General features: G+C 40.9%; 1 protein-coding gene and 1 pseudogene across 9 annotated transcripts; both read left to right on the forward strand.

The window, feature by feature from the left end:
• Nucleotides 1-19,828: 19,828 nt before the first annotated feature.
• On the forward strand, nucleotides 19,829-35,625 carry LOC147462761 (protein TRAUCO-like). Of its 9 annotated transcripts, XM_086485410.1 has the most exons (6): nucleotides 19,829-21,050; nucleotides 30,051-30,089; nucleotides 30,202-30,221; nucleotides 30,352-30,361; nucleotides 32,227-32,375; nucleotides 35,314-35,625. In XM_086485410.1, exons 1-6 carry the CDS (start codon nucleotides 19,952-19,954, stop codon nucleotides 35,347-35,349), a joined length of 1,353 nt encoding a protein of 450 aa, XP_086341536.1. In that variant the 5' UTR covers nucleotides 19,829-19,951; the 3' UTR covers nucleotides 35,350-35,625. The 9 variants fall into 9 exon arrangements, 3 of the variants coding, with proteins under 3 accessions (XP_086341536.1, XP_086341528.1, XP_086341497.1); XR_015184620.1 differs by lacking the exon at nucleotides 35,314-35,625 and having other exon boundaries at nucleotides 19,831-21,050; nucleotides 30,051-30,116; nucleotides 30,202-30,361; nucleotides 32,227-32,471; XR_015184612.1 differs by having other exon boundaries at nucleotides 19,833-21,050; nucleotides 30,051-30,361; nucleotides 35,314-35,603.
• Nucleotides 35,626-53,617: 17,992 nt separating this feature from the next.
• Nucleotides 53,618-56,991, forward strand: LOC147462762 (uncharacterized; annotated as a pseudogene).
• Nucleotides 56,992-72,089: the final 15,098 nt, after the last annotated feature.

The following is a 72,089-nucleotide window of genomic DNA, read 5'->3' on the forward strand; positions in this document are numbered from 1 at the left end:
GCATTGGGAATTATCATAACTTCTTTGCATTTCATAGATGAATGTAAGCATGCACATGAAACCTGGCATGTCCTTGAAAGTAATTTTGGAGCTAGGGCCAAGAGAAGCAAAGTTAGTCTCAAAAGACAGCTTTACAAAGTGACTATGATTGAAGGGGAGGATATTGCTAGCCTAGTGAACAGACTTAAGAGCATTGTCACACAACTCACTTACATCCAAGTTGAAGTACCAGAAGATGACAAAGTGGCCATACTTTTAAGTGCACTTCCACCTTCTTATGACCACTTAGTCACAATTCTTGAAGAAAAAGAACCAGCACCACCATTCCAAGATGTCATCAACTCAGTCCAAGCAGAAGAAAGAAATCAAAGAGGTTCACTTACCCCATTAGGAGGAGTTTTCATCGCAACATCTTAAAGGGGAAGATATTCGCCATCAACATCGACAAACGGACGAAAGTGTTATGAATGTGGAAGGATGGGACACGTAGTGAAAGATTGCTACACAAACAAACCTTGCAACAAATGTGGTAGGAAGGGACACCCTCCTTCTCGGTGCTACTCAAGTGGAGGTAGTAGCAGTGGAGAAAGAAGCAACAGTAGAAGCAACGAAGGCAAGAGACCTGACAGAGGATCAGCTCACATAGTAGAAGACAAAAAGGACAAAGACGAAGGCAGTGTTTGGGAAGACCCATTTTGAAGATGCAGACTCTCTACTTGTAGGGGAGGACTTTTTCCTATGTGGATACCAGCTTATCATCCTGTGTGAACATCACCATCCTTTGTGGATCTTTCTTGAGTGGATTTTACCATCCTGTGTGGATAACACCATCCTTTGTGGACTTTATTTTCTTGTGTGGATATCACCATCCTGTGTGGATTTTGTTAGCCACTGTGGATCATGCATCTTCAGTATCATGTCTTAGTCCAAACCTCAAGGGGAGGATTGTAAAGTGTGAGCTTTGTCCTAAGGTAGGAGTCAAGGAGAGTGGATTTATCCCACATACTGTGGAGCAAGGCTGTAGAGCTACTTAAAGCTCATCTCTTGAATCAATAAACAACTTCATTTTGCACTACATGCTTGTCTATGGTGAGCTTGTGCTAAGCTAAGTCAATACTCAAGATTGTGTTTATGAGTCCAAGCTAATCCTATCTTGGAACCTAATTCACTCGAGTGATAACCTTGCTTACACACACTCACACACTTGCACCATGTTTCTCTTTCATCCACCATAGCTAGCACGATCCAATTCCTAACAGTACCCTGGTAGAAGATTCAGTCCTACATGCTACAATTGTGGAGAGCTTGGACATATTAGGACTTATTGCGATCGACCACCTAGGATGGGAGGTGATATGTACCCTCTTCCCCAGATTTTACCGAATAGGGCCAATGACTTTGCTTTGGACATAAGAGGGGATCAAGGTGCTCATGAAGTTCATAAAGAAACCCAAGCTCCAAATGGTGATGGCCATGTGGGAATCATTCCTGTAGAGGACAATGAGGCTGATATGATGCCATTGGGAAAAAGAGAAAGAACACAAAATGGTGTTGGCCCCAGAAAGAAGAAAGGGAAGGAGAAAGAAGCTGAAGATGCAACGATAAAGAGAAAAAGGAGACCTCGCAGGAAATTTTAAGTAGCATATTTGCCATTGGGTGAAGGCCAAACAGCTTATAGCTTGAAGGAAGACCTGATTGGGAGGAAAGTGAATTGTACCTTTGGACAATTGATGAATATGGTACCCAAACTGTAGAGGTAGTGGAAGTCGTTAGTGAATCCGATTGAGAAAGATCCAAAGCGTGGACATGTGAGAGTGTTGGCTTTGGAAGAGTTACCTGACATATGTCTTGATGTAGACGCTGAGGCGGTCCGGGGCGGGCAACAAGAGAGGCGACCTCTAAAAACCCCTCAAGGCTCCCGTGCTGCTCAATTGGGGCTGGGGCAACCACAAGCACAACACAACAACAAACCCACAGCCAAACCCAAACAAGATAGGGGCACCACCTAGTTATGGTATGCGAACTAGGACGCAAGAGAGATTTTGGCACAACCAAGAAGATGCACCACACAACACACACAAGCAACCTCACACTAAGACACACATGAAATGGACCAGAGAGAGCTAGAGCAAAGGGAAGAGAGAGAGGAAAGGATCTTGCGTAATACCTTATTTGTGACTTACACATGGAGATGGTTCGTTATGATGCTATCGTAGAACTTGTACAAAAATCACTCAATGCTTAGTGATTGCTAATCATTGCCAAAACACACACACACTGTCTTAGGGTGTGGGAGACCTCTCACCACAATACCCTCTTACAATGGACACAAAATTGGCAATGAAAAACACACTAAAACACTTTCTAAAATCAAGATCAACCGATAAAACTCAAAATACACAAGTCACCTTGAATTCACCAAACCGTATTGCACAAATGGAAGGACGAAGATTTAAACGTCGAATCACGCCTTTGATGCACCAAACCTCAATTTATTGATGATGAAGGAGCATGTACAATAGTGGTTTTGAGATTTGTGGAACTCACGCTCTCTCACTTGCAATGTGTAGCTTGAAGGCTTCTCTCACACCAAGAGTGAAGCTCATAAGTGGTTGCTACACCTAAGTCTCTCCTCACGCATAGAGTGTTGGGGTGCTATGTGAGATGTTGGAGGTTGTTTTACAAGAAGGAGACGGGCCTATTTATAGGTTGGAGACCCCTCATTAAGATTATTGGAAATCCTAATTTACAAGCTAACAAATCAGGATTATGATTTTTTTGAATATCAAAACATTGCGGGCCTTCTTTGTCTGCTTGAGTCATGGGTGTGGGCTCAAAAGAGAGCATTATTGATGGTAGATAAGGTGAAAGTAAGTTTTAAGGAAGGGAGAGAGAGAGAGAGAGAGAGAGAGAGAGAGAGAGAGAGAGAGAGTTACTATACATGTCTTGAGGTGAGGTGTCTTTTATGGTTAGGTCAATGCTATTTTGTGTTAGTATGTTAGTCGTTAGTAATCACTAGAAAGTTAATGTTACATTTACAATGGGTAGAGTGAGTTGATTTGATGAAAGAAGAGGGGTGAATTAAAAGAGAATCATTGAGATGGTGAAGCTTTGAAGAAGCTTGAACTCACCCTTGTGTAGATTGTGGAAAAAATGACCGCTGGTCTTCTTCTTCTTCTTCGCTTCTTTACGCCGCCGCCACGGTTGACCACCACGATGAAAAGAGGATTTGTTGATGAAAAATCCTCAATTTGCAGAAGTTATCATGGTTAAGATGCTGAATTTTAGATATTTTAGGAGAGGTAAATGAAATTGTAACATAGAAGCAATAGAGAGAGACATGGAGAGGGTGTATGTATGTAGAGGTTCATAAAAGAACTATAGGGATGAGAGAGAAGGGTAATGGTGAAGAGGGTGGGAGAAGCCATGGAAATTGCAGGTTTGAGTGAGGGAAGGAGAGGGAGGGATGTGTAAGAGTGAGTAGGTGTGTGGAAGGGTGAGAGAAGACTAAGGGCTACTTGTGAGAAAAGTGGGCAGATTGGGGTCCACTCAAAAAATCATAGCTCACCGCTGGTAGCTCCAAAAATCATGAAAAAATTTGAGGTGATTATTCAGAGTGTGGGCTACATTTTCTCTTTTGACCACCGCTCCAAATTCGGAGTGGAGATAGGTACCAAAATTCTCACCAAAAAGCCTGTTTTTTATGCCTGCAAAAGTCTTTTAGTGGCCCCCTCCTTTGTTGAATTTGTACAATGCATCCAAGAGTGAGCCCCTCCTTTGTCATATTATAATACAAAGCATTCAAGTCACCCTTGACCCATGCATGGAGGAGGATTATTGGTGAAATAAGAAATATATACATGGTGGGACTAGTGTATGGACTATTCATGGACTTTAGCTCAATGAGCACATGGTGTTAGAATAATGAGTAAAAATAATAATAAAAATATGGAGGAGTTATGGATATGGAAAGATATTGGAATCATATGATATGGTCCCTCCTTGAATTATTTTGGGTGAAAGAGGAAAAGGTATGCAAGTAAATAATATAATAAACGTAACTAATGAGTAGAAATCAATTTTTTGTTTTCACGAGGGTGAGGGTGAAAATGTGGGAGTGATTTGTATAAAGGAAAAAAATGAGGTTAGAATATGTACATATTGGCAAAAAATATACTTATGGTGTAAGAGGATGAAAGAAGGTGTACATAGGTTTAATAAAACACACACCTAAGTAGAAATATTTAAATAAAATACCAAAATAATTATAAAAAATCCCTATATTTAGGCCATATATACAATGAAATATTTACACACAAAGAGGCCATAATATACTTTTATTTTTTATTTTTATTTTTTATTTTTTTTGGCTCACCTAGCCCAGTGACTAGCTAGCTGAGGGTTTTTAAGAAGATATGGGAAAAGCCCCCTAACTCACACACGCCTATGTACAGTGAAATGGTAGGGATAGCCATAGCGTTTGGGTGAATTTGGTAGGGTGGAGTAATCTAGTATGGCAATTATGGAGAGCCGAAAAACGGCTATCAACGCCTAGCACAAAGGTGTGGGCATGGGAGAAACCTACATTGATGGAGGTGCCCAGGTATGCATCATTACACAATCATGTGTTGAGAAGTTGGGTTTAATTACCAGTGGAAGCTCTGGATTTAGGATTCGACTAGCTAACCATGCCAAAGTAAAGTGTTTGGGAGTGATCAAAAGTTTGGAGTTTGACATCTTTAATGTGAAAGTTTTGGTGAACTTTCATGTTATGCCGGTAGGGTTGGGAGCTTTTCCTCTCATTTTGAGACGACCTTGGTTGAGAGCCATTGGTGCTGTACAGGATTGGGGCAAGGGCACAATCTCTATGTATGGCAAGGAAGGTGAGAAGAGGGTGTTTGACATGACCACCCAACAACCTTTGGCATTAGAGGATGTGAGTGAAAATGATAAATTTGAAATTACAAGTGAAGAAAGTTTTGAGGATTCAGATAGCAGTTTTGCTTCTAGCTCTAGTGATGAAGATGAAGTGTCATTCCTACTGTTGGATGGGGAAAAGGAAGAAATTGGTGATGTGTTGCAGGTGTTAGAAGATATAAATGCTTCCAGCCATTTAGAACAACTTGAGGAGTTAATGCAAACTAAACAAGAACGAGTAGTGAAGAGAGAACTGATTCAAAACATGCTAAGTATTGATCTGACAAAAGAAGAGAGGAAGGAGTACTTAACAATGTTGGACAGGTTTCCAAACCTTTTCATCACCTCGTATCAAGAGATCAGGGGCTTTGTTGGGAATCCAGTGAAGATTGAGTTAATTGAAGGGGCAAGGCCGGTCAGACATAAGTTAAGAAGGATGGTGGTTAAGGAGCAAATGAATGCTTTGAAAGAGGAGATAGATAAATTTTTGGATGCAGGGTTCATTGTTCCAGTTGATAATGCGGAGTGTGTGAGCCCTGTAGAGTGGTCACTCTAAAGAAAGATGGGTGTTGGAGAGTCTGTATTGACTACAAGCCATTGAATGCAGTGACCAAGAAAGATCCTTACCCTTTGCCCTTTATTGATCAGCTTTTGGATGTTGTGGCTGGCTTTGAGAGATACAATGTTTGTGATGCGTATTCACGGTATTTCCAGCTTATCCTTGCTACTGAAGATTGAAAGAAGACTACGTTCATCACTCCTTTGGGCTGTTTTTTCTTTTGTTGTCTTCCTTTTGGGTTAACAAATGGGCGTTGAGCCTTTGAAAGAAAAGTGGATTGGGTCCTTATCCCATTTCTTGGGAAGTTTTTCAAAGGGTTCATAGATGATTTCATGTATACATATCACAGAAGGAGCATGTTCAGAAGCTTGAAATAACTTTTGCAAGATATGATGAATGCGGGGGTCAGTTAAAACCTAAGAAGTGTCATTTAGCACAGCCAATAGTGAAGCTTCTTGGGCATGTGATCTTAGAAAATGGAATTGAGGCAGACCCCGAGGAAGTGGAAGCCCTGTTGCTGTTGTCATCCCCAAAAGATACAAGACAATTGGCCACTTTCATTCAGAAGGTTAAATACCTGTCTCGATTCATACCTTTGGCACCACAGCTATTGTATCCATTGCAGCAAGTGGTTAAGAATGATCCATTAGAGAGGACACATGATTGTGAAGATGTCTTTGAAAGAGTCAAAGAAGTGTTGAGTATTATGCAAGCCCCGGATTGGCAAAAGGACTTTTATGTCAATCCATCAATGGGAGATGATGCAATTGGAGCCATGTTATTGCAAAGAGGGAAGAAGTCATAGTATATGAAGCCTATTTACTATACCAGCAGATTGAAGACCCCTCATGAAAGAGATTACGCTGAGGTTGAGTTGGTGATGATAAGTATGGTATATGCTTGCAGAAGATTCAAGCATTATTTACTACAAAGGCCATTTACTTTCCTTACCAACTATACTTTGCTTCCACATTTGTTTAATAACTCTAATATATCAAAGACAGTGATGCGATGGGTTATTGAGCTACAAGAATTTCAGTTTGCTTTCCTGGTAGAAGAGAGTACTCGGACTACTTTGGCTGATCTACTTACTTACAAAGAAACTCATGTCTTGGTTAAGGAAGAAGTGATACAAAGGAAGAGGATGGAGACTCCTTCTATTTTTTATGCTTCATTACTATTATTTGATGGCTCTTATCGGAAAAACCATGATGTTGCATCGAGGGGGATTGTTATTTATGATGCTCAAAGAAATCTTATGAGGAAACAAGGATTGAAACTTGATGCTAGGAGTAATAATGAAGCAAAGTACATGGCACTTGAGTGTGGATTAAACATCTGTTTACAATTGAGAATTAAACGCTTACAGATTAAGGATGATGCCTTGTTAGTTGTGAAATAGGTGTTGGGATTATGGAAAAACAAGGACCCTAGACTGAAAAGTTTGTGTTTCAAGGTCAAACAATTGCTTAAGAGGTTTGAAGCATGGAGTTTGCAACACATTGATAGGTCTCAAAATGAGGAGGCTCATGAAGCTGCTCAAGAAGTGATTGCTTGTGTGTTAGTATTGAAAGCTGATGCTCCTTTGTATTGTGGAAGGGAAGTGCTGTCAAAAGAAGTGGATTTTCTATTGATTGGTGATTTGCCTATGGATTTACCATCATCAAAGAAGTATGCTTTTATGAGAAAGGCCAGGAAGTACAAGATGCTTAATGATGTACTTTATATGAAGGGGAGTGATTTATTGTTGCGTTGTGTACCCTGGAAAGATGAGATTGATAAAATTTTGGAGGAAAATCATGAAGGGATTTGTGAAGACCATTTTGCCATGAAGATTATGTTGCATAAAATCTTACAAGAAGGCTATGTTTGGCCAAGTATTCAACGAGATGTGAATCACTGGTGTAGATCCTGTCTATCTTGTCAAAGAATGGGGAAGAGAGTCTTGAAACCTGAGTTGATGAAAACAATTTTGGCGCTTGATGTGTTTGAAAAATGGGGCCTTGATGCTGTTGGGCCATTACCCATGACTAGCAAGAGAAATGCTTATATCTTGACGGCTGTGGATTATCTATCACGTTGGGCACAAGCCAAAGCTGTTAAGCAAATTACTAGTAAGGAAATGGGAAATTTTTTTAATGAGCATATATGCTGCAAGTTTGGTGTCCCATTGGAGCTATTATCTGATAGAGGACCATGATTTAGAGGTGAAATATTTGATTTTCTATGCAAGAAACTCAATATAGAGCACATGTACAGCACTCCTTATTATCCTCAGTGCAATGGTCTCAATGAGAGATTCAATGGGGAGTTGATCAAAATTCTCACAAAAATGACACAAAATCATAGTAAAACTTGGGATGTTGAGTTACCTCGTGCTTTGTGGGCATATAGGACTGCTGTGAAGACAAGTACAGGTTTTTCCCCATATCACTTGGTTTATGGTAAGGAGGCTGTGTTGCCTATTGAAGTTGAGATTCCCGCACTTAAGCTTTTGTCATTTGAGCATGAAGAGATGGATGTTTGGCAGAAGAGGTTCTTGAGTCTACAATGCTTGCAATTGGACATAACCTTAGCTTTGGATTACTATGAGGAGGTATGTAAGAAGGCTCAAATGAAGGCTGATGAATGCATGAAGAACAAAGGAATTGTGATCTTGTTTTGGGTTACAATAGTAAGCTGGACAATACTTTTCAAAAGAAGTTTCAGATTAAATGGGAAGGTCCTTTTGCTGTTGTGAACAAGTTTGATAATGGGACTTATCGTTGGCTGATTTAAATGGAGTGAAGCACAAATATCAAGTCAATGGTTACAGATTGAAGAAGTATTTGGCACGTTTGATGACAATAGTTACTGATGACATGCTATCAATGGAAGAGAAGAATGGAGAAATTTCTACGAATGTGTGTGAGGTTTCAGGGGATGAGCTACATTAGTTGTTCACCCTAGAGACCTCTGCTTGTCATGAATGATCTAGCAGGCAAGGGGGGGTTGGCAAGTTATGTCAAGTATTTTTTGGATGGGCATAAAGCCAATAAGTGATGCTAAATAGCTTGCCGACCAGCCCCAAGTATATATGTGTACATAATGCTTTCAGTCTTGAAAGTGCCCTTGTAAAAATTCATGTCCAAAGGCTTGGTTCTGCTAAGTTGATTGCTGGAGTTTTGGGTTGGTTGAGCTTTCAAAAGATGGTTTTTAATGAGCATTTTTTCTCATGCTTGATAGCTTGTGAATTGGACTCATACATCATGAGTTACATGCACTCGAAGTGGGCGGTCCCCTACTTAGAAAGTGGTTACGGATGCATGTGAGAAAATGCAAGTGGTCCGACTTGATGAATTTAATTAGAAATGATGTAGTCAATTTTTTTGGGAGATAGCCAAAGTAATGAGCTCCGAGCCGTGCTTTACGGCGTCACATTTAGTGGTTCGAGTCACCCGCTATGCTTCCGTCAAGGTTGCTAGGTGTAGGGAGCAAAACAGAAAATTTATGTGCATGTGTGGGGAGTTGGGAGGATGGTGCCATGTGGCAATGGAATAGTCCCACATGGGGTGGGGCGAGTGCAAAATGGAGGGTATAAGAGGTGGAGTGGGTACTCTATTGTGTTGAATCGAATGGGAGACTCTCCTTGGCTATGTAGGCTCGTGGACACTTGGGGGAGAGGGGGCGCTTGTTTTGGGTTCCCACTGCTTAGCCAGGTGCCTGGAAAACTTTTTGGGCCCCTTGGACAACCCATTTTGCCCATCTCCCAAGTCAAAAGGCACCGACATAGAGCCCCCTTTCCCAAAAAAAGCAAAAAATGAACCAATTAAAAGGGGAAATGAGAGAGAAAGATGTCGGCTAAGATAAGGAAAAAAACTCCACTTCAAAAAAGGGAAAAGTTCCCCCATTATTGTAGGTACATTTTCATGCACACCCCTTTTTCTTACAGAGACTTGTTTTTTTGGAGTTTTTGAGAGACACCCCATCTTCGAAAGCTTGTAACTCTCTCATTCGTTGTCGGAATCAAGCATATGGTTACTCTACGGTCTACGCAACACAAGCTTCATCTTTATGGTCTTGGTTTTCAAAAAATTTAATCATGGTTTGGGTTAGAGTTGTTTCTCACTCGTCTTTACAGGTGTTCGACTTAGGTGTTTTCTGCGGCTTTGCGGTGTTTCTTTCCAATGGTGTGGTGCGTGCAAGGCTATAGAGGCAATCATTTTCCTTGTCATTTGCACTCCACAATGTCTATAAAAAAGATAATCTCAAAACTGGTTAGATCCGAGCTCAGAGCACATATCTAAGAATAGAGCCCCCCTTGAGTGCGAGCGCATGCATGTGTGGGTCTTTGTCACGCCTGCCAGCTCTGTCACCTTCCTCAAATTAACCATGCATCAACTTTACCCTCTAAAAATTAGCCTTTTAAATTAAAGAACCTTAAGCATGACCTCCTTACTTCTCTCTCTCTTCCGACAAGTGATTGGCTAAAGATGGATTATGTCAAGATCTAGATTCTAGAGGATCCTTAATAGTCTTTGGCCAAGGGTTGTGGCACAATGCTTAGGGAGAAAGTGCATCCCCAATCACCAAGGACTAATTAAGAATCATCTATTATCTAAATGCTAATGCAAAAAGAGATTCAATCAATTAAGTGGTCAAGGAGGAGAACCAAGTATTCTGGCTTAGAGTTGATGATTATTCCTAATGGCTCTAAGCGGGTCTAGAAATGAGACTAGCCCTAGTGGCTTTGATACCAACTATTAGGATTAAACTAGGTTGTATTAGGGTTAGACACATTCATGATTAATCATAATAGATGCAATAACACTAATACACTTGAGAAGAGCTTGAGTGCAAAGGCAACTTTAATGAACTCAACTCATAGAAGTGCATACAAGCTAGCTCTTATATAGAGCTTGGGAGAGAGAGCCTAAGTGATATCATCTATGATTTAGACAGTGCATTATTTGCACATGCTTCTTGTCATCATCATAGGCATGCTTCTTATCATGCTCCTAGATACACATGGCTCATATTGTGCTCATGAATGAGGGTTTAGGGGAACTACCCATTGCTAGGGTTACTCCTTACAAGCACCTATAAAACTAGGGAGGAGTTGGCTAGGAGAAGTGTTAGTCAACACCCTCAAAGGCTTGTGGCCTTTTAGATATGGCCAAGGAAGCTCTAGATTGCTTCCAATGAATGGAATGGGAAGGCATCTCATTAAATGCAATTGATTTTGTTAGTGTAATCCATGCATTTAGTCACTTAGATCTAGTGGATGAAGACGAATGTAATTGTTTTTATTGGATACAAAAGAAGGGCTTCTATTGAGACTCGATTATCTAGACTTGCACTTTGAAGGTAGGTACGAGTTTGACATGGACAAGATTCTTGCCAAGGATTTTGTCTCTTGAATTGCATTGATTCTTAGATACGCCACACGAGGGCAAGGCTAAAAAGCTATAAAAAGGGTAGGAGTGTCATGTACTCCTAAAATCACACATTATTGACAAGAATCTTGTCAATAATGTGATCTCTTGGAACGCACTAATTGTGGGATATGCCCACTAAGGGCATGACCAAAAAGGTGCAAGCTAGTTTTGGATGGCATGAAGCACACACCTATGTTTGCACTTTGAAGGTGTGTGGCATCATGCAGGATATTGACATGGGGAAACAAATGCTAGAAAGCAATAGGATACACCATGATAGAAATCTTGAAGATAAAAAGTAATAGGATACACGATCATAAAAATCTTGAAGGTGTTTCTAGTTGGCGTGAAGCACAATCAACTATGCTTGCATTTTGAAGGTGTCTGGCCTTATGTATGATGTTGACATTGAGAGTTGTTGAAAAAAAGCACCATGCTGACATATGTACCAAGGCAATATGATGCATGTTAATAAAAAAACTATTTTCAGCTGACGTGAAGCACTATCATCCATACTTGGATTTTGAAGACATGTAACATTAAGACATTGAAAACAAGCATGTTTAACATCTATACTAAGGCATTTGGATACATGATGATACTTTGGATAGATGTATCTCAACTATGGTACACATTTGTGGACCACATCTTTTGACAAAAGCCTTTCCATCTTGAAACCACATAGAATAATACAAGATGTTGGGATGGGAAAATATGAAGAGATTGTTAGTAAGAGTACGACATCATACTTGGAAATGGTACGTAGGTCTAGTGTATTATTAAAATCACAACAAGTTCTTGACAAACTTCTTGTACATGCCCCCCCCAACAAGCGCACAACAAGGAAGTTCCAAGGTACTTTTTTGAGGGTATTTTCATCAGATGCTAAGCAAGGGCTTCTCTCTGGATGTGTCACCTATGCTTACATTTTGAAGGTAAGTGTCATTATGCAAGATGACATGTCCAATCAAAATCACCATGAGATTGTTATTGAGAGATCTTGAAAAAAGGCATCACGTTGGCCATGATTTGATTGACATGTATGCCGAGATCAGTCTCATGGAACTCATTGATGGAAGGAAGTCCCAATGAGAGTCAGGCCAACAAGCTCGTGAATGAATGCAAAGTGATGGTTTCTTTGCAAATGTATTATCTTGGAATGCACTTATAAGACACTTTAGCTGACAACATTGCATTGGCCATGACAAAGTGGCAAATGAATGCTAGAATACAAGTGTACAAAGAAGTCTTTGAATTGTTTACTCGGGACTGATAACGGAGTCAAATGAACATGGTGGACATTTTATGCTATCGTGGTAATGGCCTTTTCTCAAATTTTATAGAAATGTGGAGAGGACTATGCAACCTCTCCCATTCAAGGAAATTTACATGTGATTTCCTTAAAAACATATAATTAAATCAACACATCATACTTTCTCTTACTTTTGTTTTTGACATACACATATTGAGTTTGAAAGCACACTTGTGATGTACCAGAAACATTCAAATGGAAAAAGCAAGCGAACATGCTTTATTGAAGAGTAAGCAAAATCTCTCTCTCTCTCTCTCTCTCTCTCTCTCACACACACACACACACACACACACAACAACAACAACTATAGTTTTTTGTCCCTCTTTCCACCTTCCCCTCCCCCATGTAATAAATACGTTAGGTATAATTATAATACTCAATGTAGAAAATTATCAACTTTTTAGGTTTGCAATTCAACCACAAGAAGGTAGCAAGTTCTTTGACAAATGAAAATAGCATGGTAGATCAAATGAGAACAAGTTAAAGAAGCCAAAGACAAACTTGATGAAAGTTTTTTGTTGAATCTTTTTCCAAAATAACAAGGTGTAAAAGTCACAATATTTTGGTTTTTCTTTTCTCAACATAAAAGGCAAGAATGTTACAATGGTCTACTTAAGAAGATGAGGAAAATATCTCTCTTTGTAGAAATAGGAAAACAAATGTCAACCAACTCTCACGTGGCCTATGTGCACTAAGAGGATGCTTACTTAATGCCCCTCTTACATGTAACTAGAAGTAAGAAGTTTACCAGTATAAAGAATGGGGATTGAAACATGCCACTTTCCACCCAATTGTGCCCTATATAGGCCCCTTGTCTTGCTAATAATAGAGACCCCCCTGTACCGCATGTCCATCTTGGCCCTTGGCCTGCCCAGTCTTACCCTAAGTTTGGCATTACTCCCCTCTTGGAGAAGCATTTTCATCCTCAAAATCAAAAGTGGTTGTATCTTCATAAGAACACTAGCGTTTTTCACATTGGCATTCTTTATGGATCCAACTGTTCGTTTAAATGGAACACCGTTTAATAGGAGGTTCATTGAAACCAAGAATAACATCTTGATTTTCCACATTGTTGTCCTTTTGCAACCGCTTTGTGTAACCATCCCATATCTAACATAGCGTATAGACTCTATTTAGAACTCACTTGAGTATACTAAATAAGTTATCACAATGAGGAGGTGTCGCAAATAATACCTCTTCTCACTTTCCATGAAAGTAACATCCTGAAGTAACTACAAAGCTTAAGTCCTTGACTTGTTATCTTATTGCATCAATAAACAACTCCACCGTAACTAGTGTTCAAGGTTGAAAACTTGACTCAAGCATGAAGAGACTAAACCTAGTTGCAAACATGCTTAACCTTATGGTAAACAAAATCCAACCAGAGCGATACGTGATTTCTAATTGGAGTGCTTGGTGCTAATGCATGCACTTTGCATATCCTTTAGCACAAGATTAAACTTGTAATCTGCCTATCCTAGTTGGATTAATGACAATATTGAGGTGTGTTTCCCCATTGTTTAGAGATAATCTTCCATAATGACAGGTAAACAAGGATCACAATGCCGTACAACATGGTTGAGGAATAAAAAATGTTATAAATAACCATCTTGGTTGACTTGAAAGATCCACAAGCACCCAAACCGAGCCATGAACTCTATTGGTGATTGTTATATCTATGTCATGAATACGCATGCCGCTCCAGATCAACCGTTGCTAAACACTAGGACCCATAACACCTAGTGTGCATGCATTTAGCAAAAACAAATCCAAACCTTCATATTTATGATTATACTTGCCAATACTTATGGCAAAAATGATGCTCATAGCTCACATGAGAGAGGAGTGTAAATAATAATGAAAAGAAACTAAATACTGTCTACTACAATCATTTGCAAGCCTTGTTGAAACGTTTGAACCATGATAGAATGTGAAACATAAGTCACTTCTAGGTACAAACAATGAAACATTTTCATTAACAACACATAGCCTTGCTATATGAATAAAAAACAATCCGTTAATGTTGTTTGGCAACATTTGTAACATTAACAAGTTGTTCTAAGTATCCGACAATTTCTGGCCACTAAAATTGTTCTGATACAGTGTGCTGAAAATGGTCTAGCAAATGGATTTGACCAGCATCTAGGGACTTTGTCATAACACATAATTGAAATAGCACGCACCAGTGTCAGTCCAAGAGATTCATATTCTCCACATGTGGAATATGTCTCAAATAAAGATGTCCAAAAAAAGAACATTCTTCAAGTACGAGATGTACTTGTGTGTGGAGGTAACTATAAACACTCAGCGACATGAGTAAGAGGGACTCTCATATACTTTTCTCCACACTAGCTAAACCAAACTCCTTGAGTTTCTAGACCATGTTATCCCATGTGACAACATGTGCGAAAGAAAGCCTTACATATAGGTGCATAACTACATAATGCAAAAATGTGTTTGGGACATTGTGGCAAAAAATATTTGCTCTTACATGACCTTGTCATGTCTCTGAAGAGAAAAATGGATGAAAGCATTCAAGCTTATTCATCGGACTTACAAAAAATCAATTAAATCACATTCAAAAAGGGTAAAACCAAATCATATGCATACCTGGAGGTTGAACACAATGCTCACTTACCCGTAGTCACGTGCACTTTGTAAACCTGAAAGATACAACTGGAAAGATGTATTACCGTAAAACCAGCCTTAAAGAGGCAATATATTGGTGACCTGCTGAACACTAAACAAAAGATTATGGAAAAAAACATTAGAAATTGGAAACCCTGGGTGCTGCCTTTGCAATCCAAACCCCTTTGTTAGCTTCCGCAACGTCAAACAGCTTGGTTAGAGTTTGCATGAAAACTGCTCAGCCTAGCAACCAACAATGACGTACACAGTCTACCATGGTCAAAAGTGTTTGTAATCAGTTGACAAAGTTGAATTTGTCCACTACCCCTTGGTAGGTTGTGGACTTCTTTCCTTGAAAGTACAACTGTGTTGAGCTCAAATCATGACTCTTAACACCTATGGAGTGATTGTGTATTAGCTGGATTATAACCCTAAAAATACCACCCCTAGAGACATAATCAATGCTACAAGTAAGCAACAAATCTTCTGCAATTGGAATCTTATTCACAACTAAGTCATGAGAGAATCTTCTTATTCCATGAACAGAGGAGAAAGATAGGAAATCCCCCAAAGAAAATAGTCATACTAGATTTTCTTAGGTGTCTACACAAGAGATTACCTGCATGGAGGCTCTCTTAATCTATGTTAGAAAATAGGACGTATCTAAGTAGATAATAGAGTAGCTTACCTAATGGAGAGACATATTTTGAGAGAGAGAGAGAGAGAGAGAGAGAGAGAGAGAGAGAGCACATGATATACGTGGTTTACTCAATGTGGGCTACGTCCACGGGAAAGCAGCCATTGAATGGATTTATTCCTTCAAACTAGAAGTAGATTACCAAGTGATTATACTCTTAATGGAACTCCCACCTTGATTCACTCTCACCACTTCACACACACCTTGTTTCATCAACTTCACAAAGCATTTTGTGTGTAGAAAAGGCCTCCTTTTATAGGCCAAAAGGGCTACCCTCTCTCATGAGAGGCAGCCGTGTGTAGCCGCCCTTGTGTAGACAAATCCGAGTTGAATTCTCCCATGTGCCCATGTGTGGCTGTCCTTGAGAAGTTAACTCTTCCTAGAAATTGACCACCGGCCATTGGTTACCGGTAACCGGCCAACCGATCGGCAATTTTTTGACCATTTTTCGGCCACCGTTCGACCATAATATATTGACAAAAAGGAATATTTCGGTGATGAATTTTTGGTTTTTCGACGAGTGATTTTTACTATGCATGATGGCTTCTCCTTATAACGGGGACCTTACAAATGTGCATTTTTTAGACTAAATGTTACAAGGGGTGAATCAAGCTCCATACTTAACAATCTATTCATGTCGTGCCATGAATCAGTTGCTTGATAGCTAGGCCATGCCTACTCGCTACCCATAAAAACCTTCATTGGTTGCACCTTGTATATAGAGCCAATGATGTAAAGTGCTCATCGTTGTATACATATATAACGATCGAAAGCCCATCTACAGCTTCAATTCTTCTTGGACAGAGTAGCTAATGTTATTGAGGAAGCATATACAATGATGGAGTGGACGTATGACCATCTTATTTGCATGCCATATAAATAAGATGTATGCATGCCATGCATACATATCAAAACATAGAATAATAAGCCCTTTGCTCCAATGACAGTCTCAATCGTGTGAGCCACTACTATACGTGCTTTGCATGATTACATTGGGTACATCGTTGCAAAAACTGTGAGCTTATATCCACTTAGTGCCAAATATGTGTGGCATGATCCTTGATCTAAATTCAATTGTTAGTACCTTGTCACATAAGAGAAGCCTTTCTTCGCATGAAGTCTGGCAAAGCACTTTGCGTTGCACAGAAGAGAAATATTTTGCAAATGAAAGGTTACATTACAAAAAAAACAAGCATAACTTGAAATTTAGTAGCCTTGTCACCCCTCTAAAACTGTCACGGGAACCGAATAATAGAGATAGACAGCAAAACAGAGGCAGAAATCTTTGTATTGATAGTGTTTGATACAACAGAGGAGCAAAATATATGGGCGCACTCCGTTGTACGGAGCTCGAACCTCCCAACCACCCCCGAGCTTCAATTCGCTTGCATGCAGCGTCTCACTCGCACTCGCACTCGCACTCGCAGAAGAGAAATCGGTGAATGATCCCCAAACGCACCACCTGTCGTGCTTTTATCTTTCTTTTCCCCGAAAAGCCTGCACGATTTTCGTGCCAAGTATACCTGCGAGAATAATATAAGAACGTGATCGCTAAGCGATCCGTAAAGGTTAGATTTCTATCATGACACTTTGCACAGATCCTGTTTCACACATTGATTTCTGCATCGTCTACAAAATAGCCAAAAGAACATACTCGTGCAACCAATTCAACATGATAATCAAAGTAAAAAAACATAATTATATACCTTCATAATCTCAATTGCCATACTCTACCATGAAGAAACAATCCACTTCTTGGTTGATAGCAGGGAGAACTGTATGATGTTGTATGTCTGTCTGTCCCTGTGTACACTACACTGCTGCTGCCTTCTGTTTGTTTTTATCATAACGTTTACAAACAAACTCAGAACAGAGCAATCCAGGTACTCAAAACGACGGGAATAGGTTTGGTCTACAAGGCAACGCGGACAGAATTGCAAAAAACGTCTCTGTTTGGCTAAAAACGCAACTTTTAGGTCGCGACTCATAAAAGCTCTATTTTTGGATCTCCACTACTTTTTCAACTTATTTTAAGCCTACCCATGCAGTTTAAGCTAAAACACATAAATATAAAACATTGATATTAATAAAAATCTCAATTTTACTGTTCATAGACAGATTATCTGTTATTCATTAATCTTTATCAAATACGTCTTTAGTGTATTATTTAAAAAAAAAGAATATATGTTCTCTCTTAATATCTCAAACGCATTCATATAAGCTCTATTTAATAGACTATTCAACAATCTTTCAAATCGTGCTAAACGAAAGATATGCCCTGCTACATTCTTTTCGACTTTAAGAACTTCAAAGATTAGTCCTATTACAAAAACGAGTGGTCATCGCTTGAATCTGGCTCGTAGCCATGTATTGTGGTATCAGATGTACCCTACATGCCATTGTGGCTTGGGTCATACTGACCTCCAAGAGAAAATCAGGTAGACATGGTGCCAAGTTTCCCAAAGTCTATATGCTAATAGCATATTCCAAACTTTGAAAATTGTTGAGTGCTCATAGCTAACAAGTGCTCTTGGTGACACACATATGTCAAAGAAAAAAAGAGTCGACCATGTCGAGTTTTTGTAAAGAAAATCAGCCTTGTCAAAGCGTACATCTTATTGAGAATCCTTAGAATGCCCAATCTTGAAATAGATAGCACATGAAGCTTAGCTATCAAATTTCATCTTATTGCCAATCTCTACTCGACCGATGCAATGTTTGCTCGTCAAGCTGGCATTGTAGAAAATCTTGCAAATGTGAATAGGTTCAAAATTGAAATTAAAGATAACATACTTGCCAATTTCTGTAATCACTTTCCTTGGCATCGGAAGTCGGAACATCTGGTGGCATGATTGTGCTTTCAATGTACTTCACGCACCTATTTGCCTGCACACTGGCAAGCTAAGATGGCTTTGAAGTGATTATGCATCCGATGCATATACATAGGGAGCCATGATCCTGAAAGCCGTGCACAATTCATGGAGCCTTGCTCGGTGTATGGTATGACATTTTCATATTAAACAGAGTTAAAAGAAAATTAATCTTGGTAATTCTCGACCTTGTCTAATAGGATATCGCATTGGAAGCATAAAAATATCGACAATAAGGGTAAAAACAAAGCGTACCCGCGTAAGAATGCTTGCATATGCTCATTGTCAAGTACCTTTGATAGATCATGCTTGCCGACAATGGGCGGATCCCATCTTTGTCTGACTGCATCAATGGTAGAAAATTTACCTAGGAGCCATGCCCTAGCAAACATGTTTGACAACTTTTTGAAATTGTAATTGATGGACGGCCTTGCCAAATACCTTTGTCTTACAAGTCACAGGCCTTGCTTGTACTTGCTTGATCGTGGCCTTTGACCCTGGTTTTGCTCTTTGCTGACAATGTTTTTAATCGTAAATTTGTTGTTTACAATAACTTTCACAAGTTGTGGCTGTAACATGATGGCGTAAATTGCACAAGTACGTAAAAACTTGCATGGAAAAACTAATAGAAAAAGGGTGTTTTATACTCATGAAAAATTCACAAATAAGTGATTTTTAAAATATCTCAATATACAATGAGATGATGGGAAAAAACTCGAGGGCGGGGGGGCAAATCTGCATATCTATTGCCATCCATTAGCGTTTTTGGTAGGCAGCAGGTCAGCGTTATTGGCATGAGTAGTGGGTAGCATCCAGGCAATTTCATATCATAGTTGGATAGAGGCAGTAGGCTTTCGCGTTTTCTCTTCATGATATCTTGGTGCATACGATCTCAAGTAGAGGCATACCATTTTTTTTGATGGTGCATGCCTATGAGAGGAGAGATATTCAGCCCGCTAGAGGGCAACCATATATGTTTGGCATTGAGGCACACAGATCCCTCTCTCCACATCTAGATTGGTGTTAGGAGAGGAGCATCTTAGGGTTGGATGCCTTTGTTGAGGTCGAGTCATTGGACTCGTGTGTAGGAGCAGCTGACAATAGCAATTGCAGTTGTGTGTACCTTGGCTCTATCCATTAAGGCATGTGAGTTCTATGTCAGACCACCCTTAGTCACTTTGTATGAGGAGTTTGTTATCAGCATGGAGAGCCTTTACCAGATCGGTCTCCCTCTCTCTCTCTCTCTCTCTCTCTCTCTTCCTTTCTTCGATGTCCCGTCTCTTTCTACTATTTGTGATCTCTCTTCTCCACAATTGCCTTGTTCACGTATGTGGCATTGGAGGACCGAGGTGTTCTCTAGTGTCATGAGGTGTCCACCAGGCCAATTCTTGTCTTCATTGTATCTTGAGCTGCCTACTCTTTCTCTCTCTCTCTACTTTTGTATGGCAAGAGCAAGTCGGCTCTTCCCAACGCACAGATAGTTGATTGTGTGGCTAGCTACGTATAAACCTATCTGAAACGCGAAATTCTCTGCAGGCACGGAGCAATAGGATGAAAGAAACATCACCCTCGCAAAGAGTTACTGCGAATGAGGATCTTACTGCTTACGCATCTCTGTGCAGCTCCTTAGGCGCAGAAGATGACCGCGAAGGTGCCGATGAAGGTGAAATCTATGGTTGCGAAGGGGAAGCTTGGAGTGTCCAAACAAGAGATAGACACGATTTTCTTGAAGTCACACCCTCCTTTGATGCACCTGCACCTGCACCTGCCCTTGCGTTACCTGCAGATGGGCATCCAGAGGAATCTGATGTAAACGAATCCTCCCCTTGCGAAAGGTTACATCTTGCAAACGAACTTGATGAGGCATCCCCTGCAATAGATGCAAAATCACCTGAGGCATTCAATGAAGACGAAGGTCCATCTACTGTTCTCTTGGATGTGGTTGGTGAAACTGACAAGAAGAGAAGGCTATGCTCTATACCCAGCAATGGACACGGCCAGGTGGTCACTGTGGTCAAGAAAGCTAGGAAGAGGCCTGTGAATGTGTGGGCAAAGACATCTTCACGAAAAGGAGTGAAAAAAAACACCAAAAATGGTCCTCACTCCAATTCAAAGAGTGCCACGCTTGAAAACTCTTCCAAGGAAGACTTTGTCTGTATCACCTTAGCAACTAAGCATCAGGTAAAGATTGAGGATGGACCGAGCTTGCCTGTGGTTCTTTCAGAGCTTCAAAAGGCAGAAAAGATTGTGTTGAGTGATGACAAACTAAGCGCAAGAAACGTAAAGGGGTACAGGATGGTGCGTGCCACTCGTGGTGTTGTCGAGGGAGCATGGTATTTTGAAGTACTTGTGGAAAATCTGGGACCGTCAGGACACACAAGGTTAGGATGGTCGACTCAAAAAGGTGAAATTCAAGCGCCCGTAGGATTTGATAACTATAGTTACGCTTATAGAGATGTAGATGGAAGCAAGGTTCACATGGCAGTTCGAGAACCCTATGGTCAGCCTTATAGGCAAGGTGATGTTATTGGCTTTTACATCAACTTACCGAACGGTGCAGAGCTTGCTCCAAAGCCGCCAACCATTGTTTCTCATAGAGGACAACCGTACATCTTGGAAGAAAAGGAAGATCCTCTAGAAGTCCTACCAGGTACATTGCTAAACGATGTGACTATCTCATTGTATCCTTCTCTTTGTCGGTTTATAATTGAAGGTAAATCTCCAAGAAGGTTTGGATGGTGTATGGTCACAAAAGGTATGAAATGGGAAAAGGATGCAGGGAGAGAGAGAGAGAGAGAGAGAGAGAGAGAGAGAGAGAGAGAGAGAGAGAGAGAGAGAGGGGGGGGGGGGGGGGGGGGGGGGGGGACCATATGATCATCCTTTGGAGGCCAAACTTGGACTAAGGGACAAATCAGATACATTCCACTTCGGACATCGTGCCAAATAGGCACATGAAACAAGAAAGAAAGCTAAAATCTGAACAGCTCGTATGACTCATAAGAGCTGAATTTTACAATGAAGATGACCATGGTGTGTGGTGTGTAGTGTAGTCAAAAGGATGTGTTGTCATCTCTCTGGCTGGTCGTGGCGGAGTTGCTAGTGTCTAGTACCTTCAATATTTCCCAATGGCTGAAAATAGGGAGCGAGGGCTGTTTTGTTGCTGTCCCTGGCCTATGAGATATTTTTCTCATTTTTGACCTGTTTGCACCATTGTCTTGTCCACCCTGTATTGCTAGTGGTGTCATATAGTTTGCCTCTTGGCGGCTCTAGGTCTAGGGTGCTTTTCTGAGATACCGTGTGTCAATGGTTTCTCTCTACGGGTCCCATGTCTATGTTTTCCAGTTTTAGTCCCTATTTTGTTGGGTTGTGGGGCTTTTGGGGAGATTAGGCAATTTGGTTTGCCAACCCCATGGGAACAAGCTCCTCCCATGTCAATTTACCATTCATATCATAAACCGATCTCCAACCTCTTCGATTCACGGCAAGACTTCATTCGAAGTTGATTTTGCTAAGAAGCCTGACGTCTTCCCATTTTCGGATATTTGGGAGTGATGCTTATGCTCGTGTATAGTAGGAGTAGAAGGGGAAGTTTTGTGAGTGCACGTGAGAGAGGAGAGAGAGAGATAGGAGACCACAAACACAAGATACGGTGAACAGGGGGAGATCAGCCCCGCATGACTACCATGAGTTGAAGACCCAATACACAATAACTAGATGATGGAAGTGAGTACCCCCCTAGCCCCATAAATAGGTGCCTAAGGGGAGGTAGGGCTACATGCATGCCCTAGACCTGTGAAGCAGTAGTGGTGTAAGTCTAACACCCCCTCTCAGCACCTGATGCTGAACAAAACGCATGAAGCCGAAGATGTGAGGTAAATGTTGAAGATGTCTACTGCGATGTCCAATGAAGGATAGTCCATGAGTGTAGCAGTAGTTTGGGGTGTCACGACCGCCGAGAGATGTCCATGGTAAAGTGCCGTCACAAACAGTGTAGCAAACTGTTGTACTCCGCTAATGCAGTGTACACCTTTGGGGAGCCTTTAACAACTTAAGAATTATGTACACCTTTGGGTACATGGATAACACACGAAGATACAGACCTATGCCAGGGTTGGTCATCTACCAATCGATTTTTTTTTCTGTTGAACTGAATGAGATGAACCAACTTCCTTTTCAGGAACTAGACGGGAGTTTGTTATACTCTCTTGAGCGCCTTTTTGCGCGCAAGGATATTCTGACACGAGAATCTCTATTTGAGATGTGTTCGTTAGAAGACATTTGAGTTTCTCTATGGAGAAGAGGTTTTCTAATGGTCGCTGATCATTGAGTATGTTATGTGCTTTTACCATCACAGCAGCAACTTTTGGTTGCGGTATATGTTTCTCCATGAGCAGGTCAAGTAGCATTTACACGCTGTTGGAATAAATTCGAACAATTATGTTCGTAAGAGTATAATTCGCCAACTGTTTTAAAATGGTAATAATCTTAACCACATATGGGAGAACATCATTGAGATCTAAAGCGGGTTCGCCCTTAAGTGGGGGCCGAGTTTGAACTTATGTTCACAGAATGGTTTGGTTAGAATTTTATCTGCCTAAGATTTTACAAGTTGTCATTGATGCTTGCAAGGTGAATCATTTTTTATGGTTTTGCAGGGGAGAGACTCTAATGCGTGTCTGAAAAACACTGCTGGTGGTAATAACTCGCAAGAGGAAAAGATTGGAAAGAACTGCCGCTGTACACAAGGAATCTTTGGATTGGAACCATCTGCCTACGTTGAGCGACGGCCCGGAAAAAGAACCTTCTTTAATGTGATCGCAGACTTTGTTTGTGAAAGAAAGACATCGAGCTTATTGCTCTGTGACTTGGGCATTCCCTATGTGGGAGGACACAAGGTTTAATACCCTCTGGACTAACAACGCAGGATTATGTGCAAGGACAAATACCTAGATTGATTTCTAGGAAGATTTTTCTTCTTGAATTTGAGAAGACAGAATCCAGTTAACAGAGTCTCGGATAAGGAAACTTTGGATCTGGAGGAAAAAAAAGCGGAAAGACGTGCGGCAATGCACAAGAGATCTTCGGATCAGAACAATTGGCCTACGCAAAGCAAAGGCTTGAAATAAGAACTTACTTTGGCAAGACGGCACACTTTGTCTGTCACAGGAAGATTCACAAGAGCTTAATTATGCGGGAGGACACAAGAGGTTTAATATCCTCAGGACTAATAGCGCAAGGTTATGCACAAGGACAGAGACCTAGATTGATTTTCTAGGAGGATTATTCTTTTCGGGATTGAGAAGGTGGAATTGAGTTAACAAATTCTCGGAAAGACGTGAATGATGAGTTCTTACGTGGCTCGTTACTTTGATGATTGGTGAAGGATATCCTCGAGTTACTAAAGAAAGGACATGAATCGGTAAGGTAAGTATTGAATTATTGAATTCTTAATTAATCTAATTTTTAAGTTCTCTTTTGAGAAAGGACTAGCTCAACTCACCATTGAGGAAGATTTGGAATCTTTCTGGTTTCTCCCTGGTAGTTCAGTTGGATCTCTACAGTTGAGGACAACTGTTTATAAGTGAGAGGGATGTTGCTAAATTGACTTTATCTGACAGGAAAATAATTCTAAATGAATTATTGGATTTATAAGTGAGAGGGTTTTCTTGCTTGGAACACCAAGAAAAATAATTCTAAATGAATTATTGGAATTTTAAGTGAGAGGGTTTTTCTCACTGGAGACATCCGAGTACAGAGTATTCCTAGTGCGTCATTTAGAGTAATGACGGGAGCATTGAGAATGGGAATATCTGTAAGGCCATCAGGAACGGGTACTTCCGATGTGTCATATCGGATGGGTGACAGGGAGATGCGGAAAGAAGTATCCGACCATCCGGGAACGGACGTCTCTGATGCGTCATAGGATGGGTGACATAGAGCATCGCGAAGGAGATTGTACCGTAAGTTCGGTAGGAAAGGACTAGGTGATGGGTATACGTGATGCGTCACAAGGTGGGTGACGGGTGCATCGGAAAGGGAATATCCTTAGTCGAGAGGAAATTCCGAACTGTGTTAGAATTGTGCACAAGGAAAAGCAAGCACTTGAATATAGATGGGTTCAGAGGAAACTTTGAGGAAAAACAGATGCTTTCTGAGAAAGCGGGATTGCTTTTCGGTAAAGCAGATGCTTTCCCGCGAGGAGCATTGCAACTGTGCATGTGATTGCATCCAGGGACGTCTGGGAAGTGCTGTGAAAGCATTGTTTTGAACTTATAAGGTTTTATTGAGTTTTTGGGCAGATTCAGACCATTTTTAAAGGTGACCGGCCGCCCACTTAATAAGTGGGCAGCCTATGATTAAATGAAACAGTAAAAATCAGCCATCGTTCTCTCTCTCTCTCTCTCTCTCTCTCTCTCTCTCTCTCTTTCTCTGGCAGGAAAAAAAAAAAAGTGGTCTCTACGCAGGCAGCAGTGCTCTGCTATCTTTGCCGTGGCCAAGGAGCTATAAAAGCATCACACGCCCACTCCCAGAGAGAAGACTAGTTTTTGCAAGGAGAAGATGCTGCTGCAGATTTCAACCGCAAAGAGGACGTTGCCGGTGATGCCTGGGTGCAAGGGTCCATTTAGTATAGCTTAGGAAGTGTTCTGGCACTTTTGTGAGTCTGTTCGCAAACCGTGCATGACCAGACACTTAGATTAGATGCATATTGTTAGGTGCAGCGGAATGATTGTTTGCGCTTTGCTCAAGATGAGTGCTCCGAACTGTGCTCAAGGGTTCCTTTTAGTTCTTATGGAAGGGAGAGCCTTGCGTTCTTAATGTCTTAATGGAAAGTGCTATGATCACGAACAAAGTGAATGGACACTGTGCGTGCAAGTGTATGAGACTGAGAGAAAGAGAGAGAAGAGAGATACGACACCCGAGAGTTTGTAAAACCCTCCTCCGAAGGCCCCATTCTCGTCGGCGAGAGTGGTCTACTTTTGATTGCACAAAGTGGTACAATGCACATGCAATGGACTGATGCAACTTGGACTATGCTGATGACGACGACGGTGATGATGACGACGACTTTAGGGCTGAAATCTGCGATCTTCTATCTGCTGAATTTTGACTCTATGTCGATGACGACGATGCGACGACGACGCGCTGAAAACGCAGATGCTGAAATCTGCGTTTTCCGGGCTGAAACTGCAAACCTTGCGGAAACTGACCGTGCAGCGAGGAACTGCTGCGGGAAGGTGAGATCTGGAGGTTCGGGACTTGAACTGCGATGTCTAACTGCTGAAAACTGAAAACGCTGATCCTAGGGCTGATTCTGTCGCGATAGATCTGCAAAACGTTGAGGTTGTTGGCAGATGCAAAAACGCTAGGGCTGAAAATGGTGTTTCTGTCGCCAAGGTTCTACAAATGCAAAAACGCTAGGCTGATTTGCCGTGGTCTTGTCGCCGTGGCTCTGCAAATGCAAAACGCTGGCTGATCTGTGGTGTTTGGTCCAAAAACGCTAGCCAAACTGCTGAGGAGCAAAAACGCTAGAGTCCTTGGGTTCTGCTGGGGTTCTGTTGAGAAGGTGCCTGTTGAGCAGGTGCTCCTGCTGCCTCTTCTGCCAAATAGTGCTAGCTCTAGTTTGCTTATATACAAACTTAGCAAAATTGCCCTACCTACTTTTGTTGGGAAGTCACTTAAAAATAACAAGTGAAAAATGTCAAAAATAGGAAACATAGACTAAATGCACTAGAAAATTCCCCTCACTGAATCTGATGGATTCTGAAGGGAATATTGATGATCATGCTGTGTGCAACCAGAGGATATGCATCTATGCTAAGTGACTGGGCATGCACGGTCTACGAATAGACTCACAAAAAGTGCCAGATCACTTCTAATCTAGACTGATTGGATTGACTGAACCCTGATCATGCTGTAGCTTGTCCACGAACACATAGGGTTGGATGTGTCACGTGACACATATCCTCTAGTTGCACGCAGCATGACCATCAGATTTCAGTCAGAACCCATCAGGAGCATTTTAACAGTGCATAGACCTATTTTCCCTATGTTTGACATTTTTCACTTACTATTTTTAAGTGACTTTTGTTGGGAACTCGGTAGGGCAAATTAGCCAAGCATGTATATAAAGAAACCTAGCGCTAGCACTTTCTGGCAGAAGAGGCAGCAGGAGCACTTGCTGAATAGGCAACTTCTCAGCAGGACCCCCAAGATGCTCTAGCGCTTTTGCATCACAGCAGAGAAGCTAGCGTTTTTGGATCAAGACCAGCCCTGGCGTTTTTGTTGAGCAAATCGGCCCCGGCGACAACACAAGACAACAGATTTCCATAGCAAGACTCATTTTCAACCCTAGCGTTTTTGCAGATCACGCAACAGAATCAGCCCATAGACCAGCGTTCTCAGTTTTCAGCAGTTAGAACCTACAGAAGAAGTCCCGAACCTCGCATATCTCACCTTCCCGCAACAGATCCTCGCCGCACGGTCAGATCCCGCGAAGTTTGCAGTTTCAGCACGGAAAACGCAGATTTCAGCATCTGCGTTTTCAGCGTGTCGTCGTCGTATTGTTGCCATTGACATCGTCAACGACATAGAGTCAGAATTCAGCAGATAAAGATTTGCAGATTTCAGCCCTTAGCATTTTCGGATTTCAGCCCGTCTCGTCATCGTCGACATCGTCGGCAAGTCCAAGCATTGTAGAGATTTGTGCAATCAATAGGAGACCGCTCTCGCCATAGAGAGTGGGGCCTTCGGAGGAGGGTTTGACAACATTCTGGTGTCGTATTCTTCTCTCTATTTCTCAGTCTTAGCACCTTCATTCACAATGTTCACCACTTTGTTTGTGTCCATTGCACTCTCACTAAAGGAATGGAAGGCTCTTCCTTCCGTAAGTAAAAGGAACCTTGAGCACAGTTCGGAGCACTCATCTTGAGCAAAGTTCAACATTCACTTCCGCTGCACCCTACATTGGAATCAGAGCTTTGGCAGGGTTCTGTATCACTCAAGGAAAGAACCACATAATTCTTTTTGCTTGTTGAGGTCGCACGTAACCCAAGTCCTCTTGGGCATGTCGATTCCTAATTGTGTTTTTGAAGAGTGACAGGAATCCCAAGAAAAAAGGGCTTGTCCAGCCTCCCCTTAAGCCTCTTTTCACTCATTAAGAGCGGACCGTGCACTTAGCGGTTGGCCAATCGACGCGAGGTGGGAAAAAGCAATCTTGGTGTGAGCGCAAGGCCGCCAAGGGGTACGCCCGTAGAAAAGAGCAGAACTCGGGTGAAGAGAAGATTCTTCTCTAACACAGATTGCAAGCGAAAGAAGAACCTCAAGACCCTCAAGAACCTCAAGAACTCAAGAACCTCAAGAACCCAAGAACCACAAGAAAACCCAAGTTCCTCATGAACTTAAGAACCCAAAACTTCAGTGGATGGTCATCAACCGAAGCGGCATGGATACTTCGCATGGAGGTGATGAGCATGAGGGTGGTGAAGAAGAATTTTTCCCACCAGGAGGTTTGTCCGACCCTCCCCCTTCCCCATCTACGCCAAAGATTGCACTAGATCCTATGGCAGCTTTCGACAAGATGATGATGGACAACAAGTTAGAACGCAAAGCAAGAAATGCAGAAATAGAGCGTGAACACAGAGAAAGAATGGCAGCCATAGAGCATGAGCACAACGAAAGGAAAGCCGCCTTGTTGCGATTCTTTTCTCAAGTGCAGGCACAAATGCAAGAGATTCGGGAAAAGGAGACTCTCTCAGTTTCTTCTTTTCCAAAGCACACATGATTGCATGATAATGATAAGCATGATGATTTGCGGGATCAAGGTGTGATTGTTCACGAGCATGATGATTTGCATGATCAAGATGTGATTACTCACAAGCATGATGATTTGGATGATAATGATGTGATTGTTCACAAGGATGATGGTTTAGTTGATACTTTTTCTAGTGAAGCTAACCTCATTGCAGAGAGAGAGAGAGAGAGAGAGAGAGAGAGAGAGAGAGAGAGAGAGAGAGAGAGAGAGAGAGAGAGAAGAAGAAGAAGAAGAATAGTATTTTAACGTCGTAGGAAACTATCCCAAGAGACCTTAAAGATTTATCCGACGAGGCGAGTTGAACTCAAGACCTGTTATTCAAGAGGGAAATGGCATAACCAATCTACCACACTTGGGTGATAGAAAGATTATACCATTTTCCTCTTTTTATTGGCGCACCCCTCCCCATCCTCTCCCCCCCCCCCCACACACACACACACTCTCGAGAAGATGAGTATTTTAAAGAGAGAGAGAGAGAGAGAGAGAGAGAGAGAGAGAGAGAATTATCGTCCGCGGAGGTCAGATATGACCCATGGGACCGAAATCAAAACTTTACAAAGGGGTTTTTCTAAACAAGAGGATCATGAGATACATCTCAGTTAAGGACTGAGGGTCCAGAGAGGTGTCAAAGAGAAAAGCTAAGATGAACAAAACTAAGAAGGGGAAGGTGAGGAGGGAGCCGGCTTGGGAGTTCGAAACTTCTGAATAATGGCTTTACCTCCTCAATAGACTGTCCATTTCCCTGTTGTGCGTGCTTTTTGCATCTTCTGGAGTTATGCCTTCTTTAGTTTGAATTGGACGGGTGTGAGATCTTTTGCAAACCAAATTTTAGTATCCTTGAGAAGCCTTGATTGCTCAAGGAGTTTGATTTGATTCGCCTTGGTCTTGAAAGTGAGGATTGCGTGGTTGGTGCTATGCTCATGTGTAAGAGAGGTGATTGTTGCTGGATCCCATTGTACCAAGTGGGTTATTGCTTAGATACGGGCAAAACACTCGTGAAACTTGAGATCCCCCTCCCCTTTCCAGTCACTGGGGAGCCCACCGATGTGAACATTGAGGGCTTTGTCCTCTTGTCGTTGTCGTTCGCGCAGCGTGGATGCCACACGGTCTTCAACCTTGCGAAAGATGACCTCCTTCACTTGAGTTTCGACCTCCTTTCTGAGGGTAGTCTCCACTTCCACCTTTGTTTTATTGAACTTGACTTCCACCTCTTCCATAGCTTCTTTCTTGCAGTTTTCCATTGTGGCAAGCCGGGCCTCAATGGCAGCAAGTCTTTGCTTCAGCTCATCATTCTCCTTGCGAAGTTTTTCTACTTCATTTTGAAGACCGATGATGTTGTCCTGCTTTGGGGGTGTTGCTACAACCCCTGCGAAGGTGAGCTTGCCACGGAATGAAGCCCGAGTTGGCCATGGCTGCTGCTCAGAAGATGCACCCAAGGATGGGTTGCCAGTAGTCTCGGTGTGGGAAAGGCCTCTTAATATTTAGACTGTGTGTGAGTAAGCTTGGAGGTCGGGGAGATAAAACTCAAAGGAGAGCCCGTGACGAGAACGAACTTGGGAAGGAAGGAGCCCGTGAGAATGAACATGGGAAGCTGACGCAGTGACGCGGCAGTGCTGGCTGATGCAGGGTGGCGCTGGCTGGAGCTGGACCCCCCTGCAGGGCAGTTCCTCGCCCAGAGGGAGGTCGATGCAGCAGGAGATGAAGAGGTTTTTGCTAGGGTTTCTTGCAGACGAGAGAGAGAGAGAGAGAGAGAGAGAGAGAGAGAGAGAGAGAGAGAGAGAGAGAGAGCGCACATTTAATGCTTTAAGATCCTGATATCATTGAATGTATGTCATGCAGGAAGTGAGATTGCTTTTTTCAGAAATGGAGTATTTCAAGGTACCGCATTTAAAGATATTAATGCGGGTAGATATTTTCCGGCTGCCTCCATGTACACACTTCCCAATGATCCAGATTGTGTAGTGAGGTTCCATTTTGGGCCGAATTTCAGGTTTCCACCAAAGGATATCGGTGAGCGACCAATGCCACAGCCAATAGCTTATGCACCCTATTGCGGGATGGATTCACTTGGTTTCGGGTCAATAGCCTTGAAAACTGAGACATCTGGGTTGGATGCTACTTATACACCTGAATCACAAAGAACAGGAGAGGCAAGATCAATTCCTTGAGCTTGCTTGTTTGGTTCATGAACCTTGATTTTTAGCCAAATCTTATTAAAATGAGTTTGTCTTCTGCTGGGTGTCTTTGTCTGCGTTGGGCTCCATTTGTTTTAATTTGAGGCTAAACTTAAGAATGAATTGGGCACCAATTATTTGCACACATTGTCAGTAGACATAGCAAGTCCGGAGTCTGGACCTGTGGAGGAGGAAGTCTCGACATGCTGTTCTTGGTTTAGGATTGCTCTCCACGTATGTTTGTGAATGTAAAGTGTGCTTCTTGCTTGTGTCTCTTCATGCAATGGGGTCATGCACTTCTTCCCAGTGAAGGTCTGGTGCATTAGTAATGTCTGCCTTGATGTGGGAATACAGAGTCGAGTTATGGGGTTTGGACCCAGGGCAAGTCATTAAATGCGAATGCTTTTTGTAACCTTGTTGGGTATTAAACTCTTTGTAGGGATTTCTTTTTCGTTTTAATCATCTGTGTAGAGATGCTAAGAACAACGATTTGGGCAGGCACAGTGATGAAGCTAGTGGATGCCTTGTTTTTTGGCCAGTGCTGGGGGATATTCAGAATGCAAAGAGATGAGAGCATAGAAACACATAGCGTTTGCGAAATCACATTAAGTTTCAGTAGTCTTAAAGCGCTTTCATGAGATGAGAGTTCTGTGAAGTATGAACGTAGAATATAATATAAGGAAAATTATGCAACTCTACCTGCCTTTTTAGACAGAGGGGTTTCAAGTAACATGTTGCCTGTAGACTCACTACCATCTTGGTGAAATTTGGAAGGAAGGGCTATGTTTCTTGATCATTAAGCGGACAATGCCTTCAACAGTAAAGAGTTCTTGCTTAAAGCATTCTAGCATTAAGCTGTGACATATGAAGGCTATCTGTGAGCAAAAGATGTTGCAAAGCTAGTATTAATTGCTGGAATTAGAACATATAGAAGTTAGTTTGTTAATTTCTAGCTTGGACCATGCAGAAGAGGTTTTTAGTTATTGACTACCCTGGAAACTCATCCAGTTCTACTTAAAATTGTGTTTCCTTGTAAGAGATGTGAGCTGCTTCATACATCATTATTAGATTGTTTTAGCTCATGTGATTATCTTGCGAAAAAGAGCCGCGGAGAAAGCATTGCCTTGCGGCACGACCGTTATATGAGAGTTCAGTTACTGTTGCGATATGCCTTATGGGAAGGTTCTGTGTGCAAGTTCTTTCAAGTGATTTGGTATTGAGCCCTTTCTAGTGGAACCAGTTGCGTGCAGTATGCAGGTTGCCTCTGTCGTCCTGGGAGATACCCTACTGGGCCAGCTTAACTTTAGCTTCGTTACCTGGGCGCGGGGCGGGGCGGGCAGGGTGCGGTTTGCTTTATATGAGCTTGTGGGTGTTTAAATGGGGCTGGAAGATGAGATCGAGGAACTGTGACAATCTAAGTTGGTGACCCGCTTGTGCAACTGATTTACCTGCGCTGGCGTTTAACTGTCGATAGTAGGAAAAGAGCCCGCCTCCCACGTCATTCCCTATCTATGGAGCAGACGGAAAACATTCTTAATGTGTGGAGCATTGCAATCATTTAGATGCAATTTTGACTGGTAACATGGCAAAGGTTCATAATATTTGTCAGTTAACAAACATAGCCTAATCCTAGCGGGTGTTTCTACGCAAAACCTTTTATTGCAATGTTTCTGGAAGCGTGCTCAAGGGCTAAGGATAGCTTTTGAATTTGATTCTTTGCATGTCGAAACTGCACACTTGCATAGTATTATTCCATATTTCAAGGTTTGATGTGATTCATACTTCATATATGCTTGCAAAATGTCTGGCATGATGATTAAACCAAGAAATGTCATCTTCAGGTGATAGAGCTTTGCTTGGCTTTCAACCTCACAACTGGAATAGACTTCCCTTAAGAGCTCGCGTGAAGACATCTGCTGGCTCAATGCTGGGGTGCATGGGATGTGTTCTTATAGAAAAGTTTACGCCCTTTTCACAGCTTGAAACCTCGGTAAGAAATTCTTGCACAATGATCCACTAAGAGTTTTGAATTTTTATGGACCTTTCTAATGTTTGATGTGTCTTTAAGGTGGTTTTTTTTGGGAGAGAGAGAGAGAGAGAGAGAGAGAGAGAGAGAGAGAGAGAGAGAGAGAGGTCTTATGGGCACGATCTACAGTTCTTCTTATTCAGGACCCTCGTCACATGACATGGCATTATGCACCTCCCCAGTGGTTCATTTTACACTCATCCTACAGGTCACCTTGAGTTTCAGATATCCCTCGCATTGTTATATCTCACTTTTGTACTCCCTTTGGGATGATAGCCCATTGAGCATCTCCAAAGGTCTCTTCCGTACACAGAATCCCCCCCCCCCCCCCCCCCCCCCCGAAAAGAAAAAAAGTTTTTTTTTTTTGTCGATTTTATGTAATGCAAAGGGTCAAAGCCCTAATTTTATTCCCAAAAAAAAAAAGAGAGGTTCCATTATCATCCTCGGAGGTCAAATATAATCTATGGGACTAGAAGAAATATATATTCTATGCTGTGTGGAGCTGATAAGTGACTCTTGATGCTTAAGGATTGTGGAAATGAGCACCGCAATCGAAAGCCCACATCGTGATTGGGAGAGGAATGTATGTAGGGAAAGCTCATGGCTGAAAACGTAGGGAAGCAAGCTCTAATGTGATCAAAAGCTGAGCACTCAAGTAGGGTGTGACACTCAGGCTTGTGAATGTGCTGGGGGCTTAAAAGTGCATAGGGGAGACTACTTGCCTGTGCCCCATCATAGAGACAGAGAGTTGAGCCATATGGAGGCAACAGTGCAGATCGCACCCTGGCTTTACCATGTGACTGTGGGTGCGGTTCCCTCATTCGAGAAGAAGATGGTTTTGTAGTTATAGGCAACATATGTGGTGTAATGTATGATGCGTGAACTTGTGTGTGTGTGTGTGTGTGTGTGTGTGAGAGAGAGAGAGAGAGAGAGAGAGAGAGAGAGAGAGGAGGCTTAACATTATGGATCTTTGTAATTTGTGCTAATTTGTTTGTGCCATGGACAAGCATATACAAACATGTAGAGACGTGTGTACGTGCGCACATACACATGCACACACATACATGTAGAGATGTGTGTATGTTCTTATGTATGTATGCGCCCTGTGCTGGTGGATATTTCCTATTTCACAACAGCTGGATACAAGATTGTCTATTAACGGTGTTCACAGCTCTTGTATCATCCCCTCTTGTACGTGCATTTGTACTCTAATCATGGAAATTAACATCCCAGGAGTCCTTAAAGCCACCTTGAAAATAGCATGCACAGATGGGCAAGGCTTAGCCATAGTGAGAGAACCTGCGAAAAGGACACACACTGATATAAAGAGAAGTTTAGGTTTGGAGTGGTGCACAAAATTCTGTCCTCAGCCAAAAAGCTTAATAATCTGACAAAAAGCAGCCCCCAGTCCCCCCCCCCCCGGCCGGCCCTCTCTCTCTCTCTCTCTCTCTCTCTCTCTCTCTCCTCCCGGGATAGTTTCCTACGACGTTAAAATCATCATCATCATCTTCTTCTTCTTCTTCTCTCTCTTTTAGCTAGAAGAATCTTCTATTAAATGACCACCTTGTTTTTGGCATCCTTTCTGTCGATGTGATCCGTATGGATGCTACCCTGTACTACGGGCACAGGCTAGTGCAATTGGGGCCTACCTCATGATGAGACGTGATGCGTTCTTGACAGATGATGTGGGTCACCCCAAGAACTTAAGTGGATGCCTTTTGATGTTTTTGAAAGCCTTACTCCTACATTTACGATGCATGTACAAAGTGTACATGAGCAATGTGTGCCACATGTCAATATGCATGGCGACAGCTGCATGGACGTGCTATTGAGTGGAGATTGTTTATGAATCAACTTAAAAGCCTTACACAAGTAAGGGGGTGCGTACTTCAACTATTTTATGGCTTTGGTTATAAGTTCTCATACGTGAAGGTGTGGGAACAAAGAGAAGAAAACAATGCACTGCCATAGTCTACAACGACTTGTCTTCGATAAGTCATGATTTGGGGATTCATTGGGAGGTGTGAGCATAGTAGTGTGGGCATAAGAACAAGGCTAGTTAGAGTTTACCCTGGTTGTGTGAGTGGCTTTCAAAGAGTTAAGGTTTGCATTCATCACTTGAGAGTGCTTGTATCTCTTCCTCTTTCTTCCTTTGCTGATATTGAAAGTGTTATAGAGGCCACCCCCTTTATTTGCTACATTTTTGGGTGCCCCCACAGAGGAGGTTGAGAGCGGTATTTGCTATTTTGCTTGCTAGGCTGCATCCACTTGGGAATCAAAGCTAGCCTTTATTAATTGTGGTTGAAAGATGATTTTTCAAGGTTTGGATCACTAAGAAGATACTTGAACGCATGTGATAATGTATTGGAAGTTTGTGGACTTAAGGATGACAAGAAACAAGGATTGCTCTTCATGTAATATGACTTTTGCGCTCTTACAAGTTATTCAAAACCATGTTATAGATGATACTATGTATGACATATGTGGAGGATGGTCAAGGAAAAATAAACTCTTTTTTGAGTGTAGCAAAGGTCTTACCAATGGAAAACAAAGGTTTGTTGATGAGTATGCTTACTTGTGGAGCGAGCAAGAGATAATGTTTGACAACACATGCATAAGGGTGAGGTGGGGCATATTATCAACTTGAACTTTGAGTGGGACCAATATCATTTGGAAAGGTGTACGAGGATTATGACTTGTGGAAGCTAGAGGCATGCTATAAAGAAGATCAAGACAAGAATGACACCAATGCATGTAAGGGAAACGAATAGATGTGGATGAAGTCTCATGTCATGCATAATATTAAAGAGAATGAAGAATGTGTTTATATTCGATGCAAACAATGTAGATTGTGATAGTATGCAAAAGGATACGAAAGATTTGATTGAAAATTGTGGTGTAGGTTCAAGTGCAGATAGTGATATGGACCCTTGTATGAAGGATCAAGATATTGATTTGGGTAATCTTTGTGTTGTGGATTCCTATACTATATGCTGTGATTGATGGTGAGCGTGTTTCAATATATGGCTTGTTTGATGATATGGCTATGGTTGACGATCGTGGCATAGACTATTGTGTTGAAGGTGCTTATATGAACTCAAGGGGTGAGTTTGACTTTATGGAACATGAATTTCATGTCATTGATTTGAATTCTAAAGGTGTGCATGATATTATGTTAAGTCAAGCCTATGTTTTAGCTTGTGGTTTATTTGGTTACTAGTGGATAAAGCATATAATTGTGAGAAGGTTTTTGAAGTAAGAAAAGATGATATGCTCCTTGAAAGTTTTGCCATATGGCTTATCATGTGTCCATTTATGACGAGTTTATATGCAAGGAAAGGTAGGATGTATGGGTGACACTATGAGTGATGTGTTACTATGTGTTGGATACAAATGTGTGAGAAAATGTGCTTTGGACAAGGAAAATCAGTGTAATGTGAAGCCTCCCTTGATAGTGATGGTTTTGACATGCCTGATCTTTATTCTTTGAAAGATGAATATGTTGTAGTGAAAGGTTGCAATTCTATGTCTATGATATAGGGGCAAGATGTATGTGTGTCAAGCTGTGAGCACGTACGCTCTTACATAAAAGGAAAAATCTTTTGGTGTTGGGTTAGTTGCGTAAGTGTGCTCCCTAATCACCAATGGTTTAGCATTAGGCTTTGGAGGGTGAAGCTTTAGCTTAACCATGGTGTTATGGTTAGGGTTAGAGAGATGGAGATTAGGGTTAGGCTATGCCAAGTGCAAGAGCATAAAGAGAGTACAGACACAATGATAGAGTCAAAGTGCATATGCTTGATTAGAGGATAGCCTCTTAAATAAGCTTAGTGCTTTACAATCATTGGCTAGAGAGTCTTGCTATTGGGCCATCTCATCATTTATCTCTTCCTAGGTGGTTAGAGGGCATTCCCATATGGTCCCACTAGTTGGGCTTACCTTAACAAGTGCCCCCTTTAGCCAAACTTGGGGTTTTATAAAGATTTCATGTGGTTTGGTTCAATTGTTTATGTCATGGTGCACTCCTAGGTAACATGATTCATCTACTTGATACATCATGACGATTCTCGCTTGATTTAACACATCACTCTTCTCAATTAAATACATCGTGGCTATTCTCAACGGATTCATCGATCATGGTTCAATGTCCCATGATACATCGTAGTGATTGTCTATCGAAGTCATAGCTATGGTTCATAAGTGGGACTTAGTAGATTCAATAGTAGTCTTACATAGTATAAAATTTTTCGTTCATTCATTCATTTTGTGTGAAGAGGTCGTCATGTGTGTCCTCTTCAAAATCATCTTCATTTTGTTGTCGTCTTCTTCATCTTCATATCGTTGGCTTCATTTGATGTCATTGTCATGTATCTTCATCATGTCATTTTGTTGATGTCGTTTGTTCCGATTTGTAGAGGGTGCAATCTTTGTCGTTGATGGTGCATGGCATGCATACGTTTCATTTTGTGCATTTGTGTATCTTATAGGGAAGGTCTTTCCACATTTAGTGGTAGTGTCGAGTTTCGTGTGTGTGGTGCATGTATGCATGTGTGTTGGATATCTTTTACAAAGAGCTTTGTGCACAATCTTGAGATTGTGTAAATCATACATATCAAGAATAGTTCACCGTCGATGCCCTTGGTGCGTAGGGAGAGTCACTGGAAGGTCAAGAAGTCCTTGTTGCCACGCCAGCCAGTGTGCGTTCGAAGGCAAAAAATTAATGAAATTTGCATGATAGTACTACTTGAGATTCGCCGGGCTCTCCTATCGCATATGGGCGTCCTTTTACTTCCGTTGCCCTTATTTTGGGGAGGTTCCTAGCCTCAAGGATAGTGTGTGAATTCGAAAGGAGGTCAAGTAGGCCTTGAATGCCCCGATGCTTCACACGCGCGCGTGCACACACACAATTGAGTTGCTATGCACGTATGAAAAAAAAAAAAACTAGAGAACAAAGGTTCACAAGCTTGAAGTTGATTCAAGCCATTGATTTACGAAGCTTTGCTCAAAATGCTAAATGCTAATTCCTCCTCACTTAATCGCCAAAGGGTAGTGGAGCATGCTCGCTCCCAAGTGGTGATTAGTGAGTGTGATTATTGAGAAAGGTAATGCAAATAGGGATTAGTTGAGCGGTAGGCTTAAGTACGAACCGTCGGCTCTGATGCCACTTATTGGGTTAGTTGCGGAAGCGTGCTCCCTAATCACCAATGGTTTAACATTAGTTATGGAGGGTGAAGCCTTAGCTTAACCATGGTGTTAGGGTTAGGGTTAGAGAGATGAAGATTTGGGTTAGGCTATGCCGGGGGCAAGAGCATAAGAAGAGAGAGTATAGACACAATGATAGAGTCAAAATGCATATGCTTCATTAGAGAATAGCCTTTTAAATAGGCTTAGTGTTTTATAATTATTGGTTAGAGAGCCTGCACCTCTTGCTATTGAACCATCTCATTATTTATCTCTTCCCATAGGGTGCCACAAGTTGGCCCTACCCAACACTTGGCTGTTATGTGTATGGCTAGATGCAATATACATTTGGTATTTTAGAGCATATTCTTGCTTAACTTTTTGTGGGTTTATGAACATTGGTATGGAATGCAATACACAAGGGTGTCTATAAGAAGCTAAGGTGTGTACGTGGAACACTTAAAAGTGTTCTATGCTTGTTGGAGAGGCAATATGCGACTTGTCTTTGAGAAATGATGTGGGCCACCTCGAGGACTTTAGTGTGTACATGGAGCACTTGAAAGTGTTCTATGCTTGTTGGGAGGCAATATGTGACTTTTTTTTGTGTGCCACCCTGAGGACATGCATATACACAATGTACATAACCGGCCCGTGCTGGCTGTCAGTATGCATGGGTGGCGGGTGGGCGTGGTATGTTGAGTGAGGACTTTGTGTATAACTTCAATCAAAGTCATATGCAAGTAGGGAAGGTGCATAGTTATGCTTTTTTCAGGTTTTGGTCATGAGTTTCGATATGTGAAGGTGTATGCCGAAGGAAAAGAAAACATTGTACTGGCATAATTTGCCACAAAGGGTGGATTCTTGTTGAGGGAGCCGTGTGGGCTCTAGTGGGTTTGGGATGTTGATTTAGGGTTGTTGAGGGTGTCTTTCATCTCAATATCTCTTCAGCGCCTTGGACAATGCATTAGGGAGCATTGCGGGCGATGTGCACGGTGGGCTCACGTTGGCCTCTCCATCGATAACCATTCTAACATGAGGGTTTAGGACGCATTGGGAATAGCAAGGTTGTTTTTAAGATATAATTGGATATTGTGCGTACTTGCTATTTTTGGTTAAAGTATGTACCTTGTCAAAGTTTTGCTCATTGTTTTGGCTATAAGGATTGCTCGATTCTAGTAAAATCCTACTCCATGGTTGCTATATTTAAGGTTTACTTTTTGAAGTCAAATTGAAATATCCAAGCGTACATATCAAAATACATGTTGAATAAAGAACTTTCATACAAGCCTTTGTACATTGCCTTATTTACAAGTTGGTTTGTTATAGTCCAAGTCAAATTTGTTCGATTCTCTCAATTTTCCCATGGTGGCTCCGAGAAAAGATCTAGCAAGGTGCAATCACTTTTATGCAAACTCTTATTGTCTTTATGCATACAATGCAAGTATAGAGTTTAATGCATCTTTATTCTCTTACTTCATAATTGTAAGAATTAAGACCTTTACTAAAGGTAATATCATATGAGTTGTGACTCTGAACTTGTGGTGTGTTCAAGTTCTCACCACATTCTATCTGCTCACTTTACCAATCTAGCTTTAAGTAGGCCTACACAAATTTCTATAAACTACAAGATCTTTGTGGTTCTTATGTGATTTTTTAACAAAAAGTTCCAAAACCTTAGTGTTTTCGCAGTTAAAGGATGAAGACTTTTTGTCGTGAAAGATGAGAAATCTTGAAACAAATGTTTTTAATGCTTCTAGCCGGCTTTGTGCAAAGTTGGTCAATGCCTTCGTTTTTCTCCCTTTGAATATATTGCTAGGGTTGACAATACATTCTCCTCTGCCAATAGCAACACAAGCATACTTACATGTAAGTATGGCTCCATCCAGTATTGTTAAATAGATGTTGGATGGTGTACATTAGTGATTGAGTAAGCAACACTTGATGGATCCCCATGGAAATGTGGTATCTACACACACACACACACACACACACACACACACACACACACACACAGAGAGAGAGAGAGAGAGAGAGAGAGAGAGAGAGAGAGAGAGAGAGAGAGACTTTTTTGCTTTCTCTGTTTAGAAATGAGAATTTCCATTTGGGAAGATAGTAGATTTTTATAATCAAGAAAGGAAGAAAACTGGTTTGAATGTTTTGTAAAGGCCAGTCATCCCATACGTTTTGAAGCTTTCTCTTGTAAATTTTCTAGAGTTATTTTTTAGGGTAACAAGTAAAGCTGAGAGAGAGAGAGGAAAAAAGAAAAAGCACACCCACTAACCCTATGCAAAGATGGTTTGTTATTCAAGTAAGAAAGAATATCCTTGTTACTATTGGTTGTCTGGTTTTGGTCCTTGTTTAGGATAAGTAAAGTCCTTTGGCTTAATGGCTACCCAAAGAACCTAAGTTGCACGTGGTTTTCCTTTCAATGGAATGACCAAGTGAACGTGCACGATAGTGGAACTCTTCTTGTTACTCAAAGCCCGTAAATTTGCGAAAAAACAAATTCTCATCACCTTTTAAAATGTAAAACGAGGTCAAATTTTCTAGAAGTAAAAGTGTCTACTGGAGGATTCAAGGTAGGAAGTATTGTAAGGATTGGCTTTATGTCATCTACAATGCTTGTTATCTTCTTGCCATCTCCAAGCATGCTCCAATCCTTACACATGTTACTCCTCTTGGACTGAATGTTTGTAAATTTGCTTGTTTCTTTACGGTGAGTTGGTGTGCATGAAAGTAAGTGCTGCATAGGAAGCCAAGTATGAATGGCAACAATGCGCATCTATCAAATGAGATTTTTGTGAATCAAGAGTTTGCTTGAGCACTTAGTTTAATGCTAATGCAATCCAAGAACAAAGAACCTTGTTGCCATTGTCTAAAAGTCGGGAAATAATCCAGGCAATAGAATGGTCTATTGTTCTACATGCATACGGTATGTTGCTGACATAAGGTCTTCTAGCTTTTGGATGTTCATGTGTTGTATGTGCGCTATTGTGGAGGGATACATATCAAGGATATAATAGTGTACAATATCCTCTTCATGAGTTCACTTACTCGAGTAGACATCATTGGACCCATGATGGGAATATGCTATTGTTACTAGTTGTTAAAATTGAATAAGATATTTTGTTATTTAGTTTGGAGACGTTTTGTCTATCATCAAATTTAGCATGTCAATGAAATGGGCTTGAAGAGGAAGAACACCAGTCCTTGTTGTTTGACTTTTATGGTGGAGATTATATCAGAAAAATGATAATTTGCAGCTTTATAGATTTTGCCTTTTTATATCTTTACACCTTTTCTTGTTGTCTACTAATGCCTATAAAAACCAAGTGTGGCGAAAGTAAACAATAAGTTTACTTTCTACTAGACATTGCATTTCAAATACAAGGAAAAGTCATGCAAAAGAAATAAATACATATGCAAATGATAGTGAGATGCATGCTAAAGAAAATAGGTATGCATACGAAGTATGGAACAGGGAATGTGAGCTATGAATACGGGAGCAAAGAGCATTGTGTCTAGGAGCTATCTCTGTATGTTGTGTCACTCCTTGTTATCATTAACTTGGTATGTAACCTTGAAATCTTGTATGGCCTTGTTTTGCTTGGTATTCTACCAAAAATTGTATTTTCCAATCATAAACAATCTTTTTCCACTTCAAACAAATACATCAAGAGGGTAATAAAGGTGAGCTAGACCGAGCACATGGGGTTGTCCACCTTGAACATGGGGTCTTCAATGAAGCTTGAGCGGTGGGATTGACGAGAGAGATGAAGGGAAATATCGTGATGCTTTTGATATGTTTGATAGATCCGAGTTTACTTTTTTGCATTCGAGTTTTCTTTTGCATGGAGTGGTTTACTTTATAAGTAGGTGAAGTGGCTAGGAGAGCAAAAGAACCCATGGGGGCAAGTGGTTAGAGTATCGTGCTACTAGTGGGGTGTCATGGGCTTGAAACCTGGGTTGTAGGGGGGGGGGGGGGGGGGGGGGGGGTGGTAAATGTCATTGACTTTTTGAGGGCCATCCAATCGCCTAGAGATTCACATGAATATATATCCACCATTGGTCCCTTTGCTCGGGGTCATTGCGGACCCCATGACCTTTAATGGTGTGGGTTGTCCATTGTCCAGGTTTAGGTTTGGCCCACGTTTAGTTTGCGGTACATCAGATGTCATGGTGACATTGGGCATCCTTGGGACTTGTGCCCCAGGTGCAATTGTACTCAACACTTGTCATAGTGTGAAATAAAAACATTCACCTCACTTTTGAAACCTTGTGATGCATGGAAATAAGAGAAGTCATGTACATATTGTGATATATGTTGAAGCCGCTACTACGGTCGCTATCATGTACATACCTATCCGGGGAGTCGTGACACTATATGTGGCGTCTTTGCATGTTTTCTCACTTGATAAGATGTCCAATTTGGTTTTGTGATGTACATATTTCAAGAGTTTCATGGTGGCATACTCCTCTCGCCTATAAAGATTGATGCGTGCAAAAACTGCCGAGATTAGTAGCTAACAGGTATCGTCGCAAAAGTGCATGGAAAGTGATCCAAAAGGGAATATTGATGAAAAATGATGCATATCTATTATTTTTATGCTTATGCAAGCGATCCCATAAATTTAGGAATTTTTTGATTGTGTTTGGGATTTTTCGTATTAAAAATGGTATTTTTTAAAGTAAAAATGAGTTGAAAATGGCCTAGTTTTGGTCCATAGTGGAAAAATGTCCTAAAAATTGACACCTCAGCTGAAAATTCCTTGGAGAAGAGAGAGAAGGCTGCTTTTTAGTGAAAAACGTGGAATTTTGCGCTACTGTGCAATAGCTTCCATATCTATGTGTGCTGTAGTTCTGCCTCTTCACAATCTTGTATCTGAGCTTGTGAGGGACTAAATTAGGGTTTCCCCTTATCAAAATGGTGTGTGCGCTTCAATCTAGAAGCTCTTAAATCTATGCAAAATTAGAAAATCATCATCGTGAAGGTGGAAGCTCGTGTAATCCTTTCAACTCTTCAAAGATGCGTTGGGCAAAGATCTTGTCTTCTTCAAAGAGGGAAAGATACATGTTAGTGAAACAGGAGAGCCCTTGGCAACCAACTTCGGTAAAGGAGGGATGAAAAAGCTAGTTGAGGACATGGCAACGAGTCATGCTATCTCAATGGTTAAAGCAACAACATTTGTCTTAAAGGCTAGTTAGTTCACAATCAAAGGATCAAAATTTATTGAAGATGTGAGTGAGGATGGTGAAGATGTCTGGCCATCTGCGATAGATTTAGTTACAAAAGGGAAAGTTAACTAAAGAAATCTTGCATAAAGCTGGAGATTGTATCCGTCTTGAGACTGGGTGGAATGAACATGTAGATGCCTTGTCAGTGCATGCCTATGTTGCAAAGTGTCAAGCCAACAAGGCACTTGTTGAAGAAAAATGGAGAAGAGAAAATAAGGATGAAGGTCCCTTAAGGAGGGCTACTAGAGGTGGAGGAAGAAAGGATCCGGGTCCCTCTCAAGAGCACATGGCAAGGGAACCTCCATCCAAGCAGTACCAATGAGAGATGCTACGCTAAAGGAAAAGCAAGATAAAGAAAGGAGTAAAGGAAAAAGCCCATCATACAACCTACAATCAGATATTGAAGTTGCCACAAATTTAAAGAAAGTTTTACAGGAAAGGATCTTAAATAGCAAGGTGGAGTTTACATTTGGAGAAGTCCTTGGCATCGCAAAGAAAGAGTTCACGAGGAAATCATTGATATCATAAGAAGAAAGAGACAAGCTTTAAGAGAGTCTATCCAATCAGAGGCTGAAGAGAGTGCTTCAAAGACACATGTGATACAAGTACAACAAAGGGATGAAAATGAGAATGTTTTAAGCTGCTACCAGTCTTCGGGCGGCAGAAATAGGCATGTTAAATTTGAAGATGAAGATGAAGAGGAAGCCACTCGTAAGAGCCACTATTCTAGGAAGCATTGGACAAAGGCTTTAACGGAAACCTTGGTTAAGGTGGGAGATCTTGAGGAGCCTTACGTAGCCTTGATAGACCATGGTTTGGAGATTAACCTCATGTCCAAGAGTCTCTGTATGAAGGGAAAGTGGCTAATTGATACTGACCATGGGTGGATGATTAGGGTTGCAAACAACCTATCTGGGGATATTTATGGTGCTTGTCCAAATGTTAGTGTAACCAGAGGGGATGTGAAAGGTGAGCAAAATTTCTTTGTTCAAGAGATGCCAAGCTATCCTCTAATCCTTGGACAACTATACATCACTGCAGTGTGAATGGAGACAAAGGTACTGGATTGATGGATTTGCTTATGCTAGGATCAAAAGAAAAGATGAAAAACGAGCTGTTCACTTCTTAACAGTTTGCGTTGACCATGAGAGAAATCGTGACAACTTAAGGCACCAATCTCTATCAAAACCAAGCAAGGAGTTTCGAATCAAAGGGAAGTGAGGGGTTTTGACCGAGTACCATTGTAAAGCGAGAGTACAGTGGTACATGAAGAAAAAGGTTCTCGCATGATCCGAAGGGAGACAAAGCTTTTTCTATAGGTGCCCTAGTAGCAAAGGATGGATCATTATCTTTTACAATGCTTCGAAATTTAAAGAAAGGACAAAAAAAGCATACAAATAGTGTACAGAGAAAATGCAAAAATCATGATTTGCTAGATGAGGATGAGTACATTTCAGGTGTTTTTGAAGAGGTTTTTTTGGTAGATACTATGGGTGATCTCAATGCTATAGCAGGTTCTAGTTTTCAACATGGAAATGACCTAGTAAGAGTAGCTTCTATGGACATGTATAGAGTCATTGAAGCTTTCAAAGATGGGGAGTGCTTCTATGCACAAAAGGATATAGAAGTGCGAGTGGAGAGAAAGTACAAGACTGTAGCAAAGAAGGTGAAACCAACGGCACTGCCTTTGCCTACATATTGCAAGGAAAAGATGGAGCAAGGTTTTTTGCAATCTAGTCTCCGAGATCCAAAAAGAATCGGACATAAGTTTATGCAAGATTCATTGAAGATGTTAAAAGTTGGAAGCAATGACTCCTTAACACATGTTGAAAGGAAATGCTTTGAACAAATGCTCTATAAGCATGGAAAAGCTTTTTCATTTGAGCCACATGAGATAGGGTGTGTCGATCCTTCTATAGTTGAACCAATGGTAATATTCACTGTACCTCATGTGCTTTGAAATCTACGACCACTTCCACTTCCAAAAGCACTCTTTTCAAAGCTCATAGAATTACTCAATGAAAAGATAAAGATGGGGATTTGGGAGCCTTCATGTGCCCCCTAATCAAGCAGATGGTTCACAATACCAAAGAAAAATGGAGCTCTACGCTTCATTCAAGACATGCAACCTGTCAATTAAATCACAATCAGGAATATGGGTACATGGCCAATTGTAGATGAGTTTGCAAAGGCATTTGCATGCTATAAGACCACCCTTGGGTTTGGTAAGGATGTGCAGCTTACCGCAAGGAGCAACCAACTCGGTTGCGCAGATGATGAATGGTATGAACAATGCATGACCATACCTCAAATTACAATGCCCTTTCTTGATGATGTGCCAATCAAAGGATGCGACATAGCCAAAAAAGATGAGGCTCTAGATTTGAGGGGGTGCCGCAAACATGTGGTAAACCACATCAATGATTGTGACAGAATTATAAAAAGGCTGAAAGAAGTAAACCTTACATTAACTCGGCATAAGTCAGTTTTTGGGGTTGAAGAAATATTGATAATGGGACATCTTTGTAGTTCTCATGGCCGCCGACCTTGTGCAACTAAAGTGGATGCAATACAGAGGATGAAATAATAATCCGTAAATATCATGGAGGTGAGAATATTTATAGGCGCATGTGTCTTCTATCTCATATGGATTCCACATTATGCACATGTCGCATATCCTTTATATCAATTGCTAAGGAAAAACCAAAGGTTTCAATGGAATGATGTACATGTAAAAGCCATGAGAAAGTTGAAGCAATTGCTGCCGTCTTCACCAACTTTGAGGAATGTCAACTATGAGTGTGGAAGACCAGTGATTCTAACAGTGGACATTAGTCCAATGGGATCGGATGGGCAATGACCAAATGATGAAGAGAAACACATGTATGTGGTGAGGTTTGGGGCCAAGGTTCTAAGTTCTCGCCAAAGAGCATATCCACAGGTAAAAAGCGAGTTATGGGGAGTGGTTACAACATTAACATGTGACAAAGAGTACTTGATTGGAGCATCCGTAGTTGTGGAGACTGATTGCTTACCACTTCTAGGAATGATTGCAAGTTGTTCTACTTCTGACATTGCTATGCTTAAGTGGATTGCTTATATAAAGTCCTTGAACCCAAAATTGAATCACATTGCAGGAAAAGATAACCCAATGGCAGATATGCTTTCAAGGGCAAGGTATGAAGATGAGCAAGAAGATGTGGGCACAAAGTTCTACACAACTTCTCATGCAAAGTGTGATCATATATGCATTGTATTCTCACTTGAGTCCTTCTCAGAGGAGTGTTACGAGGATGAATGGTTGCTTATAGGTCGTTACCTGAGTACTTTACAAAAGCAAGCTGGTTGGACTGAAGCATAATTCAAAAGGATCAGAAAGAAGGCATATGTTTCAAAAAGGTGGTTTGTTCCATATGTTGTCAAACATGTGCATGGAAATGCTACATATACCTTAAGGGAGCTCGATGGAACAAAGCTCAAAGTTCCCATAGCAGGCAAAAGAATTAAGATGTTCAAGAGGAGACATGATAATGATTTTTTTGATTCACAAGAAAATGATGATGAAGAACCTAATGAAATTTCCATGGATGAGGATGAAGAAGCAGAGGATGATCTTCGAGACTTTGCAAAAGATCAAAATATTTGCGGATCTCAATGAAGATTAAACCTACATAAGCAAAATGTTGGGACATGTCGGAGGATGTGCAGGTTTCGAGGGGACAGATGTTGTGCCGTGGCATGTACATAGTGTGAAATAGAAACATTCACCTCACGTTGACACCTTTTGATGCATGGAAATAAGAGCAATCATTTACATATTGTGATATATGCTGAAGCGCCTACTATGGTTGCTATCATGTACATATCTATCATTGGGGGAGTCGTAGCCCTGGATGTGGCTCCTTTGTGTGTTTTCTAACTTGATAAGATCCCTAATTTGGTTTTGTGATGTATATATATCAAGTGTTTCATGGTGACACACTCATCTCGCCTATAAAGATTGATGCAAGCAAAAACTACCAAAAATAGTAGCTAACAGGCATCGTCGCAAAATTGCACGGAAAGTGATCCAAAATGGAATATTGATAAAAAATGATGCATATGTATGATTTTTATGCTTATGTGAGTGATCCCACAAATTTAGGGATTTATTTGACTTCGTTTGGGATTTTTTGCACAAAAAAATGGTCTTTTTAAAAGTAAAAAATGAGCTGAAAATGGCCTAGTTTTGGTCCACAATGGAAAAATGGCCTAAAAATTGACACCTCAACTGAAAATGCTGTGGAGAAGAGAGAGAAGGTTTCTTTTTAGTGAATAAACTTGGAATTTTTCTCTACTGTGCAATAGCTTCCATGGTTGCCCAATCTATGTGTGCTGCAGTCCCGCCTCTTCACAATCTTGTACCCGAGCTTGTGAGGGAGTGAATTAGGGTTTCCCCTTATCAAAATGGTGTGTGGGCTTAAATTTAGAAGCTCTTAAATCTTTGAAAAATCAAAAAATTATCGCCGTGAAAGTGGAAGCTCGTGTATTCCTTTCAACTCTTTGATGTTACGACCATGTAATTGTGGGCGAGGCTACATGATACCATGTAAGAGGTTTGGGTTTTGATTGGGATTTGTGCTTGTATGAGCATTGAGGTTTTATGGCTGAAACTTTAGTGTTTTTAAATGATCTTTTTAAGTGAAATTGAATGTGATTTGATGATCCTTTCATCATAATTTCGACTACGAAAACAAGCAGGTTCTAAGCACGATAGCAAAGAGGGTTTGTGATTTTTCTGTTACGAACACTCTTAGAGTTTAAACCATCTTTAGGAAGAGCGTTGGTGATTCTCCATAAACACTTTTTCACAAAGTGTTTGTGATTCTCATCACAAACTCTCATAGCCATAGGTTCCGCACCTTCCTAGTTTAACCGACAACGGTACCCCGACATGTGAGGTCGCTTGCCAGGTGATAAAACAACGTAACAATATCTACCTCAAGTAGTGTAACTCCTAGCTAACTGGCTAGTAGGAGGGGGTGCAATAGTGGTCCTTTAAAAGAAGTTTGTGAGTTTGGATTTCCATCCTCTATTAGAGGCAGTGGTTGATTGGAGGAGTGACTGTGTAGCTGTAACTCAAGCAAAAAGCGACGAAGCTATCTTTCAGATGGTGACTCCATCTGCTCTTTGCGTATCTGCGGTTTGAGAAGAGAGTAGTATAAAAACTTTGTTTGCTCCTATAAGTTGCACATTTCAATACATAGTGCTCCTCTCTCTCTACCTTCGTTGTTTATAGCTTATAAGGTTTTTGAGGTTTGGGCACAGGTTGAGCTTAGCAAGCCTCAATGCTGTAATTTGTGTGATGATACTATGAGCTATCCAATTTAACATTGACACTATGCGGCATGTATGTCTTTGAAATGAAGCCATTCTTTAATAAAGTCAATAACTTACTCTATTCTTGCTTCAACCGTGCGCTCACCCACACCTATTCCTTGCAAATTTTTCCCGTTCTCCACTCCTTGCAGTGTTCGTGCCAACCCTATCCTGGAGTAATGTTGCCCCTATGCCCTGGAGCATTTTGCATTACATGTTGCCTTCCACCACTTGAAATTAATGATTGTCTCTGTTGCAACCACCTTACCCTCTCACTCATAGCTTGCTATCCACTTGCTTGCTTAACCTTTGTGTTGTGTCCAATTTTTTGCTTCAACGTGGATGAAGTCATGCATGCATAATAATAACATAAATGACTTAGTCATGAAAGATGTCTGTAAACCTGTCACATGTAGCGAAATTGAAATGGTGACAAGATCTAGACTTTACACTTCCACAAATATTTACTCGATTCCTTGCTTGAATAAGTCCTACTTAGCACAAATGTAGGTTCCTTTTATTTCCTGAGAGAGAGAGAGAGAGAGAGAGAGAGAGAGAGAGAGAGAGAGAGAGAGAGAGAGACACTTGATGGGGTCCTAACCAACCCTCTCAAGGGCACCCACAGTGTTGCCGATGTGGTATTTTCTTTTGATTATGTAAATGGAACGTACACACATGAAATACCTCAAATGTAGATTCTAATGACTCGATTGGGGAATGCTGTCACAGTAACTCTTCAAAATGAAGCACCTCCGGGGCTGATTTGATGCATTTTTGGATCCATTTTGATCAGGGGTTGCTGATGGCCACCAAAGGGTAGATCTGGGGCTGATTTGCGCTCCTAATGTGATAGGAATAAGAGATGAAAATGTAGATGTTGATGGAGCAAATGATAGGGAACAATGGGAGTACTCGATGTTGCGAGGGAATGGCCAAGAAGATGCTCAATGGGCTGCTGAAGATGCGGGTTGTAGCAGGGAGGTTAGCATTAGCACCTCTTTGACGATGGCAAGGGATGAAAACTAAAAACACTGGGCTGATTTTCTGATCTGACATTGATGCTTGCGATGAAGGCCTGAAACGCCATGGATGAAATTTGCAAAACGTTGGGCTGATCTCTAGTGCTGCCTCATCTGATTATTACGCTGACTGATTCGCTCCTTTTATAGGATAACAATACTGCTTATGGACCTTTTAAGACTTAGGCAGGGTAAACTTGGAAGACAAAGTTATAAAAGTAAATCATTTGAAACAATTTATTAATAAACTTATCTAGACAAAGTTTCTATGTGAACTGTCGCACATCTGTCCGTCGAGAATTTGATTGACGTCGGGAATGGCTCGTTGGATTCCTCTAACCTAAAACTACATGCACATCATGCAAGACTCCCACTGAAGTGCAATAAAATCTGTAAAAATGCTTTTACAAACCATTGATGCAAGAGGATTTCAAATTGGAAAACCTGATCTAATGGACTCGTCCGAACATGCAGGTCCTGTAAGCAGGCTCTCAAAATTGTCAATACTAATCGTCTTGGGATTCTAGACACTACTATCTAGAGATATGTACGGACTTGGATTTGAAAGTTGATGAAGCATGTCCACATGGCACATAGATCCATGTGCATGAGACATCCCCTCCTACTTAAGGTGGGACGAGTACCGAACTCCATGGCACATAGATCCATGTGCATGTGACATCCCCTCCTACTTAAGGTGAGGGACGAGTACCGAACTCCATGCATGCCATAATTCGGTCTCAAATGAATGGCCTTCTACCTGATGTCATCCATACCTACTTTTAAGAGAGAGGCTCCCTTGAGTGATGTTGAAATTTTCATAAGATAGGGATGGTGTGATGATACATCTACTCGCAATCAATGGATTATCTTTTGGATCAACGATTCCTTTGTTGGTTAGTACTGCCTAAATTCAGATGGTGTGAATGAAAGTGCAAACCTGATGGATGAGCATAGAGCGAATGATTGGATATGCAAATGCTGATACCTATAAAGGCTATGTTGTCGCTACGCGGAAAGATTGGCAAGAGCAACACCAAATGGGAGATCAAGATGGATATATCCTTTGGAATGCTCACGAACCATGGAAAGTCCTATGTATGATGTCTCGTGCAAATTCCAAATACCTCCTCAAAGATAGAGGCTCCTCTTGAATATTTGACTAGATTGCCGTATGATGGCAGCTCTAGATGAATCCTCGTGTCTGCAATGGATGTGGCTGCAAATGTAGGCTCACAATGCTTGCGAACTCTCATGGTGATTGCCTCGGATTGGAATTCTTTGGCTTTGGATTGATGGCTATCGATTGCTAGGGTGCAAATGGTGTGGACTCAATGTGCTGCCAAAGATGTGTACAGATCAATGACGATCTAATGCCTCTTCTGGAATGATGGAATCCTCCAAGAAGATGGGATGTGTGATTGTTCAAACAATTCCGAGGCTCCAAAGCTAATATGTTAACCTGGATGGCACCTTCCTTTGTCATCACATAGGCCCCCTAACAAATCATGATACTCGCAATTAACATCTTCATGTTTTCAATGCATGTCTTCAATGATGCAATATGTCATGTCAAAGAATTTATGAATGCAAATATGGATGCTGGGATTTCTTTACGTCGAGGCGATCGAGCGCGCATGCCAAATCAACTACTCTCTTGTTGGTGCACCACAACTGTAACCTCCTGTATACAATGTTTGCATGTCCTACGCTCAAGGCACACGGTCCTATGTGCAGTGGAAGGTTTTAAAGTTCCCTAAGTGAGAAAAGGAGCCTTGTACAAAACGCTACAACACACATTCAAACAACGTAGGGATTTTTTTTTTCGAAGATTAGTAAATTAGTGCAAAATCACAAAGCTTTGATACCAATGCCAAGTGAAGCGGAATTGAAATGGTGACAAGATTTAGACTTTAGACTATCACAAATCTTTTCTTCTTTGCTTGCTTGAATGGTTGTAATTAGCACAAATGATGGTTCCTTTTATTTCTTTGGAGAGAGAGAGAGAGAGAGAGAGAGAGAGAGAGAGAGAGAGAGAGAGAGACTCGATGGGGTCCCAACCAACCCTCTCAAGGATCCCCCACACTGTTGTCGATGTGGTATTTGCTTTTGATTGTGTAGATGGAATGTACACACATGCAGTACCTTAAATGCGTACTCTAGTGACTCGAATGGGGAATGTCGCCATGGTAACTCTTCAAAATGAAAGCACCTTTGGGGTTGATTTGATACACCTTTGGATCCGTCTTGATGAAGGGTTGCCGATGGCCACCAAAGGGTAGATGCATGGTTGATTTGCGCTCATGATGTGAGAGAAATAAAGGGATGAAAACACAAATGATGATGGAGCGAATGATGAACATGAATGGGAGCACTTGATGCGTTGAGGGAATAGACGAGAATAAGCTCAGTGGGCTGTCAAAGGTGCGGGTTGCAACAGGGAGGTTAGAGTTGGCACCTTTTCGGCGATGGCAAGGGATGAAAACTAAAACGCTGGGCTGATTTCCTAACGTGGCACGAATGCTTGCGATGAAGGTCCAAAACGCTGGGTTGATCTCTTGTGCATGGAAACACTGGTTGATGCACTGCTTCTATAGGGAAAAAATACTGCTCATGAACCTTTAGGACTTAGGTAGGGCAAACATGGAAGAAAAAGTTATAATTTGAAATGATTTATTAATAAACTTGTCCAGACAAAATTTTTAGGTTAACCGTCGCACATCTGTCCACTTAATAATCTAATTGACACGGGGAATGGCTTGTTGGATTCCTCTAACCTAAAACTACATGCACGTCATGCCAGGTGCCCACCAAAGTATAATAACATCTGTCAAAACGCTTGTACAAACCATTTATGTGAGAGGGTTCTAAAAATAATTTAATGGACTCGTTTGGACATGCACATCCTGCAAGCAGGCTCACAAAATTATTGGTATTGATCCTCCTAGAATTCTAGACACTTCTACCTAGGAATATGTACAGAATTGGTCAATGAAGCATTTCCACATGGCACATAGAGCCATGTGCACGTGATAAAACCATTTAGGAAATAAATTTCATATGCGACATGAATCTTTGTATGCAACCTTTTTTTGTAGACAACATAGTCTTGTTAAATATGAATAGTGCTGCAAACCGTAAAGGCAAAGAGGCTTCCTAAATACGAGAGGGACTTAAAATGTAAGTGGGAGATATATGTGGGTCAAAAAGGGATTTTTTGGCATAAAGAGGGGTTGTTTTGGAAGAAGGGAGAAAGAAAGAGGTGTTGCATGGATTTTTTTAAAGCAAGATTGTATGTTAGTGAAGATAGTGGATGCTTGGGTCACGGTTGAGAGACATAGCGGAGGCATTTTGGGAGTGATTTGCAGCTTGGTTGAGGGCGTCTCTCTCCCATTTTTATTCTTAAATGAGGCTGATTGCTCGCTATACAAAGATCTCTCTTTTGACATATGCAGATGTTGTTTTTGTGTGATCTCTTTGCAATGCAGAATGACACCTTTCTCTTTGTTTTTTATATATGGTGATTTATGAATCATGACCAAAAAGTTCTTTGCGGTTTTCTCTTCATATACTTTGGTAATTATTGGATTTGTTTATGGTGTTATTTTTTGTTGTTTTTAAGAGTTTTTAGTAGACATTTTGTCTACATAAGGTGTGATTATTGTTTCTTGTTGAGATTTCAAGCTCAACATGTATGTCTCCTGGATGACTACCATTGACAACCATCATCGTTGGTACGCCTTGCTGGATACACATATCTTTGCTAGTGATACTACAGATGTACTACAGCGAGTTGGTCTACCTATCGGAGTGATGACACACTTATCTACTCACCTCACTCACTAGCGGTTTACACTAGACCATTGTACTAGTTTTCACTTTATGTTGTATTTTTTCGTTCTGTTTTGTGGCCTCTTATCTTGAGTTAGTGAAGAAGAAGACGTACAGTCCCTTCTCCATCTCTGTGTGTATGCTTGCAAGAGCTCAAGCTCTCTCTTATTTTCTATCTCTTAATAAAGTATCATAGCTTGGTTGTGTGTGAGAAGTTTTGAGCAGCAAGCATGAGCAACAGATGAAGCGGTCTCGAGAATCCTGCAGCCATCGTCCAACGATTTCGAGGTGCTTCTTTTGAAGAGTGTACATCTCAGGGTTCTATATAGTCCTTTGAACTGAAACTGTGCAACCATATTTTCATTTTAGGCGCGTTTCGACTCCCATTCTGGAGTTAGAGTGCGTTCACATTGAGAAATGCTAAGGTTTGGGACTCTACAGATCTAGTTTTGGGAGGTGCAAAAAGCTTTGATTTGGTTGCAGTGTTTAAAGATATTGGTTGAGAGTGTGGAATAGGTGTATATACGCATATTCTGGTGACATGTGGTAACTGACTATTTATAGCAGGTTGCTCAGAGACTTGGTGCAGGATTGGAAACATGTCGTCCAACAATGATGGACTTAACCATATTGTCATTGAGCAGCTGGATAAGAACAACTTCCATGCTTGGAAGTTCAGAATGACCAATTTCCTTATGGGTATAGGTTATTGGGACTACATTGATGGAGAGCATGAGACAATACCACCGTTACCAGAGGAAGGTGCAAGTGTTGCGTAGATAAAGATGTTCAGAGATTGGAACCAGGGAGCTCGAAAGGTCATGTATCGGCTTCCTATGAGTGTGCAGGACACTATGATTGGGCATATTTAAGATGCTCAGACTCCGAAGGAGGCTTATGACACCCTACTATCATTGGGATGCGACCAACAGAAAGGCAAGGAAGCTGCAATTGAAGACTGAGCTGAATACAATGCAGAAGAAAAATCTATCTATCAATGACTATTCGTTGAGGATAAAGAACATATGTGATTCACTTGCATCAATTGGTGTTACAATTGATGATGATGACAAAGTTGAAGTGTGTCTGCGAGGATTAGGTCCAAGAGTATAAGCAGTTCAAGGCTCGTATCCATCTTCAAGAGAAAATTCTCTCGTTTATAAATTTAGTGTCCTTATTTATTGTGGAAGAAAAGAAACTTGAGGAAGACTCGTCTATGCAGGGAAGAAACAATTCTAAACAGGTCCTTTTCAACAACAAAGGAAGAGAAAGAGGACGTGTTACATGTCATGGAGGAGGACGTAGAAGAGACAACTACCAAACACAACATCAAAATAACAATCAGGTTCATCACATAGGTGGTCTCAAGGTAGGGGGAGTCCAAGAGGTTGTGGAAATGTGCAACGCAATAGTGCAGGTCAACACGGAAATACAATATGTTGGGGTTGTGGAAGACATGGTCACTTTGAACGTGACTGTCCAAACAGAAGGCAACAAAACAACTCTGCAACTACGAGCTGAAATGTAGATGAGCCTATTTGCGGTGTAATACATGGTGAATACTATGTCTGCAAATGTTGTAAAATCCAGTGATAGTGTCTGGTATGTGGGTTCTGGTGCATCGAATCACTTCATGGTGAATGGTTTAAGGAAATGCAGACTTTACAAAGTCCTAGTCATGTAGAAACTAGGGATGATACTGCGCATCCCATTATACATACAGAAAATGTGCCATTGTTTATGACAGATGGTAAAGTGAAGTACCTGGGTGATGTACTGCATGTACCCAATATTACAAAGAATTTGGTTCTTGTTGAGTGAATGGTTAAGCAGGGTTTGCAGGTCAGATTTAACTCTGATGGTCTATTTGTCGAAGAGCATAAGAAGAATGGAAGGCTGGTTGCACAAGGAAAGAAAGTCAGTAGAATGTTTACTTTTGGATGTAAATGTTCCGGACGTAAATGCTGCCATGTTTGCACAGGGTGTATGATTTTTTGCAGCTATTGAGATTTGGCACAAGCGTATTGGTCATGCGAATTTGCACAGGCTGAAAATGATGTAAACTAAAGAGATGGTTACATGTTTGCCAACGTTTAAAGTTGCTGAAATGCAAAAAGTTTGTGAAGCTTGTCAGTTTGGAATGCAAGAAAAAGAATCTTTTCCTCATGATAAGCATGTAAGCAGAAATGCATTAGATTATATAAATATTTGGGTCCAATAAAAATTGCATCTATGGGTGGATGCAGATATTATGTGAGCTTTCTTGATTACCATACAAGGAAGATATGGGTCTTCTTCGTGAAGCAGAAAAGTGAGGTGTTTATGCACTTTTAGAGTTTTAAGGATATGGCTAAAAAACAGAATGGGAAGCATGTAAAGTCCTTGAGGTCAGATGGAGGGGAAGAATACTTCTCCAATGAATTCAATGGTTTTTTGAAAAAGCATGAAATTTAGAGACAATTTTCATGTAGGTATACTCGACAGCAAAATGGTGTTGCCGAGTGGAAGATCATGCACATTGCAGAAGTTTCTAGAGCATTGATGAATGAAAAGAATATGCCTCATTATTATTGGGCTGAGGGTATTGCTATAACCGTGTAATTATGAACAAGACCGCTACTGCTACAGCGCATGATATGACACTTGAGAAGTTGTGTGATGAGAAACCAAATGTATCATCTTCTAAAGTGTTTGGATGTATTTCTTATGTGCATGTGCCAGATGAGTTAGGAAGTAATCTTGATCTGAAAGCAGAAAAATGTGTGTTCATTGGCTATTCCCTTGAAGAGAAAGGGTACAAGTGTTACAATTCTGTCATAGGTAAAGTAAGGGTGAGCAAGGATGTTGTTTTTGATGAAATGGCGAGTTGGTATGCTGATGTAAAAGATGATTTGAACTGACGTGAAAGAGAATGTGGCTGCAAAAAATATAGATGTGTAGTCACAAGTCTTGAGTGGGTCGCAAGGGTCACCTAGTGCAGGTCATGACGAGAATCCGTGGAGTGGCAAGCTGCGTGAAAGAGTGAGTCCTGCTAACTCTTCAAATGTATCAAGGAAAGGGAAAGAAAATGTTGATGATGTCCCTAAGCTGCTGGTCATGAGATGATGGCGATAGCATGGTTATGAAAAAAGTTTAGATGAGGAGTTTGGTATATCCTCTGTGAAGAATCCGGGTGCAAGAAGGTTGCAAGTAGGAAATAAAGCACCTGGAAGTGATCCTGGACCACGTAGGTTAGAAAGAGTAAGAAATCATGTGCAGAGATTTACTTATGACAATTATGTGGCTCGTCATTGTGCATTTATGAGAAAGATTACAAAGGAGGTAGAACCCACATGTTTTGAGGATGTTGTCAAAGATGAAAATGGCGACAATCTATGGATGAAGAGATGGCTGCACTTGATGCAAATGGAACATGGATTTGGTGCCATTACCAAAGGGAAAGAAGACAATTGGATATAAGTGGGTTTACACAGTAAAGCATAATACTGATGGCAATGTGAGTAGGTATAAGGCTAGGCTTGTGGCTAAAGGTATGCACAAACTTATGGGATTGATTATGAGGAGAAGTTCAGTCCTGTAGCCAAGATGCCTACTGTTCGTGTGTTTATTGCAGTAGTTGCTGTGTTAAAATGGGTGCTGAAGCAAATGGATGTAAATAAGGTATTTTTGAATGAACATTTGGTGGAAACTGTATATATGGAGCAGCCACTGAGAGAATTGTGGCATTTCTCATTTCATTGGGGGTTAAAATGTCTGATGCAGATCATTCAGTGGTGATATGCATATATGTGGATGATTTGATTGTTGGAGGAGATAATTTGGCTGAAGTAGAGGGCGTACATGCTCTACTTATGGAGGAATTGGAGATGAAAGATTTAGGAGACTTGCGATATTTCTTGGGCATTAAAACTATTCGCACAAAGAGGGTCTATGGCTGTCACAAAGGCAACATGCTTTAGATATGTTAAAACAGTATCGTATGGTTGATTGTAAGCCAATTGCAATGCCTTTAGATGAGAATTTGAAGTTGGGAAATGCTGTTGGTTAAGTGCTTGAGAATGCTACAGCTTGATCTACTTGACTATCTCACGTCCAGACTTGAGCTACACAGTTGGATTGGAGATTCAGTTTATGCAGCCGAACATACGACAATGCCCCCTTGGCGTGAAAAGTCTCCTAGGAAACCACACTTGGATGCGGTGAGGTGCATTTTACGCTATGTGAGTGTTACTTTGGATTATGCACTCTTTTATAGGGTTGATGTGGAGTTGCAGCTCTATGGCTACACAAATGCGGATTGGGCTGGTAGTACATACGATTATAGGTTGGATTCATGTTCTCAGTTGGGAGTGCTACTATCACATGGAGAAACAAGAACCAACTTACGATTGCTCTTTCGAGTACAGAGGCAGAGTACAGAGGTGCTGTAGTGGTAGCATGTGAGGTAGCATGGTTGGGATTTCTACTTCACAACTTTCTAATGTGACAACCTTAGCAACATATAGTTGGCATATAACTCAATGTTTCATGCTAGGACAAAGCACATCGAGGTGCACTACCACTCATTAGAGAGAAGCTATTAGCAGGCGATATCATCTTTGAGTATGTGGCGACAGATGAGCAAGGTGCCGACATCTTCATGAAGGCCCTTGAGGCAGAGAAGCTACGACAATTTTGAGCAATGCTTGACATACGAGACATGGCATTGAGCTTGAGGGGGAGTGTTGAGATGCCAAGCTCAACATGTATGTCTCTTGGATGACTAGCACTGACATTCGTCCTCACTGGTGCGCCCTTAGTGGATACGCATATCTTTGCTAGTGATACTACAGCTGTACTACACCGAGCTAGTCTACCTACCAAAGTGATGACACACTTATCTACTCACCTCACTCACTAGCGGTTTACACTAGACCCTTGTACGTTTTCATTTTATGTTGTATTTTCCCCTTATGTTTTGTAAACCTCTTATCTTGAGTTAGTGAAGAAGAAGAAGTACAGTCTCTTTGCCTCCATTTCTGTGTGTGTGCGTCTGCGCACGTGCTTGTACGAGCTCAATCTCTCTCTTCTTTTCTATCTCTTAACATTTCTCTTGGTATTGCAGTCAAGGGATTGTTTGCATTCAATTTGCTGATTGTTTTGGATTGAATGTGAGTTTTTGGTGAAGACAAATCAGCCTTTGATCTTAGATTGTTAAAATCTTGTTGGTGTCTTCATTTTGATAGGGTTGTGCAGTGTAGTAGAGGCCATTACTTATACCTATCATATGTGTTGTGCCCCTCCTTAGGCGATGAGAGAAATTTGCTTTGATTGTCATCTTGGAAACCTTTTGATAAAACTCAGGACTATGACAAACTCAAAAATTGAGCATTTTTGAGGAGAAGCAAGTGAATACGTGGAGAAGTTTTTGCAAAAAGTTGAATTTTTTGCACGTTAAAGCAATTGAAATGAAACTGCTTACAAGATACGGACTATGAGCTTGCTTGTGGAAGAACCTGCAAGAGGAAAGATTTAAAATAGCCATGTTCAACAAATTTGGACCAATTGACAATGTTAAGAACTTAAAGAATGAACTAGTAAGATCATATAAGAAGAAAATGAAGTTATGCAGAAATATGTCTGAAGGTTTGATGCTTGTTGGAAAAGAATCGAGCAAGGTTGGGGTAAGAATAAAGCTCCTCCAAACTTTTAAAAGGACATGTGGTTCATTTCCTTGTTGCATGGTAGCATAAGAGAAAAGGTAGAGTTGATCTTGATCCTTGTGCAAATGCGGAAAATCGTGTGATTGAGGCGGAAAATCGTGTAATTGTGCAATGAAGGAGAAGGTAAGAAAGAAAGCCCTTTCAAAAAGGAAAAGGGAGGCATATGCACATGCTTGGCACAAGAGCATGTCACATATCGTCATGAAGTGCAACCTCTTCTGCTTGATATGCATGTGGAGAGAGAATATCATGTGGAGTTTAATCTAGCTTAAGGACAAGCTGATCTTCATGAAAATAAAGGTTAACTAAATAAATTTTTAATCTTGCTATGCAAGCTATTTGGTTTGATAGCCAAAAGGAACCAAATGGAACATTTTCAATGTTATAGTTGTTGATGAGAGGGGTCATATGTTTCATCCATGCCCTTTTTTACAAATAGAACAAGACAAAGTCTATCTAATTGAAGATGGAAGTAGAGATCAAGCTCAACCATAACAATATAAATAATCTTTATAAGAGGCGTGGAAGTTGTTGAAGAAGGCAAAGAAGATGAAGAAGTAGACATCATGGCTCACAAGAGGACTAGAGCTTAGGGATCAAAGGTAGAGAACACTTTACAAACAAGAAGAGAAAAGGAGAAAAAGAGATAAGATAAATGTAAATCTCCAAAGGAAATGGGCAAGTCAACGAAGCAAGCAAAGGCAAGGATTCAAAGGAGGAAGATTGGAATGGAGGATTTTCATCTTGGTCAAGTTCTAATGGTGTGCAATCTTTTGGAGCATTTGAAGAAGAAAAGGGCTGATATAACTATTGGTTAGATCATGTAATTGAACTCTGGGACTCAAAGAAATTGACATAAAGTAGCAAGTATGTGAAGGGTAAAGGTGAAGATGTCTCACGTGGTTCAATTTCACAAGGTAGAAGATGTCATATTCGTTGAAGGTTACACTCACATAATCTTCCCCTCTTTCTACACAAGGGGTATGTCACACAAGATATAAGCCTCCCCTTAAACACAAGTAGGTGCGGTGTGCAAACACAAGCCTCCTCTACATATAGAAGGGTAAGCATATACGTCTATTAAACACAAGGTGAAACACAAGCTTTGCTATAAAAAATGATGGTTTTTAAGAGGCATATAAAATGATTGCATACATAAACATAGGGTTTTTAAGAGGCATATAAATTAATTTCATACATAAACATAGGTTTTCGTCTCTTATGGATCTAAGGGTTTATAAAAGTTGTTATTTTTTTGTTGTTTTTTTTGTTATTAAACTTATCACCATGTGTTTGTTGGTGATTGATTGTTGATTGCTTCAAGCTCTTGTGATATACAACAAGATTTAGGTGTTGTAGAGACTCTAATTGAGGGCTGTGTGTTTATTTGTGGTTGATTGGTGATTGCTTCAAGCTTTAGTGATACACAACAATGTGTGTGTGTCGTGAAGAATCTCTTACTCAGGACTTTCACCACACACAAAGTGAAGTATATAGTTGTAGCAAAAAAGGTCTCAACTTTTGACACCAGACTGAGAAAAATGGAATCTTCACAATTTTTTAAAGCCATCATTGAATAGAAAAACGTTGTTTGATTTTACAACGTTGTGAAAAGCTCTTGAATTGTCCACACTATATCAATGAATTACGATTTGTAAAAATGGCTCAATAGATTGTACAAAATCAAGCAAAAATAAGTTTTTTTGGCCTTTCTTTCTCTAGAGAAATTGATTGATATGTAGCTTTAATAAACTCCAAATGCATAGCTTATAAGCTCAAATGAAAGATGGAGCAAAGGAGATCCTTGTGCACAAAAGTATACTTACAAAATGATGCTTGGATCTTTAATGGAAATTAGAGAAAAATAGGTGTGAAATGCACACAATCTTTGAGATAGAGAGCTAGAGCTAAAATCATGAGAAAAAAAAGCATAAACTAAACACAATCAATGAGATAGAGAGAAAGAGTTAAAAACATGAGAAAAATGCATAACAAATACAATTATAAACACTAATTAGACTTATGCATAAACCTAATGCAATCTAATTCGCTAGCAAAGAAGCTTTCTTGGATTATTAAGAGTAGCATTTATGGTGTGTGTATATTAAAAAAGAGTAGAGATACACAAAGTAGTCTCTAAAAGAACTTTTGATTGTGCGTTATAAAAGAGAGATTAGAAGCTTCCTATATAGACGTTCATACAGGGTGACATCATGGATACATCATGAGGTGAAACCTTATCATATACATTATCATTGTAAGGTGGAAAGCAACCTCATGCTATCACATGGTCTAACCTATGTCACATAGGATTTCACATAGGTAGAGGATGTTTATACACTCTACCTATTTCACATAGGCTTCCACATAGGTAAAGAGGGTGTTCACACACACCACATAAAGAAGCTCACACCCAACATAGAGGAACCCAACTCTATATCATGAGTGAAGAAACAATGTATCAACTTGATTTACATGTCACTAGTAAATTGATCTTGAGTGTAAAAATAACAAATAGTGCGTGCGCTAAGTATTTGAGTGTTACTTACGGTTTAGAGTTAAATGTGATGAGAAAAATGTATTATGGATTTTCATGTGATGCCAACAAGGTTGCAAGTTTATCCAATAATTTTGGAGAGGCCATGGAGGATAGCCATGAGATCAAGACATGATTGATACAATGGTTGCATTTGTTGGGGTCAACCCAACTTGAGCCGCCACATCTATGTGAACAAGGTTATAAAGTCTATAAAAGCCTATCAAAACCCTAAATGAATGCTCTTCCATTTTGCAACAAATTGTGTGTACTCTCGTTCCTCTCACTCTACTTCACTTCAAGCACGAGTATCCGTGAGGTTGTTGCATACACTTCCCCACACACACACACACACACACACACAACCTTACAAGTGGTATCATAATATAGGCCTTATTTTCTTGGGAAATCTTGTACGACAGTGAAGATTTTGAAGCTGAAGAAAGGGGTCGTGAAGGAGTTGGACATCAGCTTGGAGGGCGACAAATAGGGAGCTCAAACTAGCATAGTTGGGAGCTCAACCATCCAAATAAATAAGCCCCAAAGGGGGAGACTTGGAGCAGCCCAACGGCCAGGAGCAAATAAGCTCCGACAACAGGCAACTTTGACTGCAGTCGGCTAGTATAGCACAATGCAGGCACACGAACGTCAACATGTGGCAAGGGGGTGGACCATTTGAGAGTGTAGGTGGGGAAACGCTTTCCATATAAGCACTATCATCACCATTGATGGCTGAATAAGAGCCATGTGCAAATTTTTTTAATGCATGAATATTAACCATTCAAAATAAAGCTATTTTCTTTAAAATAAGGTCTTATTATTTTTCGAGATTGTTCAAACGAATTTTCTATGCTGACACCGATGTACATGATATGCCAAAAATGACTATATAGAATGAAGAAAATGTATGACAATGATTGAAATTGCCTCTTAAGCCACAATGATGATGACGTTTGTAACAAGATTAAACATTGCCACAATGATGATGATGAATGACGCCGTAAGTAAGACCTTCCCTATGACCCTATGATAGGACTACCTTGTGAGCCTACAATGCGTGCTCTTGTAAACCTTGGCAATGAATGCATTATGAGAACCTCCATGATGTATCAAGAACTATACCTAGATGTATCAATAGCGCCTAGGAGGGATATGATGATGACGATGAGTACATCAAGTCTAGCTAATGGGAGTAATTGTTGGGGTTAACCCACCTTGAGCAGCCACTTCTATATGAACAATGCTATGAAGTCTATAAAAGGCCTCTCAAAACCCTAAATGATCGCTCTTCCTTTTTACAACAAATCGTGTGTACTCTCTTTCCTCTCACTCTACTGTTCTTCTCTTCACCTCCAAGCATGAGTATTTGTGAGGTTGTTGCATATGCTTCCACACACACACACACAGCCTCTACAACATTGACATGTTTGTAGATCGTCAAAAGGATTGAAGACTTTGTTGCAACATGAAGATTGGAAATTGGAGAAGGAGAGGAAGAAATGAAGTGTGCCCTTTCATTGGGTAGGAGCCCTTCCAACCTATGTACACACTCCCCTTCACACAAAAAAATAATGAACAATGGGCAGCCACCGCTTTCCCAGTGCTCGCATCCCTTATCTCTTTCCGGGTCATGCAGATGTGTGATGTGAAACTCTCCGAGTGCTAGATTCTCCACTCGCGTGCCTCTTTGCTGAAATGCTAGCATCTATTCAATGGATGTTTTTATGCACAAGTCTAGTAGGGAAAGTCAATTAAGTTATAAACCCCCCCCTCCCCCCCCCGCCCAATTAAATTATTCATGGCCATGGAAGACGCCCATACCTGAGTGCCCATTCCGTATCTCTCGTATGTAGACAAGATTCTAAAAAAATCTTGCCCAAGAATTTCCCTACACACAAAGATATTCCACATTCTCTTGCTCAGAGTGAAGCTCGTAAAGCAAAAGGCAACAAAAAGGAGAAATTTCGTGTAGTTTTTGAGAGCTCTTGACAACTTAAGGGCAGATCATAAGGGAAATTTATGGCTTATTGTTGGTAACTGAAGCAATGGAAGGAGCGTAAGAACATATTAAGGAAGGCACTGAGAGAAGTTTTATGAGGACAATCAAAGGAACAAGAGCAGTGCAGAGTGCTCTTGAAGGTAGTTGAAGCAGATAAAGCGATAGAAGAGAATTACCATCACCGTCATCAGCTAGAGATTGAATAATCATCCCATTAAGGCCCGAGGTTGTTAACAACCCGATTAATCATGTAAAACGGGAGCTTAAACTCCTAGTTATCATTTAATCCAAGTGTTGGTGTTGTTAACAATCAGCTTTGGCTAAGGATTAAGTTGTACTCAAAGTTTGAATCAATTAATTGGAGATTACGGCGGTTGCCAAAGCCATATGCATCTGTTTTTCTTATTCTCTCTCACACCTCTCACAGCCAGAGGCCCGGCTCATGGTTCAAAACACATATCCCCCAACAACACTTTGCAGATTCATTACTCGAGCTTATTTAATCATATCGGCCCCGTTCGGAGCTCATAAAATTTTGGCATTATCCCAAACTAAATCCAAATTTCTAGCATTGCTTCCCGCATTAAAAAACTCTGATCCACCACTTGTAACCTAATTTGCCAAACACACCTAAGAAGTGATTTGCACCAATTCAACAAAATTACATCAAATGATGCTGATTCGACTTACTCTCGGGACTCGACTTACTCTCGGGAGCTTTCGACCAAGAATAGGTTTTGAAATTCAAACCTCCCATCCTCGAAGAGAGGATTTGTAAAGGACCATACTGGCAATATTGGTTTCTTTTGCCATACCTGGGTGACCTTGGTTGTCAAAATTTCTTTTTGTTGTTGTTGGTCCCTTGGTTGAGAAGATTGGCTCGCTCCATTCCTCGTAACACTTTGTCTATCATGTCTTGATATTTCTTGAGAGCTAGAGACGACTTCAATCTTCTTCGTTATTTGTTGTTCTTTTGGCACCCATTTGTATCTGCATCGTGTGATTAGTGTGTCTTTGCAGATATCCTTCGCCTTGACTGTGACATTGTCCTTGATTTTGCCTTCTGTGAAATTGCGAGTATTTTCAAGTTGAAGTCGTTTGCTTGAAGAATGTTTACTTGGCATCTTTGGTAGCTAGATTCTCCGATTTCCTTGATAGTAACCTTGTGCTTGAAGAATTGTAGATGGCACTTCCCATGATGTTTTTGATATCGTATTGAGATGTACAAGAGTGCCATTTTTGGGATTATTTATCGATGAAGTCCTATGTTGGTATGAAGGCCAGTTGGATTTGAAATTTCCTGCATCCCTTTGGCGAGCCTTGTTGATTGGTCTCCTTTGGCGATATAAATATGAGCTTTGTTGCTTTTGGGCACGCTTTTTGAAACCTTTATCCACCACATAAGCCGAGGTCTGTGGTTTTGGTAACCAAAGTTTCTTTTGACCCTCATAATAGCCTTGCTTTGCTAAGCTGTAGTGGGAGGCTATCCATCCCATGTGTTTACCTTTCGTCAATAGGCTAGGGTCATTTACCCATATTGGGTCCTTGACCTTGATTTCTTCAGCTTTGATGTAGACCTTTGAAGATTTTTGTTGACGATGATCTCGCAGTGTAGGGTATTTTGGTTGAAAGATTTTCTTTGGAGTCTGTCTTTGATTTGGAAGCATGTGGTCAGTTGATGTCGAAGCTCTGTCTTGAACTTTTTGGGGCTGGATTGAAGACTCTGATTTAAGGGTCTGCTTTTGTTGGTAGGACATTTGTGGGCTCATTTTGGCTTTGCCTTTCTCGGAAGCCGATAATCTTGGAGCAGTAGTAGGCTGGATTTCTTGAGAGCTAGTCGTGATAACCATTGTTGAAAATCCAGGCTCTTTTGCCAATGTTTTTGCCCAGTGCTTGGACAAAATCAAATGTGTATTCATTTTGGAGGAATCCACCACTAGGAATTTGTCTTTGATTACCTTTGACCGTAGTTTAAGGGTAGCTTTCGCAATCCCTAATCTTGTGAAGGCTATTCCATGTGATATAGGAACCTGTACCTGAATTTCATACAGTTTTGGCTTACCTAGAAGTAACCATAGCCCATAAGACATGACATTAGTCATGGCAGTGCAATCTATCTCTGCTGTAAAGTTGAATTTCAGTTTCTCATGCACATCCAACGAGAATTTAATCTTCTTGTTGGCTGCCAAGTAACTGATGTCTTCGTTGCTTTCAGTACTTTTCTTAGACTTTTGTGCCTTGAAGGATTTGTCATCCTCTTGTATGTTGAACTTCTTTGTCATTTGACTGGTTGTAGCATGTCCCAAGTGCTTACTATGTTCTGCTGTAGCTGCTTGTTGGTGTTCATTGTTAGTTTCTGACTGTGACGCCTTGATTCTTGATTTTAGAAGCTCTCTGTCACTATTTACTTCTTCTAGCACTTGAAGGTCATTCAATGGTGACTTTTCTTCTTGGAAATGTTTTGAAGCTTGTGTAGTAGGATGTTGAGGTTGACTCTCTTCTTCTGATCCAATGGTCGCCGTGGCCTTTGGTTTCCATTGTTCCATGGGTTTTTGTAGAGTCTCTTCTCGAAAATATTAATTCATATCCTGTGTTGCTTGTCCTTGGTAGTCAATCTTGGACTCAGTCATTTTCTGTTCTTCTGTGCATTGTATGTCTTCAGTTACATCTTCTTTTAGCTTCTCATACTCTTTGATTTGTTCAATCACCAATGAAGAGTCCATAATAGAAAATTTATTTGGTAGACTTTCAGCTTCATCCATTGACTATATTTGCATGTCTTCCACTTGTGATGTGGCACTAAGATTTTTTGTTACCTCTGCCACCTCTTCTTGCGTTGGCTCACTATCGTCAGAATCTTGGCTTCTTTTGCTCTCGAACCTTGAACTACGAGCTTCATCTTCATTACCTTGTGGATGCTCTGACTTATCCTCACTGAGGTTCTGTAAACGATCTTGAATCAGCTGATTCAATTGATCTTTTTTGAAAGCCCGATTCTCTATGATAATGTTGTTGACACCCTTGACTTCAAGCAACTGTGTCTTGAGCCTATCTTTTGTGCTCTGCGACAAGATCTGCTTCTTTTCCGGAGATCTTGTTGGGGATTCTTTCTTCCGTTCCCTTGTTGTCACTGTCTGAACTTTGCTTTTGGCTTGTTGCTTCTTCTTTTCCATGTAGAGCTTTACTGGGCAGTCCTTCACTAAATGACCAATGGCACATTGGTCGCAAATATGTTGTTATCTCAACATGTGCACCCTTTGGACGAGGTATCTCTCCATAATACTGCTGATAATGGTTTCCTGTGGTATCTAGATATAGATATGACCTCTTCTTTGCATGCATGAACCTGTAGATTACGACCAACTTAGGTGTAGCCACTGGCTTTGTCTCTTTATCCTTCATCGTCTTGTCCTTGAGAAGCTGAAAATAGCTTCCATTATTGCTTGCATACAAGATCAAATCACTATCCATGATTTCTAGCAGTTGTGATGCTAATTCTTCCATCAGTATATGGTCTTTGACGTGGGGCTTGTGCATAGCCTTAAGGCTATGTTTCCGAGTTGATTTTGGCGAGTTCTGCATAGAGGGTGAAGATTGAACCGAATCTTTGTTTTCCGTTTCCCTTGATGGTGCTTTTGGACGGGGTCCAAGTATGTGACTTACAGGTTGCCCACAATTGCTAAACTCATCCATATTTTTCACATCGGCTATTTCATAGCGCCTATCGTATTTGTCGACCACAATGACATCTTGACCTGACCTTCTACATTGGGCATTGTGAATTTTCAATGGTCTCTCCTTCGGCTCGGCATCTTCCAATGCTTCTTGAAATTCCACTTGGACTCCTGAAAAGGACACTGCTTCTTGTAAAACTGGACTTCTTAATCCCTCTCTTGAAGATATAGGGTCTCTTTGTTGAGTTTGAACTCCCACCATCCGAGAGGGTTTCATATCTGATGTTAGCATCTGTTCAATGCCTGATGATATGACTTCTTGTGCTTTGTTAAGTAGCTCTTGAGACCAAGCCAGTTCTTTTTGAAGCTGGGCTATCTTCATAGCTGGTACCTCTTGTGGTGGTGCAGTGCACGAGACTTGTGTTGTGTCTTTCCATGTTGTGCCTTGTGTTGTGCCTTGTTGTGTCATGTGGTGTGTCACTCATTTGTGTAGTGACAACCGTAGGTGTCAGTTCTTCCAATTGCGTAGTTAGAGGTAAACCCATGACAAGATGGTATACATTAACACCTTTAGACATGTAGTCTTCTCCTCTTGAGCCAAACGCTTCTGCTATAAAGTAATGATTGTTTTCTACAGGAACTTCATGCCTTGTGACAGCCCTGTAGTATCGACCGTATTCATCTCCATAGAGGGTACCAAATTTCTGTTTTCCATCTTGTGCTTTGTACAGAAAAATACTTGGAGGATATACGTAGAGTTCTGTAAGTTGATCCTTGTACAACATTTCTATCTCATTGTCGATGTATTTTCCGTGCCTCATGTAAATTGATCCCAGACAGTCTTCCATGAAATTTGGATGTGGGTCTAGTACATTCTTCGCTGTTTCAACTTCCACATATTGAGATGTCCGAGTTTCCTCTGTATCTTTCCTTGTCTTGATGTACAAATTCCGATTGACATCCTCATAGCATGGCAGTCCTTTGTAGTATCCAATCAGATAGATCCGAATTTGCTCTCTTGTAATATCTGTGGATGTACTTGAAGCTTCTTCCTGACTGGTCTGATTCCTTTGAGACGCCATTGCTTTCGTCTTGATTCCCTTGTTGTACCTGTTCAGTGATAGCTCTAATTGCTTGCCTTAATGCTAATAAAAATTATTAGCACCCTTGTGTCGGTATTTTTCGCTTGAGGTCCTTCAGCTTGTGTGGATGCCTTAATCTCTGAGTTTTCTGAATTGGGCTTTGCTTGAACTTCTTAGCTCCCTTGCTTGCCAAGACTGATACTGTCTTGTTTGGATGCTTGCTTTTCCTAGAGTTTTTTAGCAAGCCTCGATCTATTGGAAGCTCTGTGATAAGTTATGCAACTTACCACTATACTGCAACGACTGCTCCCTTTGTAGCGATTCTTGAGTCGAGCTAACCTGTGTTCACTTTAGCACACAATCTACAAAATTCTATTTAGCCGGCAAACTTCTTCACAATGAATGCAGAAATCCTTGATGTACCTTTGACGGCCACACGTTTTCCTTGAGCACCTTCCAGCGGGTGACCAATGGTTTTTCCAAAAGATTTTTATAATCTGCTAACTTAGCAGTCTTCAAAAACCGTGACCGTTTTCTCACAATTCTTTCGAACTGTCAGTTTTAGACACTCTTGACTTCCGGATGCATTTTGAGGCCTTAAACGACGTTTTTTTCAAAGTTGAACTAAACGGTTGCCGATGGCATACATTTAGTTCAAGTTCTGCTGTAAGATCTGTAGAGTCGCTCTCAGGCTACGTTTTGATATAAAAACTTTTCTGATCCGATACCGTTTGTGAAAGTTATGGCCAAAACAGTGAAATGCAGTTTAGACTGGTCAAAATGAGTCCAAATTCAATTTTGAAAAAAGATTTGGGGGATCTCTTATGACACCATGAACACTTTTGTATGGTCAAAGTTACAGTTGGACCCTAAAACTGGCCTAGAGATATGCTACGCGTAAGATGTCTATATGCTCTGAATTTAACAAAATTTTGTCCAGAGACTCCCCTTAAGTCCAGGAACACAATGGTATGCTCAGAATTTCATTTGGACCTAAAAATGGCCTTGAGACATCCTACGCGTAGGATGTCTTTTTTCTCAGAATGACTTGAAATTTTCACCCTAGCTTCTCCTTGATGTGCTGATCACAGTGGTGTGCTCATAGGTTGGTTTGGAGTCCTAAATCAAGCTGAAGACATCCTACGCGTAGGATGTCTAACTGCTCAGATTTTGTCCAAACTTGCACTGTAGCTTCCCCTTGATGTACTAAACTCACAGATATTTTTACTTTTTGATTCTGACACCTATAGGTTGGTCAAATGATCAAGAATCTATTCCAAAAGCCTGATGTCTGTTCTGATGAATTCCTAAGTCAAATCAACTCCAAATTGGACCAAATTTGACTAGGAGGCTTGCCTAAGGCTATACAACACCCTGCTATGTCCACAATTTGAATTTGGCCTCTAAATCATGCCTTAGACATCCTACGCGTAGGATGTCGAACTGCTCAGAATTGCCCCAAATTTGAACCACAGACTCTCCTTAGGGTGCTGATCACAGTGGTATGCTTAAAATTAAGTTTGGAGTGCAAAATCACACATATGACATCCTACGCGTAGGATGTCTTTTTGGCCTGTTTGACCCCAGGCTTGTCCCAGAGCTTCCCCTTGATGTCAGCAACCCAGTGGTATGCTCAGATTTTGGTTTGGATTTCAAAAGACCCCAATTTTAGATGTTCTAGTCTTTTTCAGTCAAAAGTGCTAAAGTCTGCTTAGGAACCCCTTTTCATCGCCAAATGAGATGAAAAACTCTCTCAGTCACTTAATATATCATGCAGATCATGCTCCTGCAGTCATCCTATGGTTTTTGGTCTTGGAATAATGCCTTGGTACAATTTGGGTAGGATGTCTGGCAATTTCAGTCTATCTGGCCTTATCCTGTCAAGATATAGTCAAATTTCCACTTTCCAGGTGAAAATAGGGTAAAACCTACCTTCTAAGCACACTGGTAACCTTAGATTTTCAAAAAAGTGCCTAGATCACCCTGTAGACATCTTACGCATAGGATGTCTACTGCTTATTTTTTCAGACTGAAGTGTCCCTGATGCTTCCTTATGCTCTCAGCAAGTGCAAGTATGCTTCACAATTGCAAAAACATGCAAAGATCACTCAATTTATGCCTTTTCTGAAATTTTGCGTTTTCTGACTCTGCCTTTTGGCTTTTGGTCAACAAAAATAGGGAAAAACACTCAAGTCAATATGTTACTAGGGTAAAACCTACCCTCTGAACCCACTGGTAACCTCAGTTTTCCCAAATTCCCTGCCAAAAGTGCACTGGAGACATCCTACGAGTAGGATGTCTACTGTCTTAAAATACAATTTTTTTTCTGGCAGTAGTATTCCCTATGCTCTGTAGAGCTCTCAGCAATAATCACAGAAACTTTTGGACTTCAAATCAGCTTCCAAACACAACTGACCGTCTTTCCTACTTAGCGTTTCCCACTTCTCTGATGAGCCTAACAGCAAATAAGACATGCATAAAGTACTCTAGATCAACAATCAAGATATCCTACTTACCCTACTCCTACTCATCAATGTGAGATGGTGATTTTGATGTCTTGGTTGCTTCCTGCCCTCACACGGACTCTCAAGTCAACCTACCACCACATCTATCACTCCAACTCCTACTCTCTGCACCACAACCTACTACTACCTAATACTACCTAAGACGGAAGATCCAGGCCAGACACACGCTCCCTAGCCTCCTTCTAAGACCTAGAGATTCCACCACCCTTTGATCCTATCTAAAAGAATGAATATACTCTGGCAAGCCAGAGGGACCTCTATCCTCAAGGACTAGTCTCGGTCACCTACTTAGGGCCCTCGTCCCCGGCAGTGGCACCAATGTTGGATGGGTACACCGCGACGGACGTTAGCATAGCGAGAACTCACCTAACATATAATGTCAACTAAGGACGAAGCTCGACCCGCAGGCGCGCGGAAGCAAGCAAAGGGTGTCAACCTCTACTCGACCGACTAATGACTACTTCCTACAGAGATATCAAATGTACATGCCATCGGTTCTGTGAATGTGAAAGTCTCCTATGATGCTACCGCAAGCCAAAAGCCCATTAGACGTTCTCGAAACATTACGAAACTTGAGGGATATCCTATCAACACCAATAGGCCACTCTCCCTAAGGTTCGTGACCAAAAAAACCTACTCAATACCCTCCGTGCAGAAAACGCGTAGGATGTCTGGCCGATTTTTGCAGGTCGACGTTTCCAAAAACTAAAGTGCCTAATGTGTAGCTCTACTCGCTCTGGTCGCGTGGATATGCTGAAATGCAAAAACGGACAACAGTTACTCACCGAAACTCCAAAAGTAGCTCGCGGGTGAATCTGCCAAAACACAGACGAACGCGCGTGATGTAAGCATCAACGCGTAGCTCTCCTCGGGGGCAACACACTGCTGCTCTCCGTTTGCGATTCCGACCACCGTAGCTCCTGTAGCATACACACACACTCTCTCACTCTCTCGCAGTCTCCCAACGACACAGAAGATCAGATTTATTAGAAGTCTCTTTACAAAGCTTTAGGTTTTGGCTTATATACTAAGCTTTAAGAAAACCTAATGTCCGACCAAAATGACCTTATTTGTCCCTAGGCTTCTATAGAGCTTAATTACAACACTGTGAGCTGGCTTTGCTCATCCAACAAGCATCTGTGGCCTCAATACAATTGATGACTTAAAATATGAAGTTTCCGTAAACATTACAAAAGTGGGCGTAATGGCTCAAAATGATAATAACGGGATATTTGATGATGTCCATGAGCTTGTATCTTCACATTACAACATCCATCTTCGTCTTCATCACTTCATTAGCATCTTTATTTGGAATCTCTAGAGAATCTTTGAGGGATCTTTATGGAATCTTTGTGGAAGCGTTGTTGAAAGGTTGACCTTTCAACATGGTCAATCTATGATAATATTTTTGCAGCAATGGTCGACATTGAATATGCATCTCTCACCAAGAAAGAGTGCATTTTGGTGCAACTTGAAGGCTTATGATAGGATTATGTGGTCATTCATAGAAGATGTCATGAAATCGCTAGACTTTGGGTC

The sequence above is a fragment of the Adiantum capillus-veneris genome, chromosome 2, assembly GCF_014529385.1.
Source record: "Adiantum capillus-veneris isolate H3 chromosome 2, ASM1452938v2, whole genome shotgun sequence".
NCBI lineage: Eukaryota > Viridiplantae > Streptophyta > Polypodiopsida > Polypodiales > Pteridaceae > Adiantum > Adiantum capillus-veneris.

Coding starts and splice junctions, on each gene's coding strand:
- LOC147462761 (XM_086485371.1), top strand. CDS start 19,952: ATGAAAGAAACATCACCCTCGCAAAGAGTTACTGCGAATGAGGATCTT. Junction 21,051..30,050: donor TCCTCTAGAAGTCCTACCAG/GTACATTGCTAA, acceptor TATGTCATGCAG/GAAGTGAGATTGCTTTTTTC. Junction 30,362..32,226: donor AATCACAAAGAACAGGAGAG/GCAAGATCAATT, acceptor TGTCATCTTCAG/GTGATAGAGCTTTGCTTGGC.